General features: G+C 47.0%; 5 protein-coding genes across 8 annotated transcripts; 2 read left to right on the top strand and 3 right to left on the bottom strand.

The window, feature by feature from the left end:
* Positions 1 to 16,390: 16,390 nt before the first annotated feature.
* On the bottom strand, positions 16,391 to 28,451 carry pnpla8 (patatin-like phospholipase domain containing 8). The gene is made up of 10 exons (XM_084448170.1): positions 28,314 to 28,451; positions 26,012 to 27,115; positions 25,639 to 25,788; positions 25,221 to 25,372; positions 24,767 to 24,861; positions 24,401 to 24,572; positions 24,205 to 24,262; positions 23,759 to 23,953; positions 17,969 to 18,164; positions 16,391 to 17,488 (listed from the first exon to the last, which is right to left on the bottom strand). Exons 2-10 carry the CDS (start codon positions 26,924 to 26,926, stop codon positions 17,217 to 17,219), a joined length of 2,205 nt encoding a protein of 734 aa, XP_084304296.1. The 5' UTR covers positions 26,927 to 27,115; positions 28,314 to 28,451; the 3' UTR covers positions 16,391 to 17,216.
* A 14,356-nt stretch (positions 28,452 to 42,807) lies between these two features.
* Positions 42,808 to 44,177, bottom strand: LOC311317006 (THAP domain-containing protein 5-like). Its single transcript, XM_084448000.1, has 3 exons — positions 44,091 to 44,177; positions 43,772 to 43,958; positions 42,808 to 43,577 (listed from the first exon to the last, which is right to left on the bottom strand). Exons 1-3 carry the CDS (start codon positions 44,171 to 44,173, stop codon positions 42,900 to 42,902), a joined length of 948 nt encoding a protein of 315 aa, XP_084304126.1. The 5' UTR covers positions 44,174 to 44,177; the 3' UTR covers positions 42,808 to 42,899.
* Positions 44,178 to 44,622: 445 nt separating this feature from the next.
* On the top strand, positions 44,623 to 47,278 carry LOC311317079 (dnaJ homolog subfamily B member 9-like). Its single transcript, XM_084448085.1, has 3 exons — positions 44,623 to 44,678; positions 45,241 to 45,484; positions 46,296 to 47,278. The coding sequence occupies exons 2-3, from the start codon at positions 45,268 to 45,270 to the stop codon at positions 46,769 to 46,771; spliced, it is 693 nt and encodes a 230-aa protein (XP_084304211.1). The 5' UTR covers positions 44,623 to 44,678; positions 45,241 to 45,267; the 3' UTR covers positions 46,772 to 47,278.
* A 1,505-nt stretch (positions 47,279 to 48,783) lies between these two features.
* LOC311317078 (dynamin-1-like protein) lies at positions 48,784 to 57,442 on the top strand (the record flags this gene model as incomplete). 3 transcript variants are annotated; one of them, XM_084448082.1, is made up of 19 exons in its annotated part: positions 48,784 to 48,885; positions 49,453 to 49,594; positions 50,566 to 50,615; positions 50,851 to 50,922; positions 51,127 to 51,213; positions 51,476 to 51,638; positions 51,772 to 51,892; positions 52,107 to 52,238; positions 52,511 to 52,717; positions 52,945 to 53,065; positions 54,118 to 54,273; positions 54,715 to 54,804; positions 54,943 to 55,035; positions 55,398 to 55,451; positions 55,687 to 55,758; positions 56,530 to 56,661; positions 56,800 to 56,909; positions 57,097 to 57,256; positions 57,386 to 57,442. In XM_084448082.1, the coding sequence occupies 19 exons, from the start codon at positions 48,784 to 48,786 to the stop codon at positions 57,440 to 57,442; spliced, it is 2,121 nt and encodes a 706-aa protein (XP_084304208.1). The 3 variants fall into 3 exon arrangements, with proteins under 3 accessions (XP_084304208.1, XP_084304210.1, XP_084304209.1); XM_084448084.1 differs by lacking the exon at positions 55,687 to 55,758 and having other exon boundaries at positions 50,569 to 50,615; XM_084448083.1 differs by lacking the exon at positions 55,687 to 55,758 and having other exon boundaries at positions 56,485 to 56,661.
* A 2,306-nt stretch (positions 57,443 to 59,748) lies between these two features.
* On the bottom strand, positions 59,749 to 64,158 carry tnnt2e (troponin T2e, cardiac; the record flags this gene model as incomplete). 2 transcript variants are annotated; one of them, XM_084447596.1, is made up of 8 exons in its annotated part: positions 64,108 to 64,158; positions 63,879 to 63,995; positions 63,614 to 63,691; positions 63,327 to 63,440; positions 62,918 to 63,030; positions 62,541 to 62,631; positions 62,239 to 62,279; positions 59,749 to 59,788 (listed from the first exon to the last, which is right to left on the bottom strand). In XM_084447596.1, exons 2-8 carry the CDS (start codon positions 63,960 to 63,962, stop codon positions 59,749 to 59,751), a joined length of 561 nt encoding a protein of 186 aa, XP_084303722.1. In that variant the 5' UTR covers positions 63,963 to 63,995; positions 64,108 to 64,158. The 2 variants fall into 2 exon arrangements, with proteins under 2 accessions (XP_084303722.1, XP_084303723.1); XM_084447597.1 differs by lacking the exon at positions 62,239 to 62,279 and adding an exon at positions 61,165 to 61,202.
* Positions 64,159 to 67,472: the final 3,314 nt, after the last annotated feature.

Raw genomic sequence — 67,472 nt, 5'->3', positions numbered from 1 at the left:
TACAGAGCCAGGGGTAACCTAGTCCTGTTGTTAGTCTGTAGAACCACCTAATCTCTCACACACACGCACGCACGCACGCACAAACACACACACACACACACACACATGTACAAACACACACACACACACGGGAGAGAGAGAGAGAAAGATACTCAGAGCCTGAGAGAGAAGAGAGAGAGAGAGAGAGAGACAGACAGATACAAAAAGGAGAGATATACGACACAAAGGCACAAAGAGGGAGCATGAGAAAGAGAGAGAGAGAGCATCATCCCAAGGAGTCTAGCTAGCTAGCACGCACGAGCTTTAACCCGGTCGTACGGCAGCACATCAGAGAGCAGATCAGACAGAGGAGGAGAACACACACACACACACACACACACACACACACACCCTATCGGACAGCGCGGTTCCCTGCTTCCTTCCTGCTCCTCCTTGAGACGTAGCCGGTCCAGATCCTCCCAGACACCCGATCCCCGGGGTGACCTGCACCCCAGGCAGAGGAGGGGCCACCGTGGGAAAAAACACTGTGATACTCCTTCACTCCAGAATAAACCCTCTCTATAAACACAGTCACACTATACTTCTACTTACCAGTACAGTCACACTATACGTGGAAGTACTGTCACTTTATACGTCTAAATAGTGCTTTTGAAGAGGGTGGTTTTCCAGGTAATATAACCAACAGCAGGAACGGATGACCTGCTTGTTGTGTTGGAGGCAAGGAGAAGGAGAATGGCGTTCCGTAGAGCTGCTGCAGTGACTCACACACACACACACACACGCACACACACATACACACACAGATAATGCAGAGCTTCAGATCCAGGCCCGCTGCCGACCCTGGTGTGTGTCAGTCTGCTGTCCTCACTGTCATTAAGGGGGGAAACGCACAGAAGGAGACATTAACCAGGCAGGCCATTAGGAAAGGGCATCTGTGTGCTGGTGTTCAAATGTTCCTGCGGCTTCAAATGGGTAAGAGATAAAATTGAGGCAGAATAATGATGCAAAATGCTCGATATTCGACACATTTCAATTCGCTTTTTAAAAAAAGCAGCATTGACGTTTTGCTCTAATGAACAAACTCTCTTGTTATGAAGGCTTGGCCTGACTGCTGCTGGAGACATGGGGAGCTATGAAGCTGATCACCAGTGTGTCTACTGTATTTACAGTATAACTTGATATACAGTAGGAATCTGACGCTAAAGATTACAGTAGGTCATAGTCAGTGGTGTTAGAGGGTATACGGAGTAAACCCACTTCTTGATCCATAGACCCACAGCACACACTACTGTAACATGAAGAAAACCATTTTAAATGGCTCTGAAGATTTTCAAGATGGCCGCCAAAATAGTAGGCTATTGAGGGGATTGTGTCTAAATGCATTGTTGTGCGTGGCGACGCACCAAAGATAGCAAATGTCCGGTTGTCACTCCCGTCGGGTTGTTGACCTGCAGTTCTGTGTTGCTACCACAAAAGGCAGTGTGTTTTTGTGCATGGCTGTAAGCCAGCACACCTAGAATAGCGTTTGTCTGGTTATCCCTCCCTCCCTCCGGTCAATGTTGACCTGCATTTCTCTGTTGGCACCACAAGAGGCAGTAGTCCCAGCACACCAAAATAAAGAAGGACACCAAAATCAACCTGCCGATCTCCACTGCACAAGTAGAGTAGCGGTGAAAGCATAGGACTCCCACCCGGGAGACGGGGGTTCAAGGCCCTTGTGGGGATGACTTTATGGGACTATACCCCAAACCTCCACACGTTCATCTTTTCACTCCAATCTTTTTATCTCTTACCTTTGTCCAGAAACATAAGTTCAACCAATTGCAGCAAAATAGCTAACGTTACAGGAATCATCAGTGTAACTGCTTTAGCCACTGGCCGCTAGGGCTGTCGCGGTTACCACAATATTGCACGACCACGGTACTGTGAAACAAAACGCGCTACTCCTCAGACGACCGCATCAACCGCGGTAACTAACGTTTTTTCATTTTGTTCTTATGTTTCATGAGGCTTTTCCCATTAGAGCTGTCAAATAAATATCAGGTATGGACTTACTTTTTTCTCACTTAGCCTACCCTAAACAAACACACCATTCCGACAGGCCGTGTCTTCAGCATTACACGGAGTTGAGACAGATATTCGAAATTTGTTAATCAATTTCCAAAGCATTTATTTCCATTTGTAAATCAATTTTCAGCATGTATTTACAATCAGGCCTAACACTTGTCAGTAGGCTGTGTAGATAAGTGACAAAATAAATGGGATATGCATATTGTTTTTTTGCCCAATAGACGCAATTTCGCTTCCAATCGATGTTGAGGTATTTATGATTCCGTGCGTAATAATTCTGAACCGATTTAGGTTCATAACGTTTTTCAGAAGTCTGATTGTTAATTCCTTTTGTCAATTATGATTTTTATCACCAGTGAATCAAAAGTTAGCCTACACATGTACTGACCGCTACCATTAATGTTATGGAAGCTGCTGCTAGTTGTTGCGATTTCATGAGCTAATTGGCTATCCTGCTCTTATTGTGCTGGATTAGCATTGGAAGCATTGGAACTGATGTGTCCAGGCGACAAGACCTATCTTAATTTATCAGACATTATTTCATGTCATTTCAATTCACAGCTATTTCAGTGGCATGACTAGCTTCCGTTCCGTTCGACCAGTCCTGAACAGAAACAAGCCAGCCACGCACATAAGCCAGGCTGGACCTGGCCTGGTTTTAACAATGCAATGGACCTTATAACCGTAGCCATTAATCGTAGCCTACATTTTGGTAAACGGGAGCTTCTCTAAATGCTTCATGGACATCGCGGTGGGAATTCTTAAATGTAACATTTCTTCTAACAAATGCTTCATGATAGACAATGATCTCAAATTTGACATTCACTTGAAATAAATCATAATAATTTACTTAACTGATGTCGAGACTGCATGCCAGCCAGAATGTGTAATAAGCTATAACATGACTGGCAATTTGGTTATTTGCGATTCTAACTCGAAAGCTGCGCTCAGCAATGTTGGGGTTTATGTCACGTCCATAACGGTCACATCCGTAACGCGGAAAATACACATTTAGAAAGAGATTAGAACAACTATATGATGCATATATGACATCAGTGAAAGTTAGCTTTGCACAGAAAGTTTGGGCAATATTGCATGTAAAATGTATTTTTTATAACGACTTTTGCTGAAAAACGTTACGGACGTGACATTGGCTGTCCTGTAAAAGCGCGTCATCTTGACATGGCTCAACCGTTAAAGGGATGAACTCAAATGACCCAATATTATACATATTGCATTACAAGCCCCTTATCTCCACATGAGAGGCGGTGGAACCCGTGTGAGTGGAAAAAATAGGCCCTTATGCCCTTCCAACAACTCATACAATTAGGTTAACTGAAAATGTTATTTTTTAATTACTCTGATACCTGTTGTAATGGGTGGAAATATGCAATTTCTTAAATGATCTGATCAGATGAATTCAGTACACCAAAATATAGACCTTGATGATATATTTTAAAGTGATTTTGTCATGTATAGTATAACTTTATTTTTTCATGATGAGGTTGACATTTACATGGAATTGCCCTACAGTATACTCACTTCTTTTAGTCAACACTACACAACCGGTCCTATTTTGCGCATGTCTGTGTTTTCTCTGAGCTGAGAGGTGGTGACATGGGTTTATCTGCTTCCCACAGAACAGAGATTGGGAGAGTAGAGCTGGAGATGGTTAATTTGGTGGGAAATCGCTCAGGGCAGAGGCCTAAAATAGTCATTTTTGATCTTCCCCGACCACAAAGAATCTGAGGCCTCTATTCAAGTGATGCCAATTTACATCAGTCAATAGAACCATGGATCTGTTTTGCTAAACAGTCAGATGAGGCTTTACAGCAGGAACTGACTCTAGTGTGCATGCATAAGAGGCCAGTCAGGCCACACTTCATTTCTCTTAAAGAGGTGGCCCTCTGACTACTAGGTAGTCTGAGCACATAGACCTGCACTTCCACTATCATATAATCAGGTAGAGTGCTAACAGCCAAACCCAGCACCGTGGGAGGGAGGGAGGGAGGGAGGGAGGGAGGGAGGGAGGGAGGGAGGGAGGGAGGGAGGGAGGGAGAGAGAGAGAGAGGGGTGGGAGGGAGGGAGGGAGAGAGAGAGGGGTGGGAGAGAGGGGTGGGAGGGAGGGAGGGAGGGAGGGAGGGAGAGAGGGGTGGGAGGGAGGGAGGGAGAGAGAGAGGGAGGGAGAGAGGGAGGAGTGGGAGGGAGAGAGAGAGGGAGGGAGAGAGAGGGGGTGGGAGGGAGGGAGGGAGAGAGAGGGGGGTGGGAGGGAGGGAGGGAGGGAGGGAGGGAGGGAGGGAGGGAGGGAGGGAGGGAGGGAGGGAGGGGGGAGCATGAGGATAGAGAATGCTGCTGGGCTTAGAGTACAATGATGTGTATCCTCTCCTCTCCTGAAACACACATGTCAGCATGATGACCAGGAGAGAGAGAGAGAGAGAGAGAGAGAGAGAGAGAGAACCCTAAAGGTGTCAAATTGTGCATTGAATGCTATTACTGCTGAGTAATGTGTAACATAAAGAATATCAAATTATTAAAATACAAATTCAAAATACAGACAAAATAGTATTGGACATGTTTCCCAAAACCTCCTCCTCAAACCTCTGCCTCTCTGTGACCTGGACAGAGAACCAGGAACCACACAGGTCAGTGTGCCACAACGCCACTACCTCTGTATCTCTCTATCTCCCTTCATACATCTCTCCCTGCCTCTCTCTCCCCCCTCTCCCCCTCTTCTTAGACAAGCCATAAATATGACTGGGACGTCTCTCTGTAATTGGTTTATCAGGCCGGCTACAGGCGCTGATTGATGATGTCGCCAAAACGAGACCGCCTGCTCCCCATCATCTTCCTTTGTGTCCAGGCCTCATTGCTGGACAGTGTCTCTCTACTTCAATGCAATTCTTTCTCTCTCTCTCTCTCTCTCTCTCTCTCTCTCCCTCTCTCTCAGACGACCAGGGCCTTTGAAAAGTCTCCAGTGAAGTTTGAGAAAGGTCCGTTGTGCTGCAGCCGACCAGGGGGAGAGGCTGGAGGAGACGGGAGGACCAGGGGGAGAGGCTGGAGGAGACGGGAGGACCAGGGGGAGAGGCTGGAGGAGACAGGAGGACCAGGGGGAGAGGCTGGAGGAGACAGGAGGACCAGGGGGAGAGGCTGGAGGAGACGGGAGGACCAGGGGGAGAGGCTGGAGGAGACAGGAGGACCAGGGGGAGAGGCTGGAGGAGACGGGAGGACCAGGGGGAGAGGCTGGAGGAGACAGGAGGACCAGGGGGAGAGGCTGGAGGAGACGGGAGACGCAGGCAGAGGCTCCCAGGGAGCTCCTTTCCTCACACCACTCAGATATATCGACTATTGCCAGTCAACAGAAAAGCGCCAGTGGTCAAACCATCTGGAAGAGTGGGGAATCAGATCTATGGGAGAGCTGGTAATGGTAAATGGACTCTGCACTTATGCAGCGCTTTCATCCAAAACACTTTACAATGGCCTCTCACTCACCCCTTCACACACACACACACAACCACACACCAATGGCGGCTGCCTTGCAAGGTGCTAGCCTGCTCATTGGGAGCATTTAAGGGTTCAGTGTGTCTTGCCCTTCGACAGGAGAAGCCGGGATTCAAACCGCTGACCCTACGATCATTGGACGACCCACTCTACCTCCTGTTGCACAGCTGGCCCTAAAGACTGATGGGCAAGCTAAGATGCGGACGGGTATACAGTAACATACAGTAACATGCTGGCTCCTAGAAAAGATGAGGCTTTTATGTAACGTCTGACTAAACACATAACACTCAACAAATCAAGTGTGAAAAAAAAAAGATTAATTTCTTTCAGGTTAATCCCCTCCCGGAAATGTGTTATTTGGGCTGTGGAAATGTGCTGTACAAATCTGTCAGGCTTGAGGGAATAAGGCTATTTCCGTTCTCCCCTCCCACACCATCCTGTTTGAGGGAGCGTTCTGCCACACATGCGTGGGGAAGCGCAGCATCGGTCACGGCTGACAACATCGATCACCTCATCCCAAATCATCCTCGGTGATCACCGACGAACTTCAGAACTTCTGATCAAAAGTGAGAGAGGGAGGAATCTCCTAATGGTTTCTTTGACCTAAATCTTCACTAATCATGTCGGAGCTGAGACAAAGATCATTCTGAACCTTACTGTACAGAGTGCTAAGCCCATCGGAGGGATTACCATGGTCGTTAGCATAGCAAGGGAAAGTACTGGCTTACCCATATGGCTGCTGCTGGACTGGCATATCATAGCTGTTTTTCCTCATATCTTTGCCAGAGACTTTGTTATAATCCTGATTATCTAGTATTTACATGTTCTGATAAACCATTTTTCCCTTTTTTGTTAAGTAGGCCAGACCAGATGGAGAGATGGAGAGTGACAGTGGAGAGTGACAGTTCATTTGTTTCCCCACACACACAAAACAGGAACTCATTACTCACAGCCAATAGGACGTGGCTATTTCCTACCTGGAGCTCTGGGTTACTGTGCTCTCTCTGGGTGTCTGGAACTGAACCAGACAACCTCTCATTATTGCTGAGCCGTTACAGTACAACATCACATAATATGTCTGGTCTGCCATGCTGCATGCCAACAAAGAGTGTGTGTGTGTGTGTGTGTGTGTGTGTGTGTGTGTGTGTGTGTGTGTGTGTGTGTGTGTGTGTGTGTGTGTGTGTGTGAGAGAGAGAGACAGAGAGAGAGAGAGAGAGAGAGAGTGTGTGTGTGTGTGCATGTGTGTGTGTGTGTGTGTGAGTGTGTGTGTGTGTGTGTGTGTGTGTGTGTGAGAGAGAGACAGAGAGAGTGTGTGTGTGTGTGTGTGTGTGTGTGTGTGTGTGTGTGTGTGTGTGTGTGTGTGTTTGTGTGTGTGTGTGGGTGTGCGTGCGTGCGTGCGCGAGTGTCGAGGGGGGGACAGGGTGCGTCGTGTCTCCTTGCATTACCCTCTAGGTTCATGCTCCGCTTCAGAAGATTCCTGGCACAGCTGGTGATCTCAGCACATCCCTCTCCTTCCTCTCTCCCCTCCCTCCCTCCATCCCTCTCTTTCTCACCTTACCTCACTCCCTTCCTGCCCCAGAGGTGAGCCAACACTCCGTTCTATAATCTAGACTGCAAACCTAACCTAGAGATGGAGACGGAGAGTCTTATCTGCTTCCCTCCACTGCCACAGTTTCTGGAAAGGCAGTAGTTCAGTATATGATATGGACAAACACTCCATCCATGGCCTACTTTCTCTACTGCCAACAGCAGTGGCATTATATCTGCAGAAACCCTGCAGTCGTCTGAGTCTCTCTGGAAAGACAATGACAACAACAGCAGCTGTCAGCTAGCCAGTCACCATGGCAGCCCAGAAAGCTACTGACAGGCAGCATATGCACTAGCTCCTAGCCTCCTAGTGTCCTAGCCTCCTAGTCTCCTAGCCTCATACCTCTAACTGCCCCCCCACCTCAGATTTTCCATGACATCAGTCCTCAGTCAGTCATGATAATTTAATGCCACCGATGAGAACTAATAACACAGAAACATAACAGCAGCTGGGATTCCCTTACAATCTCTCTCTCTCTCTCTCTCTCTCTCTCTCTCGCTCTCTCTCTCTCTCACACACACACACACACACACACACTCAGTCACCCCACATGTGAAGGAGCAAGTCCTAATTAGCCCCCAGGATGCTGGTGAATCCACGGCTCTAATTGCACTCAATTTACCATGGCTTCCCCTCTCTTACTGGCCCACAACACGCTGCACATCAACACACGCGCACGCACGCACGCCCACACACACACACACACACACACACACACACACACACACACACACACACACACACACACACACACACACACATACCAGCCTGAAGATCAACATAGAGTCTGGGCCTGCTGTTTAGACTGAGCTAGCTGTTAAGGCTGTCTGGCTACCTGGCCCCAGAGAGAGAGGCGAGATGGTTCGACCCCCCCCCCCCACCCCCCAAACCCATAGCACCTCAATCTAATGGATAACCAGCCTGACTGTGTCTAAGTGCTGCTGGGAAGCGTAGTTCTATGTGGCAGATGGCAGCCTACGAACAAGCACATAGAAGGAAGTGACCACATGAAACAGTGTGCCTGCCTGTGCAGAAGTTTAAAGATTGAAAATGTGTGTAGAAGTTTGAAGGTTGAAAATGTTTGCTGAAATCAAGTTATCATATATTTGTACTTAAGATTTATTTTGCCCATAGGTGAACTGTACCCACCCTTATCTGCCTTTTGACGACTCGTCTGTGCTGCTGTATGAATGTATCTGAAGGGAGAACAGACAGAGAGACTTGACTGTGTATTGTCTCTCTCCATGCTGCATTGCACCTGAAGCCAACAAGAGTGAAGACTTTTCTTCTACACCTGCAGGCCACCCTCACACACATACACACACACACACACACACACACACACACACACACACACATAACTCATCATGTTCACAAACACACACAACACACACACACACACGTTAACACACACCCCCGCACACACACCTCCCATGACGCACAGCTTTCCCACAGTAACTCTGAGATGGTAACAGGTCTTGTGCACCATGACAGGGCCGCCCTTCAGAGAATAAACCAAACTTCAAAACCAAACATCCGTGTGTGTGAGTGTTGTCATTTAGGACACATCTGTCAACACCATACTCAAAGATTATTGTCTTGCATGTTCTCTTGTCATCCGATTAAACGGTATTCATAGGGCAAACAAACAAAAGTAAACATATCAACAAAAGCGACCCCATTCTTCACTTTAACACGATATAAGCCTACAATTTTACATGGCCCTTACATCAGATCGCATACTGCAGGAGTCAGGGTTATGTAACGCAGCATTATAGCCTAGGCTACTGTTGAATAGCAGATGTATCTACACCTGTATAGGAACTCTTCCACTGATCTGCGTCAACTAAGCAGGCCACACAGGCTACAATTATACCAACCGACTATGACTAGCGCACTGAGCTACTGGGAATAATTATTTCATCTATCAGTCAAAGACATCAAAGCCCCAAAGCTAGCTTAGGCTACATAAATAACAGCCAACAGGTAATGCCTATTAGCTACCTTTCCATTCACGCTCTAATCATATGCTGCAGACTGGGCTACCTCCAAAATACGACTCAGACCACAGAAACTGTACCAGTGAAGAGGACACCAAGCCTATACCACGGGGAGTTCATGCATTCATAGGCCAGCTAACACTATCACTGGTAGACATCACAGCCTAATCCCCTTAATTCTGTCACACCGGCCGGCGGGTCTTAACACAAAGGAGCGTCCGGAAATCAAATAATTTGGGAAATAATCGTTTCACATCCTTTCATCTCATAAAGCTGCGGGTTGAGTCGGGCCTCCGCATTCACACCTGACTATCATCCATCTCCGCAACATCCAACGGTTGCTATGGGGAAAGCTGGTCGCCATCCTCAATGTTCTGCCATCCTGCACCAAATGCGCAATAGCCCGGTCCCTCCTCACACCCAGCGGAGATCAGCCTCAGAAGACAAGCCCCAGATCGATCACCCGCGGAAACATGACAACGCCGTGGGTGCGTGTATACAGCTTTACAACTCACCGTCTATTTAAAACTGCGAGATATTTTGTTGGTTTCCCCAAGCTGTCGGTATTGGAAGAGGATGAGTTTGTGTTTTTGTCTCCCGGTAAAGGGCAGCAGGCAGTGCGCTCGTTCCCCCGCCGCAGCAGCCAGTGGTCCACGGTGTTCTCCTCTCTCTCTCTCTCTCTCTCTCTCTCTCTCTCTCTCTCTCTCTCTCTCTCTCTCTCTCTCTCTCTCTCTCTCTCTCTCTCTCTCTCTCTTTCTCTCTCTCACTCACTCTCTCTTCCTCACTCTCCTCTCTCTCCGCACACCCTCTCTAGTCGCTGTCAAACGAGGAGCAGCGCCGCTGCCAGCCGCGCGCACGCGCATGCCGTAGCCTCCCCGGCGCGTGCCGAGCGCAGACGCGGCTGCAGCGACACCGGGCTGACAGGCGGCGGCGGGACCTGCAGATCTGAGGATGGGGGGGAACAATAACGGTGCTGCCCTTTTGTCTCTCTACCGCGTGAATTATTTAGGATGATGATGATGAAGAAGATGATGAAGAAGATGATGATGATGATGATGATGAACATTAGACTACTCTGTATGTTTAGATTGGTGTTTTTGCCATCCATTGAATGTATTCTAATGTCTGAGAGAAATCTATAGGCTACCTTGGCTAATATGTATTAGGCACCTCTGGAGAGGTAGACATCACTAGAGAATGACTGCAAATCGTTCTGTTCGTTTTCTCTCTACAAAATAGCCATGGACCAGGAAATCTCATAGGGGTGACATTGTCCATGTTGGCCAAACCAAGTTGCTCACCCTGTCTAAATTCCTGGTCAAGCAGAGGAGCACCTTCAGCCAGAGGCTGATTTTGATTTTTGAGCCATTGTCAGACTTTTCAACTCATCCCTAGCCTACAATCACTAACCAGGACCTTGAGACACAGAAAGGCAGCCTCCAACCTACCTGTGAATCCTCTGTAGGCTATACATTGGTGTATATCCTGCTATGCACTGTATGTATATTGAGTTGTGTACAGAAGCTGGTTGCCCTGAAACAGGCTTGTTCTGTTCTGATATCTGTGTTGCTTCAATGGCTCAGAGTGCTACTAACCATTTTCTGCCTCCCCTAGTGCCTCTCTCTCTCCCCCCTTCTAACCAGGTCCTGTGGATGCCCCACTGTCACCCGCAGAACACCCTGAGTCCGATAGATACCCCCGTGTCAGCTGTGGATGTCGTAGCATTTAGTTAACACACACACATGTACACACAGACATACACCAGTCCACTTCTGGTTTTAGGCCTGGACCTGGGCCCAGTCCTCCTTCCCCTCACCCTAACCCGGGTCCGTATCCTTTTCCCACCCCCACCCTACCCCTGACCCCTGCCTCTACCTGGACCCAGGCACACTCACACTCACGCTCACACACACACAGACATACACCAGTCCTGGGCTCGGATCCCCTCCCCCTCACTCTAACCCGGGTCCGTATCCTTTTCCTACCCCCACCCTACCCCAAACCCTGCCTCTATCTGGGCCCAGGCACACTCACGCACACACAGACACACACCAGTGTTTGCCATACCTCTCCCATTATGCTCTTAGCCTTTCTTGCTCTGAAAATGTAATTTAATGTAATTTATTGCTCTATAAATGTTCTTAGCCGTTAGACAAATATATTCCAGGAGCTTGCTCCAGGTTGCCTGTTTTAATATCTGTGTTGCTTTTATGGCTCTGTGTGCTATAACCCTGTTCTGCCTCCCCTCTCCCTAGTGCCTCTCTCTCTCCCTCCTATCTTCTAACCAGGTCCAGTGGATGCCCCACTGTCACCAGCAGACCACCCTGAGTCCGATAGATACCCCTGTGTCTGCTGTGGATGTTGTAGCATTTAGTTAACACACACACACGTACACACAGACATACACCAGTCCACTTCTGGCTTTAGGCCTGGACCTGGGCCCAGTCCCCCTTCCCCTCACCCTAACCCGGGTCCGTATCCTTTTCCTACCCCCTCCCTACCCCAACCCCTGCCTCTATCTGGGCCCAGGCACATTCACGCACACACAGACATACACCAATGTTTGCCATATCTCTCCTATGATGTTTTTAGCCTCTCTTACTCTCTGAAATGTAATTTAATGTAATGTATTGCTTTATAAATGTTCTTAGCCGGTAGAAAAACATACTCCAGGAGTTTGCTCGATCGCCTTGTTGAGAGGGGTCAGGGAAGAATTTTTACAGCTCACTCATCTGGCCCCCGGGTGATACTGTTTTTTTTGCTTCCCTCTGGAATATGTAGAGGTGGGACGTAGGCCCACCCCCCTTGTTCTCTGTAAAGCGCATTGTGTTGCCTCTGTGTATGAAATGCGCTATACAAATAAAGCTTTGATTGATTGATTGATCCCTCTGTCTGCTTGGACAAATGGACCTGAGCCAGCTTGGTGGATGCTGAGGCTCTTGGATTGGACACCACCAACAGTCTGAGACTCCCAACTGGAGTGAACCTTAACACTGGAATCTTGATTATTGCACATCTTTGTTTGCACAATCTAAGCATTCCTAGGAATCTATCCCCTTGTTACTAGGTATTCTGAAGTATGATTGTACAGTTCATCTGCATATTTGCATGTCTTGTATTCCTTGCCACGATACAGTTCATCTTTATTAGGCCTACATTTCTATTTATTGTATTATAGTATGTTTCTTAATAATCTTGATGTCCCTTGAATGTGGCTGGCTGGTGTAACAGTGTAATTTCCCCTCTGTGATCACTAAAGCACTTACCTACCTAGGTACAATGGAAAAACACATAAACAGGACAGGTGCTTTTCTCAACTGGCTAGAGACTACACTGTGTGTACCCCCCCCCCCCCCCCCCATGGGTTTGCCGGTGGTGTCAAACGCTCCAGTGCTCTTCACATCACCATCAGTGAGACTCAGAGAGGACGAGTCCAGATGGATCATCCCTCCCACAGACATCTGTATCATTATGTAAATGTCTCAGTCTGGAGCTGTCCAAGCATGTCTCACCATCAGACAACACACACATACACATAAACGTGCACACACACACACAAATACACACACACATACACACACATACACATCTCTGTCTACACACCACCAGTCATCACCATGGTGGCTTCTCTTCCTCTCAGCATGCCATGGTGACCATAGGGAAGCAGAGTGGTAAAATAGGCCAATGTGTTCATGTAAGTGTTTTTGCCATCATGCCTTTTCCCCCTCAAAGTCAGCAGGGTGCTATATAGCCTAACCACTGTACCAAGTCAGGCGCCGGCAAATGTCTGTACCCTCTCCTCCAGGGTAGTTGTTGCCCAGTGTACAACTAATGAAAGCATCAATTCTGCCTCAGTGTGTGTGTAACACTATAGTTATACAGTTATACATCCATACAGATAGTAGGCATATAATAGCAATATGATTTTTCTATGTTTTTTAAAGCCTGTAGGGGAGAGGTGGCATTGACTTTGTGTGTGTGTGTGTGTGTTTTCCTGGAGGGCTGGGATTCCAGTGTGTAAATCGTGCAACTGTGAAGCCTGTGTGTGTGACTCGTTTCTGACTGTGTGTGTCAGGCAGGCAGGATTGCGTGTTACGAGGTTTGTCTTCACGAGTGTGTGTGTACGTACAGTATATGTTACAGGATTTTTTTATTGGACAGTGTGTGTCTGTGTGTCAGGGAGTGAGTGTGTGGCCGTTAGCCGTCGATGTGTGGAGAGCCACACCAGCGTGCGAGAACGTCCGTCTTCGCGTTGAGGTGGCGTGACGACGACAGACAGATGTTGTTTTACAGCGGGTCCCTCAGAGTACACTCTAGAAATACCACGGTCTACCCTTCACATTCCTCCTTTACAGCGTGTCAGTCTGACCTTTACCGCGTGGTGAATGCTGAACGCACTCATTGTAAGTAACCGTGTATTAGGGCAGACGAAAAATGTAAGTTATGGTTTCCAAACCACCTCGTCGCAGCGGTATCCCTCTCTGTCTGTCCGGGTGCCTCACGCCCGGAAGTCTCTAACACGACGGAGAGACGCTGTCACGGTGAGCAGACCCAGAGGTCTGCTACCACTGTTGATGCTTACATTTGCTATTTGTCCTGCTTTTTGTTTAAATGTCTATAATGACTTGCTTTTTGTTTTAATGCTTTTAATTTGTCCTGCCTTTTGTTTTAAATGTCTATAATGTCTTGCTTTTTGTTTTAATGCTTTTAATGTCTCATGTAAAGCACCTTGAATTGCCCTGTGGCTGAAATGTGCTATATAAATAAACTTGCCTTGCCTTGCCTTGCCTTACAGCTCAGACTTCCTAACTTGGTCAGAGCTAGCGGGAGGGGGGAGGGAGGCAGGAGACACTGGTGTGACTGATGCTGCTCTTCTCCTGTCAACGCCGGGATCCACAGCAACAGAGCTACAACAGCTAGCCGGCACCGACAGACCCCTGAGCACTCCGCTGCACCAACGACAGGGAGACGGATTAGGAGGGAAACACCACATTTCCCAAGTGCCCCATTCTGTTTAATGTCTGTCGTATGAACGCCTTCGGACAATGTTATTATATCCTCCGACGCATGGGACTGTGGGTATCCACGGCCTTTGTTCTCTGCAGCCTGGCAGCGGAGTGTGAAGAGTCATCTCTCTGTTGTATACACCCTCAGGGACCCATCAGCTGATTCAACTGCATCAAGTGTCGGAACCAAGTGTTCGCTCGAGGAACACGTGATTACTGAGCACACACACACACACACACACACACACACACACACACACACACAAACATACACGCGCGGGTGCGCAAACACCTTGTGGCTGATAGGTTAATGAGATCGTTCCATGTTTGGTGACAGGTGAGAGCGTGTTGAGTGCGTACTGTCCAGTGAGCACGCGACAGAGACAGCCGCTTGATACTGCTGAGCCATGGCCTCATCTCCTCAGGACACTCATCGCAGATAAAGACACAAATAACTACTGTACGTTCCAATGAAGTGGATCTGAGGGTCTGCCGTGCCCCCAGCAGCAGCTGGAGGAGGTGAGCTACTCCTTGTGATAATCCCCGCCGCCCGGCTCAGGTCGAAGGTCAAGCGGAGAGCCCCAGGCGACCAGCGGGTTCCCAAACTGCAAGAGAAACCTATGAGCCGTTTGCGTTGAAGCCCAAGCGGAAGCATTCATCACATTCAAAATTCACAGCTGCTGTCTGATTGGAAGACGATGCTAAAAAAACACAACCTCACCGGCACAGAGTGAACAGGCTGAATGCGAAACGTGTCTGCCGGCCATTTTGGGGGAGCTGAGAGGAACGGGAGCCACCATACATTACACCCAGAACGCCAAGGAGGGACACCAGGAGACAACGGTTGCTAGGGAACACCAAGGCGAGGAGAAAGTGAGGAGAGTGGGAGAGAGAGAGAGACAGAGACAGAGAGAGAGAGAGACAGAGAGAGAAAGAGAGAGCGAGCTGGGTGGGTGGGTAGGTAGAGAGGCAGGCACCGTCTGGTTCAGAACCATTAGTCCTGCTGTAAACACAGTCTGACAGACAGGGACTTAACCTCCGCCCTCTCGCACGGGGGGGTCAACAGGAAGTGGTTGTCAGAGCGACGGTCCGAGCGTGGTTCCAAAACATGAATCTGTCCAACACCTCATAGGTTCGTCTGGGGGTGTTTACCTGTAACCGCGGGATAGCGCAGAGGTGCGGAGGCTGTCGGGAGGTGTTAGGTCTTTAATCAGTTTGGAGAACCTAGGTCAGGAGTCTTAGCTGTCAGTGCAGTCTCTGGTTGTGCCAGGTCTGTCCAGGCGTCCACAGAGAGGACGATATAATCAGAGGTTGTAACTGTAACAGCGCTCCAGGTGCAACAGAAGGGGGAGTGTCCTGTCACAGGGAGGCCCCGCCCCTCCCTCCCTCCAGTGACTGAGGCTCATAGTAACAGGGCAGGTCTGTTCCCAGGCACCTGTGCCTGCTGGGATACCTGTCAGATGCATGTCTAGCCCTCTGCTGCTTTCAAGTCGCTCCTCACACACACCTGTGAGATTCCCCACGCCGGCGCCTCCCTGATGGAGAGGGGGAACATTCCAGAATGTGGCCAGGCAACCGACGGCACTATAACTCAGTCCCCCCCCCCCCCTCCCCCTCCCAAGTCCGACATTTACGTAGGAATGATCTCTCTGACATGACCTCATGCACAATACACACACCCACACACACGCACCCACGCTCGCGGTAAGAGATCAAGTCTGCGCTGTCCTGGGATCAAACCCGTGGTCCGGCGTCGGTTCTGAGGCCCCCCCCCCCCCCTCCAGAATAGAGTCCATCTATTCTGCTCTCTCTCCACAGGGGTCTGGGTCCCTGACAGCTTTCCTTGTTGCAGCATGAGGCCCTGTGTTGGTCCGGCCCGGCCTGAGAGCCCAGTCCTGGTATTCAGGCTGAGCTTCTCCACTGCATGAGGGGAACGGGAGCCATGGAATGTCATATAACTCACAATGGAGCTAAAACAATAAGGGGCAGCAAATCACTTCTGCAATTGGAAAAAACAATTAATCACTGGGAGGACACCCCTGCATTCCTGTTTGACAACTCTATTATGGTGTGTGTGTGTGTGTGTCGAGGGGTGGGGGGGGTAGGGGAGAGGGAGGGTGTGAGAGGGAGAAGCCACGCACTACAGATAAATAAACAGGTGAGAGATACATTTTCTAGTTTCAAAAACCCACTTTTATTTTGCACGACAAATGTTTCATTTCCATGACAAGACTTCCTACGGCCCACTGACAGGGGCGTCGCAGGAGAGGGCAATTAAGATAAGGTTCAGTTCATTGTCAATAACTCTCATTCAAGACCATGTTCAGTCATTTCAGATTTTCATAATATAATTTAGTACTACACTGAAGTACACAGACAGTGATTGGACCCCGGGATTGATGGTGTCATGGGTCAGGGGTCAGGAATGGAGCATGCTCTGGGTCACTGCCGAGGGTCACACTGCTGCACATCAGAACAATAAACTGACCACAACAAATAAATAACCCTCAACGGTTAAATCAAATTATTCTTGCAGAATTGACACCTATGACCGTAGCATATCATTGTTTTGTTTCGTCTTATCAGAATAAGACAAGTTCTCAGGTCCACATAACAATGAATAAGAGAATAATTCTGCATCCCGCTTAATCAGTCATGACTACCCTTCTGGTCGATCCTCATATTCAAAAGCTATCGCTAAATATCAATCAATATCGATAATGAAAATCAAACTATGTACACGTGATCCCCGAGACACAGAGTTAGTTTACAAAGTGCATGGTTTCATTAAGAAGTGGACAAGCAATCATATTAATGTAAACAACTATTCTACATGCCTGGAGTACAGTATTTCAACTGTAATTCAAGTGACCAGATATGAAATGCAGGTCAAAGATCAGTTCCAGTATGAACAGTGGTGTTGGCTGCTGTTGAAACTGACATGTACAGGTACATGCTGAGGTCAGACAGTAGGTACAGTTCCTATATGAACCCTCGACAAGCCGTAGTCGTCATACTGGTACTCAGGTGTGCATACACACATAAACACACACTCTAGAGCTTGGAGAAGGGCAGACCGTCGTACATGTCGGCCTTCAGTTTGGCCCACTCCGCCAGTTTCTGGATGGCGCCCTTCTCCTGGGCCAGCACGCCGGCGGCCCGGCGAAGCTTCTCCTCGTTGCGGCCCAGGTAGCGCTCGCCCTCGCTCTGCAGGAAGTTCAGCTTCTCAGGGCGGCTCTCGTCCAACGGGATGTCCTCGGTCATGTAGGGGTTGAAGCGGAAGTAGGTGTCCGGGGGGAGGAGAGCGTCCAGCATGGTGTGTACCTCTGAGGATGGGGGGTGGGGGGTGGGGTCAAAGTTCAAATGACTGAACTTTAGAGAATGTTAGACACTCTTTGATGTAGATGTTGTGATCTAACGGCGGTTGAACGTGCTACACAGAAGGTGAAAATGTGTGGTTTATTCGAGCATAATCAACAATCAGAATTCTTAGCCCTGACCAGCCACATAATCATTGGCAACTGATGTCCAGTCATAACTGTGTGAAAAATGATTCGGAGGCGAGATAGAGGTTAGAATTATAGCTTATATAAATTCTGTGTAGCAACTTTAATAAGGCCCACAAATTCACAGGACGAGAGGGACAGGATTTAATCTGGGGGTTATAAAATAAACACATGGGATTAAATCCCAGTTACAGGACAGATGTGGAAAATCCACCCGCACGACTTTCACCCACATTCACAAGCAGGCAGGCACACAAGGGCACACACACACACACAGGCGCACGCACGCACACAGCCTACCCTCAGTGTCGGTGGCCGAGCTGATGACGTTGGTGATCTTGGCCTTCAGGCTGGTGGAGGTCTGGTTGTTCTTGCCGGCCGTCTCGTAGCGCCCCGTGCCCAGCGACACAACGCACTGCAGGGCCGCGTTGGGCCACAGCAGCTTGCACTCGTGGATGGCCAGCGCTGTGGGGTTGTTGATCAGGAGGCCTCCGTCCTGGGACACACACAGCAGCGGAAGAGCCGGTTTATCACTAGGATGATCTGTCAGACCTGCGCCCTGGCAGAGAGAGCGGACTGGGGCTTAGGCATGCAGCCCAGGGAGGGCATCTGTGGGGGTGGACAGCATATCGTAGCCCAGTCAGTGTTAGTATTGAGCAAGACAAAACTCTAATCAAATCAAACTTTATTTGTATAGTGCATTTCATACACAGAGGTTGGAATGCGCTGGAAAAATGTAAGATACCTACAGTACATATAAAATATCTACACAAAATCATGAATAATAAAAAAGTAGATAAATATGAATGTACAGTATGGATACTGTACACCAAATGTATATCCCAGAGCAGTGCCCTACTGTACCTACAATACAGTATGCCTCAACAATAAAAGGTATACATTATTCAACAGCACACGACGTTGAGATGAACATAGCCGACTGAACCTAATAATATGTGGTTGTATGGCTTCTCAAGGTTAACAAAGGTTTCTAATGACACACACGCAGCACCCGAGAGCATGCTGGGTATGAAAGGCAGCCAGCCTTCAGGGGGGGCGGGGCCAGGAGGAGTGGCAGCCTTCACTGTGGCTTTGATGTCTGCCAATTATCCTGCCGAACCCTGGGCTACGCTGGCGCAGATCCATAATCTGCCTACAGTTATGAGGACATAGTGTGTGTGTGTGTGTCTGTTTTAGTATCTCATTAGGGGGCTGGGCTGGTTTGCCAGGGGCATCAGCTATTGGGATAGAAGAACCCCAGGGGAAAAGTGTGTGTGTGTGTGTGTGTGTGTGTGTGTGCACATGCGTGTCCTTGTCAGCAGTCCTGCCAGTCGCGTCTGGTGACAGCTGGGGTCAAGGTGTAATGAAACAACCCTGGTAAGAGATCAATGCTGCGCACACACCCACTTAAAACCACACGCTACCCACGGGTGTGTTTGGGCAGTCTGGCGTAGAACAGCCCCAGTCCTAGCTCCAGGCCTGGCTAAGAGACCTCCGCAATCAGACCAGGATAATCAAACACAGCATTTGGATGTCCTGAGGGGAGGGGCTGGCTGAGGGGGTCCCTGGCGGTGAAACGCCTCGGTGATCAGCCCGACATGGCGGACGGCGCTTCTCTATCTGATGCTGGGATTGTAGCCTCGCGATACCAGACTGTTGAGATCACCGCTTTCGAAAGTCTGGAGACCAACTAGTTGGAGTGGAGAATCAAAACAAAAAACATTCAGCGCCCCTTTAAGCGCCCCTTTTAAGGACCGTTCTAAAGATGTTGGATTTTTTTCAATCTCTCTAATTGTTTCCACCTGCTTTAAGCAACGAAACCTGGACAAATGTTTTGCTTGTGAGTCTAGGGCTTCTCTATCTGATGCTGGGATTGTAACTACGAAGACCTCAAAGAAGACTACTTGTAACGGTGGTTTATTGGTCTACTGTTTTCAGCTCGCCTCCCATCCTTCGGTTGAACCCCTGCGGGATTGCTCACCGGAATGTGGTGAATATAAGAAGCCTCTCTCACCCGCATCCCAATAACAAACACCCTCCCTCAACGCTGAAGAGGGCTCCTTTAATGTTGACGCAGCTTGATAAATTATTCACACCTCTGATTTGCATTTCAGTTGTGTATGTCTGCCAGAGGGCAGGAACACAAGGCTAGGCAGACAGGCGTTAACACAGGACTGCTCTGAGACAGAGAAAGAGGGAGGGAGGGAGAGAGAGGGGGAGGGAGAGAGAGAGAGAGAAAGAGAGAGAGAGAGAGGGGGGGGAGAGAGAGAGAGAGAGAGAGAGAGAGAGAGAAAGAGAGAGAAAGAGGGAGAAAGAGAGAGAAAGAGAGAGAAAGAGAAAGAGAGAGAGAGAGAACCCCGGTCTGGAAGCTTTCTCTCAGCCCATCATCCTCAACACTTGTGCTCTGCCCTCCATAGAAGACAACTAGCCCGTCTTCCTATCGGTGGAACATTACCCTGACATGAACCACTGGTTTCACCCCCTGCAGACACGTGAGCTGCAGAGAAAAGGTTCCTGTGACAGGAACCACACGTGTCTGGAGGGGGGTAGTTCTCCTGACTCATCGACTCTGCCACGCTACAGTACGAGTTACCTCTGCCACGCTAACCCGACTGGACACTGTGCCACATGCCTGGGGATTACACAGCCACTAGCCACAAGCTAGCATGCAATTTGGACCAGTACAATAATGTGAGACGACTACCCTGCTTGGCTAAGAGTAGCCCTGGCAGCTATTTAGCTAATGTGGTACAGTATATATCACGGCTAGCGTGCTAACAGTAAACTAATAACAACCCTGTCAAAACACAGATGGTCGGGGAAACCAGCTGGACCTGAGCTCAGCTGGCTGTACCATCAGCTGGAACAGAGCCGTAGTTCAAAACCACCACGACTGCCGTGTTCAGGATAATACAGGCTGGGTCATAAAAGCAAATCTAAATAGGTTGGGAGCTGAGAGCTACACCCGCTGTAGAGAAGCCTAAACAGGGCTGGAGACCACGGCCGGGGGCCTGTCCAGGTGCTGAGATGATTGTGTCGATCCAGAGGTCTCCGCGCTACGTGACGTCATCCTCACACCAGCTGGCTCTCTTTCCCCTACCCTCTGACCCCAGGTCAGTTGAACTAATGAGGGTCAAACGGCATCCAATCACAGTCAACCAATTCAGGACAGGCCTAGAAGGAACATCGTGTTTCAGCAAGGATGGCGATTTTGCAAATTGGGTCATTCAGGCTGGCTCGATGGGTGGCCTTGTCTATGACATGGAGCCAGTGTGAGCTCCCAGGCTGATGATTGGCTACTAAGCGGGGACAACACAAAGAGAACCCAGAGTTTATCTAGCGCACAACACAGAACTGAGACTCTGCAACAACACACAGCACCTGCTCATTTGACTAATCTCCTGCACTGCCTCGGACCCGCATCACTCCATCCTCACTGTTCAGCTGTGGCTGGGTAGGGGGGATGGATGGAGGGAGGGAGGGAGGGATGGATGGATGGGAGGATGGAGGGATGGATGGAGGGAGAGAGGGATGGATGGATGGGAGGATGGATGGATGGATGGGAGGGATGGATGGGAGGATGGAGGGATGGATGGATGGATGGATGGGAGGATGGATGAATGGATGGATGGATGGGAGGATGGGAGGGATGGATGGGAGGATGGGAGGATGGAGGGAGGGAGGGAATGATTGGAGGATGGATGGAATGATGGGAGGATGGATGGATGGATGGATGGATGGATGGATGGATGGATGGATGGATGGATGGATGGATGGATGGAAGATGGATGGATGAATGGGAGGATGGATGGAGGGAGGGATGGATGGATGGATGGGAGGAGGCGCCAGGCAAACGAGATTCCATTTTCCATCCCGCTGCCTGTGATAACAAGCACGTTGGGTAGACAACACAATGCACTGGACCGCGGTCTCCCATCCGGAGACTCTTTATGTCTCAGTCCATTACCAGTGCTCCAGCCATTAGAATAATAACCACATTAAAGCCATGATACAAATGTCAGTGGGTTGCTGCACGTGGCGCCCAGGGCTGCGGCCAGGCTACGTCTTTACAACAGCAACAACATCAACAACAACAGCAACATCATCAAAAACAGCAGCAGCAACAACAGCAGCAGCAACACAGATTCAATCAATCAATCAAAGCTTTATTTGTATTGCTGGCCATTAGGCCTCACTGTGCGCGTCCTCTGTTATGGTAGAAATACCAGCAGTGGGGTGATGAGAAGTAGAGAGTCAGTGAGAGTCTAGCGGGAGCCTCGCGCCGCCAGGGCAACACAGCGCAGCTCCAAGGGGAATGTGGCGAGCAGCACAGAGCGCCATCAGTCTGGAGCGGCGCCCGGGGGAAGGCGCTGGTTATTGGGCAGAGAGCAGCAGCCGGACGCCCGAGGCGGTCTAGGTGTTAACAGGTCGACCGGCCACCAATGGCGTGGATTTATTCATTGACGTTAATATATCACAGAAGGGAGACGTTAACGTCAACGTGCTGGGGTCAGAGGTCAGAGGAGCTCGTCTGCCTTTCCTCGCTGTTGGGCATAAACCTTGTATCATCATTTTTTATTTTTATGTCAATTTTTTTTTTCATCAAATGAAAGCTACCCTTTACAGCTTCTGAGCACCTCTCAGCCCTGTAAATGTATTCTAAACAGCTCACCATATGTGATTTTAGGTTCAAAAAAAAATAATAATAAAAATAAAAAAGAGAGAAAGAAGATATAAATTGGAATGTTTTTCTTAACACTCAGAAACTCAGCCATTTTGGAGTAGAGATGTAACGGTACGAAAATTTCATATCACGGGTATAATGACCAAAATTATCACGGTTATCAGTGTGTTACTGACTGATCATGATCAGAGCCACAGTAAAACGGCCCTGGGTCTAGCCTACAGCATTGTGTGTGTGTGTGTGTGTGTGTGTGTGTGTGTGTGTGTGTGTGTGTGTGTGTGTGCAGTGTATAGATCGTATTAAAGAAGGGTATAGCCTAACCAAGTGTTTCAGCAAGCTTAACAAGAGACGACGGAGGGTCAGCCGATTCAATGATCGGGCATGAGAAATAAATAACAACACTAAACAGCAAAGACACAGGGAACTATGGGAATTAACATGGATGTCGGCGCAGCTCTGATTAGAACCACACGCCAAAACAGTTCTGGACTACAGGACCAACAAACCCCTTAGGAGGAGCATGACGTCTGTGGAGTCTCTTTGTGAAAAGTGACCGAAGCAAATTGCTCTATACTCTCCCCTAAAGGGACTGCCTTTTATACTGCTTTGACTAGGAGCAGGGACTGACAAAGAGGCAACGCGTGTGTGTGTGTGTGTGCGCGCGCACGTCTAACCCAGGCAAGTGGGGCAGCATCCGACTTCCTGCTTCCTGAGACTACGCACAGGAACTGACCAGTTCTTTGTGTGACGCAGGGGTCCGCAGGAGAATGGGCCCCCGAAGGCCCTGAAGTAACACGCTTTGATGTGTGGGAGCAGTGAGGGGAAAAGCATGCGGTCTGCTCTCTCTACTCAGACAGGGGCCAACAGACAGACTCTGGTGCCAATATGGAGATTGCTGTCAATGATAGGGATCTAAGCATTAAGAGACACACACACACACGCACACAAACACACACGCACACACTAATGGTCTGGAGGAATTGCACCAAGAGAGAGTATCGATCAGACTGAGGCGGTAGATAAGACAGTTGAACTTGGGGAGCTCTAATGGACGCAGAGAAGCCTGTACTTTTGAGGGACAGATAGACACAGAGATATAAAGATAGAGAGAGATCGATAGTAGAGAGAGAGTGAACGAGGGGAAAAGAGTAGGAGGGAAAGAGAGAAAGAGAGAGGGAGAGAGAGAAAGAGAGAGAGAGAGAGAGAGAGAGGGAGGGAGAGACAGCGAGCGAGCAAGAGTAAGTGAGGGAGAGAGAGGGAGAGAGAGGGATGGAGAGAGAGAGAGAGAGAGAGAGAGAGGGAGAGGGAGGGAGAGAGGGAGGGGAAGAGAGAGAGAGAGAGAGAGAGAGAGAGAGAGAGAGAGAAAGAGAGAGAGAGAGCGAGAGAGAGAGCAGCTGATTACGTACCTGGTGCAAGTCATTCCCCAGGACAAACTCCTGGAAGTACCCCGGCGCTGCGGAGGAGGCCCTGATGGCCTGCCACATCTTGTGTCTGCAGTCTCCCAGGTAGTGGGACCTGATCCCGGGCAGCAAGCTGTAGTTCCTGAACACGTAGGCCTTCAGCGGCAGGCCCCGGTTCACTATGGTGCTCACCGCTGACACCTGGTGGACACACACCGCAAAGACCAAGACGTGGTCCAGATTCAGGTTTATTTGTCACATGTAAAAGTACAGTGTACAATACACAGGGAATTGTGTACCGTGAGGTGCTCTAAAGATTACAGATAATTACAAATACACAATTTACAAATTACACACAAAATACAAATCCAACACATTTTCATTATCCCGAGGATGTGCAGTGTGGTGTATTGAGCCTTCATTGATTCCGCCGTGTAGCAATGGAAGCTCACCTTGGGGCAGTTTGGATCCCTGGCGGTCTCCACCATCAGTCTCTCTCCCATTCTCTCCCTGTGGCAAACACAAAGACAGCGCAGCCTGAGGACGCTTGTCAATGCCGTCTCTCCCTCGTCTGAGGAGGACAGAAGGAATCCAGTAGGAGACGGGGGACGAGGTCGTCAGAAACCATCGACGTGCGCCCGGCATTACTTGAGGATGTTCTCCCAGGTCTCGCTGTCGTAGAAGGCGTGGCTCCAGCCCATCTTGACGGTCCCGACGATGACGTTCTGCTTGAAGACGTCCGAGCCCAGCTTCCTGTACATCGACTCGCACTCGTTCAGGGGGAAGCGGTACACGCCCAGCATGAAGGCCAGGATGGCACCTGGGGGAGCCGAGCCGTCGTGGTTAGATTCATACTTTTTGTTAAGCCTCTGGCTACAGGTGAGAAAGAGTTGTCGTCACGTTGCATGCCGTATCTCAACACTGTACAGAAGGTTGCTAGGGGTTACCACAGGGAGGAGGAACTGGGCCTTGAAAAACAGTTATCTACCCAGCTGAGAGCCGGAGGGGTTCTACCTGTGCTCACTCCACAGATGTAGTCGAACAGCTGGTGGATGGGCTTGCCCGTCAGCTCCTGCAGCTTGTGGAGTGTCTGCAGCGCCACCAGCCCCCTGGAATCAAGAGAAGGTACGGTACATTACAGTCATTTAGCAGACGCTGTTATCCAAAGCGACTAACAATAATTGCATTTAACGTAGGAAAAGCCAATGTACTACTACTTGCCAGAACTCACAAGTGCATCTTCTTTCTAAAACAAGTGACTAAGAGCATAATCTAGTGCTGAAGGCAAAGTGCAAGAATAGCAATCTAAAGTACAGTGCAATACAATACAATAAGTGCGGTATCTACAACAAAGTTACATCATATGATGTAACACGACCTCCGTGCTTGAGTGAAGTTAATGATTCAAAGGTCGGGATGCACGCGGCGAAACTGATAAGTAAGGGGGGGGGTGTCGCTGTGGTGGTACCTGGTTCCCCCTCCGTCGATGGTCAGGACCCGTATGCCCCTGCCCCGGACCGGGTCGGTGTACCCCAGCAGGGCCAGGGTCTCTCGGACGGCACCCTGCAGGGAGGTGTCCCTCGCCTGGCGCAGACGCAGCAGGCACGGCAGCACGCGCTCCTGGGGTGGGGGGGTCCCAGTAACGAAAACACATAACGTACACTTGTTTATTGTTTATTTGGTAAAGACAGTGTCATTAACAAATGTACCAGAATTAGCCAAGAAGGCTAGTTTCCATCTGTAGTCCTAACTTGTACGCACACATTGTAATAATAGATTTTCTTTTTTTGGCAGCTTTCAAGATACTCAAGGACACACACACACACACACACACACACACACACACACACACACACACACACACACACACACACACACACACACACCTTGATGGCCACCCCTCGTGTCTCGGGGAACTCCATAAGGTGGTAGCTGAACTCCTCCACTCTATTGGTCAGCAGCTTGACCTCCGTCACCCGCTGGAGACCCTTCACCAGGGCTCTGGTCCTGTTGTCCACACTCACCCTGGCAATGATCTGGAGAACAGACATCACACTCGTTACCTCACTCCACACAACACTCAGACACTGAGATTGAAAAATTATGCCAAACAGAATAGATAAAAGGCCTTCTTTAATTCACAAATCACCCTTGATTCATCACCTGCGACTGAGCCATGTGTGTGTGACCCAGGCTAGTTAGTTACCGGAAGCAGACTAGCGGTGTTAGTTCAGAGGGTGGACAGGCCAGGTCCCCTACCTTCTCTCTCTGGCTCAGTAGTACTTCCCTCGCCTTGTCCTCGGTCGCCGTCTTCTCCCCTGCCTCTTTCTCCCCAGCCATGGTCACCTGCCCCTCCGTGGGAGTCGACCCCTTCTCCTTCTCCGCCGGGACGCTCTTAACCTCCGTCCTGAACTTCGGCACCAGCGGGGCTAAGTAGCTGCCCACGAAGGCCTGCACACTGGGCCCGGGGTAGGACAGGTACTGGCTGATGCCCTTCTTAGGGGAGGCGCTGGGGGTGGCAGTTGGGACAGCGCCGTCTGTAGCAGGGGGCCCTGCAGGGCTACCCTGCCCCGGGGTAGCGGGACCCGGGGGAGGAGGGGAGGCGGCCTCTACGGCCTCGGCCACGGGCATCAACACGGGGATGGGGTCGGCAGAGGTAGCCAGGGCCGCGTGCTGCCTGCGAGGAGGCCTCCCGGTGTGTTCTCTGGGTGCGTCGCTGCCAAAGTAGCTGTTGACGTGCTGCGCGAGGGAGCTGTAGGTCGTCTCCCCGTTGGCCGACAGGGCCGCGGGGTGGAACAGCTGCAGGGTCTGCTTGGCTGCCGCAGAGGAGCTAGCTGCCATTGCGCTAGTGTTGCTGGGCTGGGCCTGCTTAGAGGCCACAAAGGGTGTCTCTGTTGTATACTGCTGCTGCTGCTGATGTTGTTGTTGTTGCTGTGGACGATGGTTCTCCTCCCCCTCTTGCTGCTGTTCTGGAACCTTCTTCTGCTCTTCCTCAGGTGATTTCATGCCTCCGGCGGCGGAGGCCTCGAACGCCGGTGTGTCCGCCTTCACCGGGACCTTCTGAGCATGGGCGGCGCCGACAGAGCCGGGTTTGAGGCGAGAAATCTTGGAGATGAGGTCAGTGCCGCCCACCGCTTTGGTCACGGTATCCAGCGTGGTTCTGATCCGCGACATGCGTCGGCTCTCATGGGAGGGCGGAGAGGGGTCAGAACTCTGGGACTGCCAGGCGGGATCTACAGCCTACTGTGGCAGTGTTGGCTGACCTTGTTGTGCCATTCTGGTGTGAAACTAGCCATGGATGATTCTCTATAACAGTGGCTCGAGTTTGGCCTGGAGGAAAGTTGCTTCCTCTCTTAATGCTCTCTGCGGGAGGGGGGAAGGGGGGGGGGTGACATGCTACATGTTAGTTAATAAGATAGATAGATAGATAGATAGATAGATAGATAGATAGATAGATAGATTGAAAAAACAGGGTAGTGTGTAGCCTGACAGTAGTGCGACTCATATGCCCGTCACAAGCAGCACGGATAATTTTGAATGAGAATAATCTGTTCATTTATTCAAATGAACAGGTGTGGTATCAGTTTGCATGAGAAGGGCCCTGCTGGCCACTGTTGTAATACCCGGGTGTATGCCTACCCCATGGTAGCCATGGGAACCACTCTAAACAACAACAAGAAGCTACAGTAAAGAAGAACGTGTTGGTCTGCCGTTTTTTCTAGTTAGATTAGTTTGGGAAATTTGGGGACCAGTGAAGATGGAAACCACGATAGAAGACCGACCGTCATCTAACCTGAGTTTGAGAGCGAACGAAATCGTTAAAACCGTTTTGGAGAACGCACGGAACACGCAGTCCAAGAAAGAGGACGACTTTCCGGACTACGAAATGAAGAACATCGACTGGATCACTTGCAAGGACTTCACGATCGAAGTGGGGAAAAGGCAAATCTCGGAGTACATCCAGACCTGGGAGGTGCACCCTAGTTGGCTGTACAGTCTTGAGTTCCTCCAGGAGAGAGAGCTGGAGTTCCGCAGAGAGTACATCTACCGGGCCCAGTGGAGCATCCCGACCCGGCGCACCCCCGTCCCGAAGGGCACCGCCTGCGTCCACTTCGTGATCGAGATCTCCAAGATTAAACCTCACAGTCTGCCCGTGGAAGTCTACTTCACGGTAGAGTCAAACCGGCTGGCTCACACACCGGGGACAACGAGATTCAGAGAGAAATGGCTGAAGGATGTCATCGAGAGCAAGGCTTTGCTCCAGGACACAGTGAACTTTTAGTAGACACTTTTACACAGCACTACTTTCACGTTTAGACTGCCCAAAGTAACGTTACATAATTGTTAGCGTGTCGATTGTTACTCCACATAATATGAAATATAGAAATATGTCGACACCATGTGTAACTGTCATAACAGTTACGTTACGTTTCAAACAGCTGTCAGATTATTACGTTACCAAAGTGGTGGGCTATCTGATGTACGTAGCGAGCCGTGAGCTAACTAGCTAAACGTTCATGCGCCTCAAATTCATAAAGACCTCTCAAGAGAGTTCACTTACCTATCTACTGTATGCATTTATGATGGGATCCTTTACCAGATGCGAAAATAGTAGTGCTACCATTCAATAGGACATTTCTCATAGGATTGCTAACAAACTGCTAGCTACTAGGCTCCATAGATGTGCTAGGCTCCCCCGTTCTCAGAAAGGACAATCGGGAAGAATACAGGAAGTTCTTGCACCATGTGACAGTGCTGTTTTATCAGCGTCATTTTCCCCCCAACCAACTTCTGCCATAACCACGCCCCCGCGAGTTTTCATTGGACAACCCTAACCCTAACCCAATGAAAACTCGCGGGGGCGTGGTTATGGCAGAAGTTTGTTAGTAAAAAAAATCACGCGTTTTATCATGCAACATGACTTTGCAGCACTAGATGGCAGCAGCGTGAGTGGTTTTCAGCACCATGGACAGCGATAGTCTACTCAAAATAGTGAGGATGATAATGATAGACTGCTAGACTATGGATAGTAAATTGTCAGTTTGGGAACCTTTAAATGTCTAGCTGCGTACCTCTGGAATGAGGAACTGATTAGTGATGATAAGACACTGTAAGGACAAGTGATAACAAGAATTCCAACGTACCTGTACCAGTAGCCTACTTGTTACACATGGCAAAATACACTCTCTATTCTATTAGAGTCTATCTGATAATAGATGGGAGAACAGGGAGGGCAGCAATACAGCACAATAACATTTTATAAATGAGAAATTCTAGAAATTCAGGGCTGCGTTAAAATTCAGCACAGAGGTGAACGTTCGTCGCAAACATGTTTTCTCCAAACGGTCACATTTGAACAGCTTTTAATGAACGTTACAAATAGTTTTGCATAAACAAAACAATGTTCCAAAATACCGTTAGGCTACAAGCCTTGTGATCCTCGTTCCGTTTCTGGCGAACTACCTCTCCAGACTGTTAGCTTCTGTTAGCAAACGTTTGCAGCGAACACAAAGCTAACGGAAAATAGTTCGCTAACGTTCGCTGAATTTGAAAGTACCCCAGGCCTTTCCAGAGGATGTGTTCCCCTCAGAGAACTGAGAAGCGTCGTTTAGCCTCCTTCACTGCCTTACTAAACCCGTATTTGGCCTCTTTAAACCGTCCGTTTAAACCGCCACAGAGCCACCCACACATGGATGCCCATTCACCTCCATTCATTAATCATGGCGAAGATCAACTGCTTTGAATTAGCTAGTTATGCTCATAGCTACGTAGTTAGATTACTGCTGTTGGCCCTGTCATATCTATCTAGCTAGCTTGGTAGATAAGAGAGCAGAGCCGAAGAGCACTTGCTTGTTAGGGCCCGAGCACTGGCGGTGCGAGGCCCTATTGAAATTGTAAGGATTATTCTCCTTCTCCTACCTTCTTCTTCTTCTTCTCCCCAAACAAATGCCTTTTTGGCGGCCTAAACATCAATGAAAACGCATGGAACTTTGCAGATACGTCAGTCCCGGTGAAAATTTTTATATTTCACGGCTCAAGAGCGCCCCCTAGAAAATTTTAAATGGCGAGTCCCACCTTTCAGTTTGATGTAGGCGAACGAAATTCGGTGGGCATATGTAGTTCATCGAGACACACTAAAATGTCTCTTGGAGCTATACCCAACATCCAACAGGAAGTCAGCCATTATGCTCTTAATGTGCTATTTTTTCCTTGTTTTTAACATTTCCATGCCTCGTACTTTACCGAACTCCTCCTACAGATTTCATAAAAAAATTAGTTTTCACCAAACACCCTTGCCGTGGCGCCCTGCCAAATTCTGACATTTCGCCATAAAACAGGAAGTCCTCATACATTAACAATCCAATATTTCTCACACTTCATGAAGGTTCTGTCCTGAACACATCTATGTATCGTATTGCGTCATACTTATAGCGCCACCTATTGGTGAAACAGGAAGTACTCAAAACTCCTACATACATTATCTGATTTGCACCAAATTGCTGACGCTTCATGAAGGTCGCATTCTGAACACATCTATGCGTCGGTATTGAGTCACACTTACAGCGCCACCAACTGGTGAAACAGGAAGTCCTCATAACTCCTACATATGTTATCCAATTTACTCCAAATTGCTCATGCTTGATGAAGGTCGCGTCTTGAACACATCTGTAAGTCAGTATTGTGTCATACCTACAGCGCCACCTACTGGTGAAACAGGAAGTCCTCATAACTCCTACATACATTATCCGATTTACACCAAATTGCTCACGCTTGATGAAGGTTGCATCCTGAACACATCTGTGCATCAGAATTGAGACATACTTATAGCGCCACCTACTGCTTACAGGAAGTCCTCATAACTCCTACATACATTTTCCAATTTACCCCAAATTGCTCACGCTTGAAGAAGGTCGCGTCCTGAACACATCTGTAGGTCAGTATTGAGTCATACTTATAGCGCCGCCTACAAGTCAAGCAGGAAGTCATCATAACTCCTACATACATTGTCCGATTTACACAATATTTCTCACGCTTCATCAAGGTACCGTCCTGAACACATCTATGCATCGGTATTGAGTCACGCTTAGAGCACCACCTACTGGTGAGAGGAAGTTTCTCTCAGTACTGGACACCGAAATAGCACACCCTTTAACGGCGCTGCACCCCGACACGCATGGGGTGCGAGGGCCCGCTCACTGCTGCTCGCAGCCCTAGTTGTTGTTGCTGTAGGAGTCTCTCTTTCACTACCGGTCTGAATGGCACAGAACAATTAGCATTTACTGTAAGTGCCTCTTTCACCAGTACTGTACATTCACAGATCCCATTCAAGCTTCACCAGGCATCCCCCTTTCCCCATCACCTTGGTTTCAGTAGATTAGCATGTTTACAGGACACACCAAGGACATGGACAGGAAATGTTGTTTGATTATTAGTCATACAATTGGTGAGTAAAAAGACAACCCATTTGCACAATTTCTACCTGGATATCATAGCCTAAGGTATGGTTGCCGTAGCCCACATCATGTACCCCCCCGAATATTTAGATTGGGGTAGTGGCATTCAAATGACCATACAGCCGCATAGGAAGATGTCCCCCCCCAAAAAATACTCAACAAAATTGCAATGTAAATGCAATTAAATTCAGTGAAAAAAGGGAAAGCCTTGTGTCAAGTTTTACCTTTTGTAAGCCTTTGTGGATGTAGCTGTATCAGTCTATATTGAATGAGTAACTTGTACAGGTGCATCCCAAAAAAATAGAATATTGTGAGAAAGTTCATTTTCCGTAATTTAATTTAATAAGTGAAACTTTCATGTATTCTAGATCCATTGCATGAAGTGAAATAATTCAATCCTTTTTTTTGTTTTAATCTTTATGATTGTACAGTATTGTTCAGTATGTTAATTTATACCGATGATATGGAAAATATGTGGTGTCATGGTGTTTTTGTTCTGGTGTTCTGGGACCACTGCCTCTTGTGGTGGCACAATCAGTTTGACACAGTTAATTCATCTACAAAACAGACTACATTTCCTTGAAGATAAAAAAAAAAGTTTTGTTTCCATGGGATCTCTCCTGTCCGTCTGGAAAAACAAAACATTCACCTGGTAAATACATGCAAAGTATAACCTAATATATATAATGGGTTATTACTGAGACACCTATACTGTAGGTATAATTTCAAAACAGGAGTATTTCAAATGTTCAATTACTGCACATAAATTCAATAACTGACATAGCACCACCAGGTAAACACATTTTTACATAGCTTCTATAACATCCAGTGACAAAAAGTCTCCCGCACCAGGGTTTGAACCTCTGACCTTGGGAGTCAGGAACAGTTACCGGAGACCGAGACAAACCCACAGAGCGATCCTGCAAAAGAGACGCAGGACCCAGAACCCCTAACTCAATCAGTAAAGACTCAGATCAGAATAAACAACACGCTCTTTTATCCGACTGCTGTTAACTGCAACCTCATAGTGCTCTGCAATTTTCAGCAACTGATCCTTAATACAGAGATCCAACTCCTCACAAGGAGCCTGCACAAAGTCCTCAACACTTGCCATAATATCAACCAAAATTATAGCATATTTGCTGTTCCGTATATCCAAACTCAAAAATGCCCAAAGCTATTTACAAAAGGGCTAAACAGTAGGTAGATCACATCTTGCTGCCTCTGCACTCCTGTGTTCTCATGTAAGTGAATAAAAAGCATCAGTAAATAGTTAAAGTCACAGCAAAGTGGTCAATGGGAGTTTGTTTGATGAGAAACTGTCAGTTTGGGAGTTGAAGACATGGAAAAGATTATCAGGCATCTACATACAGTACCCAGACCAGACATCTATCTAGTCAGAAGTGATCGAAAGATACATTTAAATGTAGATGAACAACCCGGTTGGTTTTTGGCATTTTTTTCGTTGATTATGCTTCTTGTTTAGTTTTTTCTGTGTTGTGTTTCTTAAATGACTAAATAGATGTCTAGTCTAGGTACTGTAGATGCATCATACTATTTCCCATGTCTTCAACTCCCAAACTGACAGTTTCTCATTACATAAACTCTCATTTACCACTTTTTAGTGACTTAAACTATTTATTCATGCTTTTTATTCACTAACATGAGAACAGAGGAGAGCAGAGGCCTTAGGCAGCACCATATGATCTATCTAATGTTTAGCCATTTTGTGAATTGCTTTAGGCGTCTTTGATATTGGATATAGGGAACAGCAAATATGCACACACATGCACACACACATTTGCCAACGTTTGCAAACAATAGAATGTCACTATATTTTCTGTTCCAGCTACATGTTCAAGCGGCCTAGCAGAAGGGTCATGCTAAGGGTTCAACTTTGGGAATGCAGACTAGGAGAGAGGCCTATCCCACCGTCTAAGGTAATGTTATTTAGAAAGAAGGCCCTCCTGAAAGTCATTAATTCATTAATGGTTGATTTCTAGGGGGTTGTGTCATACATATTAGGCACCACAGCTGACACACCTACGTGTTATGGAACCTTCAAGTGTAGCAGAAGTACACTATGCTATAGCAAATAAGGGTCATCATGGCCCCCGTAGCGCCATTTAATCAGAGCCTCTGCTGATATCGATATGCAGGCAGCAAAACAATATTTAAGGAGCATTTTGGCCTTGGAACACTGATTTTGGCTGTGAACGTGGCAGGCAGGTAGTTCGTACACAGAGAGGGTAGACAGACTTACAGCCTGTGCAGACTACACAAATTCAGGCCGATTTTTTTTGTCGCAGACAAAGTGTTCAGCGTCAATCTCGATTTTGAACGTCGGGAACAACGAAAAGCAGTGTAGTGTGACATGATGGAAGATAAGCGATTTGGCGTCTGGGACGCCCTACGACACCCCGATGAAAAGTGTAGCATGTCTGGATTTTTTTTATTTCCCTGCCTAGTCTGACATCTCCTGTGACCATGCTGACGACATACAGTACATTGACGGTGACCAATAGGATGACAGTGTTCTTTACATGTTTACACATCCGTTACCCCAAGTTCTCCCTGAAGGATAGACAGCCCATACTGTTCTCTTTGTGACACCCAGGAACAGGTCCACAATCGTTTTTCCTTTATTTTATTTTTCTTCTTTGACTCTGAGCAATGCAGCTTGTGTCGAATTCCAACTCCCTGTCAGAATCCCACTCCCCTTAGTGTTTAGTTTGATCTGTGCTCTTCTTCTGACAAAACAAGTGTTCATAGTTTCTACCACTCGGCAAAGACAAGGACATCACAAGAGGAGCAACTTGTCACAAAAAGCGAGGCTATTTTAGTTTTTAAGATGACCACATCTTAAGCACTAGCTAATGCTATAACATCCACGATAATAAACTACGAGAGCACTTGGAATAAGCACCTAGTACAACAAGTAATAGGCCTACATTCATATGAAGTCACAGCCTATTATTTATCCCTCCTCACATTTATTGTGGTTAGCCTGCATCTTTAGGTCACTGCCGGCTACTGAGTTGGAAGATAAAAAGGGATGAATCCCAGGTGAAAACTTAATACTTCAACTGTATCAACTGTAGTTTTAACGAGGCATAGGTATATAGCCTGGTTGTGGAAGCCTACATATCATGGCTTTGACAGTCAAAAGATACAGTAACTCAAAGAAAGTGAAGCGGAGTCGGAATTATCTGGCTCAACACTCGGCACCATAATTTCGAGTATAAATAAAGCTTGACTGCAGTGCTTCTTCCATGACTGACAATTTCTTGACCAGACTACCTCATCTCACACAATGACGCATGGTCGTGAAAGACAGCATACAATGATTTGTCGCGGTCATTCGTGTAGTGTTACCAATGTCCCGGCCATGACACGGCAAGAATTTATGCAACTGTGATCGCCTAATCTGACATGGTGACCATCATGAAAGACCAAAAACATTGGGTAGTCTGCACAGGGCCTTAGGCCAAGTGTCTATTCCATAAGATTCTGTATACTGAAACCTGTACAATAAACCTGTTTTTGCTGCTCCAAATCCTGTGTTGGACATTCTTCTTGTGCAAGAAGACTAGACTAAATGTGGTTACTAGCTGAGTGATGCGCAACCTTATTGAACTTTAAATGTAGAGGAACAAACCTTTACCTACACATACTGTACCGCATTAACACATGGTCATTTCTGGGTCAGTATAATGATCAAGGTAGTGGTAAACACAACTAATAAAATAAAAGTTAGATGCATCAGATGACTTTACAGTTTGTCAGGAGGTAAAAACCACACACACACACCACCACAAGAGCCTCCGTCAGCTGCTCCAACAACCATGTGTCTGGATCTTCTCGTTGAACCCAGGCAACAGGGGCAAACTCTTACCTACATCCAAATAATTGTTACTTCATGTCATGTTACACCTACCTCAAAACAATCATTAAAGACAACAGAATTAACAACACTGTCTTTCATCCGACTGCTGTTAACTGCAACCTCATAGTGCTCTGCAATTTTCAGCTAACTGTCCCGACCAGCTAGTGTATAAAAACACGTCAAATTCCACAGAGAATCTACCACAAACAAAACCCAGGTGTGATTTGAAGACGTCCCAGAAGACGTCTTGGTGCAGACATCTTTACACTCTGTGGTGAGTTCTCCATTCTACTAGAGCTAAACGGATAGATATGATCACACGCTACAAGTACTCACTGATAGTTTTGAGTGAAGAACGACTTTGACATGTATGACCGCTCCTGTGATACAGTATTATGAACATGTACGGTATGTATGATGATGTCTGATCCGCTCATATGTTCCTACAGAAAATGAAGACCCAGATTGTGTTCTTGCTCTTCGTCCTCATGGGCATGCTCAACTCCCTACCACGCAAAATGCGGGAAGGTAATGAATGTGTGTGTGTGTGTGTGTCTGTATGTAACCTTTAAATTACTTAATTTCTCTCCCATTCTCTTTCTCGCTTCCTTTCTCCTTCACCCTCTTTTGCTCTCCATCTCTCTTAAAACCTTTCTCTTGCTGTCTTCATATCTTTCTTCAACCTGATCCAGCAAATTATCTTTACATGTCTACATGTAAACAACTGAGATGGAAAATCTTTCTTCCACAGAGGCTGATGATGATGCTGAGGATAATGCTGAGGATAATGCTGAGGCCGCTGCTGAGGCCGCTGCTGAGGCCGCTGCTGAGGATGAAGTTGAGGATGATGCTGGAGGTTATCTCAAGGATCCTAGTCGTCGTGGTTGACATCATGATCCTCATGCTGTGACAGATATCGAGGCACAACTAGAGGTGCAGATGTATGGATAGTGAAAGTGTTTGGGGATTTTTCAATAAAAACTTTTAAAATGAACAATTCATACTTATTTTAAGTATTTGTGTGTTTAACATGTACGATAACGTGTAATATATCAAATATAAACAATCATGTGATGAAAATAGCTCACTGTTTACATCGGTTTACATCCATGGTTCAGCTCCTCTCTTCTGGGGCTGTAGAAACGATGACCCAGTCATTGCAGCAAAGCAGCCACTTGCTGCTGACAAAATACATACATAGCAACAGAAATATTATTAAATTAGCCTATCGGCGTCCTTGAATCTGGTGCCAAATATTGGCAAATAATTAATTGCCCCAATGCAGAGTCAGTAGCTATGTGGTCAGGTACCAACGACAACGATGAATGAGGGAGAAAGGATTTCAGCTGTCCCCAAATTCAGATCTCTTCAGTCTCATGTTAGCTAGCTAGTTGGCTAACTAATTTATCTAGCCAATATTTTGCTAAATAAGTTAGGCTTTCTGTTTAGCAAGCTAGCAGTAGTGTTTTGCAGTCAGAGAGATGCTAATAGCTAGAGCTAATTGGAATTCTGGCTAGCTAGCTAGCTAACGGGTTTAGCTTGATATATACAGCAGGCATTGTTTTGCTGTAATAAATGAAGCATATGATCGTGTGCTAAGCATGTGTCATGGATGACAACAGCAGAATGAGAGAAGTGATTCTAGACCGGATCACAACCTGCCTGAGGTCCATGACACAGGATCACCTGAATGCTCTGGCTATGCTCTGGCTTAAGAGTGCCTAAGTAGAAGCAGAAGCAAATGACAGAGACAAATAATTATATGAAATGGTAAAGTTACTTGGCATGGTGGTCGCTATGGGCGAGCCCCCCCCCTTTCAAATGCTGAAGTACCCAACCCTTCACTGGTTTCACATAGCCTATGTAAAACACCAAACACAATGTTTACATAGAACATCACAAGAGCAAAGGTGATATATATACAAATTTTAGGTAGACAAATCTTTTATTTTATTTTAATAATACATCCACAAAGCTTGTAGAAAGTTGCGGAATAAATGTTGTGTGTGTGTGTGGGGGGGTTTTACCTCCTGACAAGCTGTAAAGTCATCTGATGCATCTAACTTTTATTTTGTAAGTTGTGTTTACCACTACCTTGATCATTATACTGACCCAGAAATGACCATGTGTTAATGCGGTACAGTATGTGTGTAGGTAAAGGTTTGTTCCTCTACATTTAAAGTTCAATAAGGTTGCGCTTCACTCAGCTAGTAACCACATTTAGTCTAGTCTTCTTGCACAAGAAGAATGTGGCGAAAGATCGGTGGTGGGGCCTCTTCTGCAGCAGGCTCAGCCTGGTCTGCCTGCACCATGCAAGCTGCAGCCATGTCCTCCGGTTCAGTAACGTTAGTGCTAGCAACGCCAACAGGTGCTCCAACGACGGCTGATTCAGTGGTAGTGCTACCTGCATCCTTCCTAGCGATGGTCGCTGCTGTTTTTATAGATATAAGGGTTGAAGGTAAGACCACAGCGTGCATCCCATGTAATAAAAAACAACAACAAAAAAACCTTTGTTGTTGACCGGCAGGGGTGGGGGCGTGGCCCCTCTGACTCAGAGGCCCCCCCGCACCGCGGAGGCTGCGGGGGTATACTTTACGGGCCTGATCAGATGACTTTACAGCTTGTCAGAAGGCATAAACCACACACATACAGACACACGCAACGTTTATTCCGCACCTTCCTACAAGGGGGGCAGCTGTAGCTCAGTTGGTAGAGTGGGTCATTCAATGATCGAAGGGTCAGTGGTTCGAATCCCAGCTCCGACTGACCACATGTCGAAGTGTCCTTGAGCAAGATACCTAACCCCAAAATTGCTCCCAATGAGCAGGTTAGCACCTTGCATGGCAGCTACCGCCATTGGTGTATGAATGTGTGTGTGAATGGGTGAATGAGAGGCCATTGTAAAGCGCTTTGAGTGCCGCTAAGGTGGAAAAGCGCTATATAAGTGCAGTCCATTTACAAGCTCTGTTGATGTATTATACAAATAAAATAAATGATTTGTCTACCTAAAAATGTTATCTATATCACCTTTAAAATGTTATCTATAACACCTTTAAAGAGTGGTCGGCTGCTTTGCACTTGTGATGTTCTACAGTATTTAAGCATTGTGTTTGGTGCTTTACATAGGCTATGTGGGTGCCAGTGGGGGGTTGGGTACTTTTTTTTTTTTTACCATTTCATATTCTGTAATGTGTTCTCTTGTGTAGTATATTTTTATACTGTATTATACTGTATTACTCTCATGTAGTAATCATTTTATTAGATATATGAATAGACTTCACTTTAGTTGGAACTGTGTTAAATTGAGGAGTTTAACATGCGAGTTAAAACAGATGTTCTTTGTCCTGTCCTGAGTCAGCATGTTTGTCTATAGCAAATGGCCGCCTCTGAAGTCAGTAGCCTATAGTCTTTGTAACATGATCCTAGAAGGACACAGGAAGCTCCTAGGATCCAGGGGGCAGAGCTCAGCTGATGCAAAGACCAGCTGACACCTTGACCAGTCAGAAGATCAGTTGACCATATTTGTGTTAATGAACATTCCTTGTATGCAAATTTGTTTGTCATGTGATCCTGGCCTGAAGCCAGGATATAAACTCGGCACCTCCATGTAAACGCCAGTATTGCCGAAGTTCTGGTCCCTGTGTTAGGCATGCTCAATAAATTGTTGATTTGACGTTTTTGGCCTCCTTGAAGTTCTGTTCCACACAAAGATTATGCTTTTGAAATACACTGCACTTGTATAGGCCTACTTCACACACATGATATCATCCTGTGTAGCCTAAAGCGTTCCCTTCTTCTCCTCTTGCTCATCCATGCATTCATTCAGAGGGGATTCAGGAAGCGGAACTACTTACGGTAGCTATTGTTATTGTTTATGTTGCTAGGCTACCTATTTTGCGGAGGTTTACACACGTATGTGCTGCGACTAAATAGTTCTATGCTAAATATTTAAAAAAGCCTTTCCAGATGAAATAGAATCTTACTTTATGGCGAATTATATGTCAGAACGCCAACTAACATCTCGGTGAGTTTCTTGTCTTTGAAATTGAGAGTTTAACATGTTTTTTGAATGATTTTTCAAGGTGCCCACCCACATCCATTGTATGACCAAAACGGTGGTAGAGCAATTATCAGACTTTCTCAAAAGTGCTAGTTTTGTCAACTTTTTGATCTGAACCATTGTATATGACCCTAAGTAACTTTAAAACAGGGCTAAACATTATTTCCCCCTTTACTACTCCCAGGGGCGTAGGTTTCATTTGAGCTTTGGTAGGGACACACTGGGTTGTTGTTGTTTCACGTAGTCTGAATTGAATCTGGGTGGTGGGCGAATCAGATTAATTTCCGTCACCACTGATTGGGCAATGTGACAACGAATGACGAGGTTTATCCACAAAACCTACATCTGTTGAGTCAGACTATAATCTCACCTGTAACCCTGATGCATCTCCCGCCTGCCTCTCCTGATCCTGCCTTTCTGCTGCTTTGACCCCAAAAAATGTCAAGTTTTGTCTTATTTTTTCTGGTGGCATTTTGCCCTCCATTCACCATCTATCATAAAAGAGAAATGATTGACAATATACTTGCAGACATGAAACACTCTTTTCCGTGTAGCCTACAGCCTATTCTGTGTAGCATATAAAATGAACATAATTAGTCTGGACCTTATTGAACTGAATTGCATAAACAAACCAGACGTCTAAGTCTGGTTTGTTTAGCCTACCTTGCAATTCAGTGGGCGAGTGAATCTAGCTCATTGCTCAAACCTAGGAGTTTGCAACGGTTATACCAAAACTGTTTTATTACTAGCTTAAAGACAACTGTTATGACAACATTACAGCACCTTATCTCTGCCTCAGCAAACGTTACGAGACCTAACGTTATAGCTAATAGCTACAGTAGCTAGCTCTGACTAGCTGCACCACTAGCCCTTCTCAGTCCTATTTAGGAGAGGCGCTCATATTTACAAGTGTCAGATAAACATGAAACTTCACTTACCAAAGCAAAAGGGTCTATTTAAACAAATGCTGGGTTTTGAAGCCTCGGCGCTACCATTAAATAACTTATTTAGACGCGTTCTGTCCGAGTGAAATTATTTTTCCCCCGAGGTAGTCTTCTTCTGTGGTGCTGTGAAGCTTCAAAGAGACCGCCACCACCACAGAAGAAGACTACCTCGGAAAAATAATTTGAAATGTGATTTTAAATCCTGTTTCCTTCAATTTGAGCTCTTTATTGGTTGGACCTGCCCAGCGCCAAGCAGAGTCTGTTCGACACAGTACCTTGTTCATCCGTGCATTATCTTCTCCATATGTTGTTCAACCCTGAACCCCCCGCACCCTTCCCTCTGCCCCCCCCCGCACCCTTCCCTTCCCTTCCCTCTGCCCCCCCCCCCCCGCACCCTTCCCTCTGCCCCTCCCCGCACCCTTCCCTCTGCCCCCCCCCCGCCTCCAGTCTACCTCAGAGAATCATTAACGAGGCGCAGAAGATCATCGCCCGCCCTCTCCCCTCCCTGATGGACCTTTACACCTCCCGCTGCCTCAGCAGAGCAAAGAACATTGCAAAAGACGGCTCTCACCCTGGCTTCCACCTGCTTGACCTGCTGCTCTCCGGCAGGCGCTACAGGTGCATCAGGGTCAAAACCAACAGACTGAAAGACAGTTTCTTCCCCAGAGCCGTGATCATCCTGAATGCCAACTTGCACTAATCCCCCCCCCCAAACACACATACACTGTGCAATAAGTAACTACTGTGCAATAAGTAACTACTGTGCAATATTTCATCCAGCACAATATTTTATATTTTTTATTCCAGTGCAATATTTTTTTTAAATTTATATTCTTATTGTGTGATGTTGTCTGTGTATTGTGATCCCCCAAAGGAAGTGACCTCCAACACAACAGCCCAAAGGAAGAGACCTCCAACCAGCCCACAGGAAGTGACCACGAACACTCCAACTCCAGGATCCTGAAGCGGGCCAGGAAGATTGCTGCCGACGCCTCCTACCCCGGCCATAATCTCTTCGTGCCACTCCCCTCAGACAAGACCAAGACCTCACGCCACAAAAACAGCTTTTTCCCCACGGCCACCAGCCTCATCGACAAGGCTTGGGCTTGACCTTAGCAAATGAGAATAAGAACAGAGACGCTTTTTGCATCAGCGCTGAGTCTATTGACTATTTTAGTTAGAGCAGTCACTGTACTGTGATTAGATTTAAAACCTGACTGGAACTAGAATACTGTTTTCGTTTAAAAAAAAAAAGTTTAGTTGATTCAAAATGACTTTTTCCAAATATCTTGCTCATGAAGAGTTAGTTAGATAAATGTAGGCCTGTAAATATTACATAACACACCACCAGAAGAGAACAACCCTCACTGGGAGGTGCATATACCTACTGTAGCTGTTCAACCATTCCTCTTCCTGCTCTGGGCTACCAGGGCTGTCTGCCGCTAACTCAGAGCCCATGACTGTCTGCAGTCTAGATAGCAGCCTCGGGATGAGGCCCCCTCACTGGCATGAGAGGCAGGATTTCAGCCTGGGAGACTCAGACCCAGCCCCAGATCCGAAGAAGCAGGAAACCAGCCACTCTGCTGCCAGGGTGCATGCCGTGAGCTCATCCTGTTCACTAGGAATGCTGGGAAAAATAAGAGAGGCAATGCACTCATGTACACAATACAGACAATAACAGAAAACAGAACACTTTGTCACTCTTTCCTTTGATGTAAAACATTCAATTGAAGATTGTGTAATCTCCCATCTGTTGTACTACTGAGGCATGCATATGTGTTAGAAAATATGACAATAGTAATTTGGTGACGTTGCTACAAATTAGGCAGTCCAGACCACTGAGCCATAAAAGCTAAACAGGTCTTCAATCAATAAGATTGATTAGAGGTGCATTTGGCAGTGAGGCTAGATACAATAAGTAAACCAACTCTAAATGGAGAGATGTTTCTCCTTTCAAATGTAATTAACAGGCATAATAGTGTGTGATGGATAAAAGATGAGGAGAGAGTTCTGAGCAGATAGAAATCAATTCAGTGTTTTAATGCACCAAATATGTGACACTTAAAACAGTGTCCCATTGTCTTCAGTCTCATCAAACTGGTGATTGGCCACTGAGGAAATCACTGCTGTGAGCTTTTCACACACAGTAGCACGCTAGATCAGCCCACTTTACAATCAGCCTGGGAGAAATATATCTCTTATAATTAACATGTCAACGAAGATCAAGGTACATATTAATGTATCTGAAAATGCATGGCCTTGAACTTGGAGGGAACTTTTGTTTGAACATACAAAACTGTAATGAAACACTGGCACCGTTTTAGAACTTTAGAGACTCTCACTCCTTCAATAATACAATAATAACCGCTGATCATTATAGATTGGGATGGAAATAATTTACCTTGCTGCAATACACCATTAAATCCCATTAAATCAACAATATCCCAACAATATACTATCGCTGACCACACACAAAAACTCCAACAAAGACCTCTGTGAATGTTGGCAACTACAGTGCACGCACACACACACACACACACACACACACACACACACACACACACACACACACACACACACACACACACACACACACACACACACACATACACACACACACACACAGACTCGAGTACAGTCTTTAAATGAATAGGTAAGAGCCCAGGTAGCTTTGTACATGAAGGCTCAAACTATCTATTATGACCATAAATATTAAGTGCATGTAAACACTGAGTAAGAATCAAAAGTAATCATTTCAGTAACGTAAAGTAAAGTAAATATGGCACGTAAATCGCATGAGACATTAAAGCAACACAGATGTAATGTAGTCCTCTAAAACTCTCTGTTTCTCATTGAACACCACACTGTCTCTCTTCAGATGAACAATCTCATTCTCCAGAGAGCGGATCTTTGCCATGGTGGACTCCTCTCGTCTGTCGAGCTCCACAATCTTAGAGTGCAGACTCATGATCCTGCTCCACAGCTGGTCTCTGTCCGTGTCAGGGCGTGAGTAAGAGTGCTCACACACAAACGCAGGCTCGCCCTCACTACCAGACTCCTCCACCCCCTCCCACTCCACAATCACCTCGGCGGGGGTGGAGGAGTCTGCCTGCTCGGCCTTCACGCCTCCAGACAGGCTTGGGAAGGAGCCAGGCAGGGCCCCGCAGCTGTCCCCAGGTAGCCGGCTGGCAGACCCACACACCTCAGCCTGGGTCTCTGAGGGTGTGGCCTCGCCTAAGGCCACCTCGCTGGGGTCTGAAGACGGCTTCCTCTCCAACCGTGCAAAGACAGCTGATTGGCTGACCACAGATATCGGTGGGCTTGTGTTGTCCTCTGATGACTGAGCCGTTCGGGTTCTCCTCCTCAGGATGAGCGGTCTCTTACGGGGCGGAGAGTCTGGACTAACTGGCTGGATGTCAAAGTCGCACGTCCTGGACGTCCTGGTCCTGGGCTTCTTACTGGGGGCTTTTCTCTCCACATCCTAAAAAGCAACACATTTATTATCAAACACAATAGATCAGTATGTGGTTGTTCATATTGCAAGTGACAAAGTCTATAGAAAAGGGGCTGCCACACGGGGCTCATTCAAAAGCATCAAAAGCCTACAACAAAGGCTGTGGTAGACTGTAGGCAGTGTGACTGAGGTCTACAGTGCACTGGTATATAATGACTTACGTCTGGACAGGAAGGAAAGATGGTGGGGATTGCAGTGCTCTTGAGGTAGCGGATCCCCCATCGGACATCGAAGCAGTCCTCTGTGAAGTGTTCGCTGCAGAGGTACTGGTGTCGGCTGGGGGTCCAATCCTCGCGCCTCATGTTGTCAACCCACCTATGCAGTCTGGCCTCATCTTGCAACGGGAACCTTGGGCGGAAAATGAACGATCAAAGCATCGCCCCTAAACTTACAAGCTATACAGAGAGAGGCTTATGTCGTGCAGCTAACTAGACTTGGAGCTCCACATCAGGTTGTGTGGAGCAGATGGCGATAACTTACGGGTAGAAGCTTATTCTCTTGTTGTCTTTAGAAGCTGCTCCCCCGCGGTTTTTGCAAATTTTCACAGCACAGTAACGCGGCATATTTACCCTGAAAAACCTTTAATTTACTGTAAACAAAGAACCATCTGTGGACAATATTTTGGAAAACACTAAACTTCCGGGTATGTAATCGGGGGCTGCCAGAGATTGTTACCCTATTGCGATGTTTAAAAATAATACATATGAAAATGAATAAATCGGAGCTAGTAAATGTCTCCTGTTCTATGCATTTAAATAAAAACAAATAATAGAGCCATTAAAGTAAATTATTTGCTCCTCTATTTTAATTGACTTCCTTTCATTAGACATGCTATAAGATAAACCTGGCAACCAAAAAACATTATACAGACGCAACAGTTCGACACGTGCTCCTAGTATGAGCCAATCACTGAGAATGGAGTCACTGGGTGAAGAAAAGGACCAATGGCGTTGCGAGTCGTGGTGTTCAGCTCTGGAATGCAGCTTGTAATGGTCTGGGAGCTTTTCTGCTCATCAGCTGGAGAGGTTTCATTTCACATTCCCGAGGGTGTTGTTGCTACTGCTCAAGGTAAAAGCACCGGAATTATTGTATTGAGTTATATTTTTGTAAAGAATAATGAATTTCAACAGTGTAAGATATGTGCAGCTCAAGTGGTCTTGTCACACAAGCTATCTATGATATCGATGGCTAGATATTTCCCCTAAAATAGCGAATCATCTCGAGTTGACTTTTTTTTGACCGAGTTAGTGCCATACTGTAGGTTTCGGCACTAACGTACAGTAGCTACAATCTTAATAGCGTTAAATAGCAACTAGCAATGTGCCCGGCAGTTTTTTTTTTTTACATAATAGTACGTGTCTTTTTGAACGTTCTGTTTAAAAACACGCATATGATCTTGCCATGGATATATTGCCCATGTCGCCATATTAAACATCCTTTTTGACAGTGAGGGCAAATGTTTGAAGTGGGTTATATTTTCTGGCATTGAAATGGCATCATGAAACTAACCACCAGTGACAGGTAGACCATTGTAGTCAGCCACTTCTTTCACGGTTCAGTCACACTGTCACAACTAACTAGCTGAGTCACAAGAAACTAGCTAACTGTCACACTCTTATCTTCTACGCAGGGGACAAGCTGCTAAACCACTAGTATCATGGCTACAGCCCAGTCGGTGCTTCTGATGGCCGTGTGTATCCTGATGATCACCGAGCTGATTCTGGCCAAGCGGGACTATTATGACATCCTTGGGGTGCCCAGAGACGCCTCCCAGCGCCAGATCAAGAAGGCCTTCCACAGGCTTGCCATGAAGCACCACCCCGACAGAAACAAGAGTCCAGGTGCAGAGGCCAAGTTCAGGGAAATTGCAGAGGGTGAGTCCAGCCTGCCAGATAAGAGTAAAGTCAGCTGTTTAACCCTTCCTGTCTGTTACCTCAGAGCCCTGTTCAGTAGATGTTTAGTCAGTGCTGCAGTGTATCACGTTATAGAAGGTACCCAAGGGCTCTAGCTCTCTAGCTCTCTTAAGCAATACATGAGTAATGAATGAAAGTATATAATGACCTGATGACCATGACGCTCCCAGACCCCCCCAGCCTCGTGAGACCATCTCGATCTCGCAAGCTCACATTCTGTTTCTCTCTACAGATCAGTCTGGCCTTCCTCATATGTACATCGATTTCAGTGGTCAGAAGTATTTGCTTTGACTGAAAACGGCTTTTCCACTGAGAAACTCTCTCAGTTTCTCTTTTTTTGTTGTGTTATTGAGTCTGTTTTTGCAATAACTGCACTTTTGGCTGTGTTTATTCTACAAACATTAACGATACCACTTGTTGCTTCGGGAGATGCCATTAGCCTACTGTATTGCCAGCCCATTACACTATGAGATCCAATCAGGGGCTGCTCTCACCATGGAACGCAGTCCCTGATTGGCCTGTCACGTTGTAATTTCTGGAAAGCAATGTGGATACGAGGAAGGACAGACTGATCTGTGGAGGTCAACCCCTCTCAATGCTACCAAAAAGTTTGAATTTCAATTGATATGGAATATGTGAGATAAACAGAGGAATGAATAGAGAAAGAAAAGGAATACATACTGAATGAAAGATGAATTGTGAGAAGAGACGGCTATAAATATCCCAAATCTGTTGAATATAAATTGACAAGCGTTTTTCCTCCCTCCTCCAGCGTATGAGATGTTATCGGACGACCAGAGAAGGAGGGAGTATGACCAGTTTGGCCACGGACCCTCTCCAGGGGAGGAGGCCTCAGAAGGAGCGGGACAAGGAGGAGGGGCCAGCCAACAGTTCCACCGCCAGCCCTTCAACTTCAACTTTGAGGACATGTTCACAGACTTTAACCTGTATGACCAGCACCGCCACCACCAGCAGCACCAGCACTCCCACCACAAGAGGCACTTTGAGAACCACTTCCATGCCCACCAGCAAGCCTCCCGGGGCGACAGTGTCAAGAGGCCCTTCCAGGGGGCATTCGGTGGAGAAGGAATGTTTGACAACATGTTTGAGGACTTGGAGAAGATGTTCTCCTTCAACAGACACTCTGCCAGGGCTGACAGCACGTTCCGGGGCTCAGTGAAGCAGCACTGCAGGACAGTGACACAGCGCAGAGGGAACATGGTGACCACATACACGGACTGCTCCTGAGGCTAACGCCCAGCCCAGGCTCTGCCCAGACGCACACAACCCTCTGACCCTCCCCCGAACCCATAGAGCTTACCGCCTACTGTGTTATGGCATGCAAGGGGTGGGACTGCTTAAACAGGATATGTTTCTGTTTAAAACAGATCAAATGAAAATGCATGAGAAAGGTTGTCTTGTCATGCAAGATGGGGAAGTACCACCCGGCCTATCAGAGGTTTGCTAAGCCTACACCTATCCTATCCCCGTTGAGATCCACACGTCATCGCTGGGGTGTTGGGGGCGGGGGTGTCTGGACAGGTGTCCTGAAACATTTCTAGTCCTTTACTCACTAGGTGCAGTGGGTTGAATCAATTGCTTGTTGTTTAGGAATTTGTTAATTTATCACTTTTAGTGTTTGGGTATTCAGTGTTTTGATGGTTTGCCGCTAGAAACAAACAACTGATCTGTGTGATGCACTACGGTCTGCTTCTAAGAATAATGATCACATATCATTCAGTTAAGCTGAGCTCACTCAACATATTACATATATATATATATATATATATATAGATAGTTGTTGCGTTTTATCATGCCCCCATAGGTTTCTAGTTGTCTTTGTTTACCTTTGTCAGTCAGATGGCGTTGAGCTGATGCTCGCACATGTATTCTCCATCCCCAGGACTGACCAGTGTTTAAACCAAAGTCATTTTATCATAATTTTATGATTTTCTGGGCTTTGTGATTTGTTTATACAAACCGGATTGTGAGGCTTTTTGCCTGACAGAGCACCAGATGCAAAAATCCTTTAAAAGGCATGATCTGCAACTGGTGCCTGGAAACATGACCACCTGCGGCCTGCGAGGGTAACTTCACTCCTGAATAAGGCCGTAACAGAACGCTTCTGTTGCTGATTAAATCTCAGCAGGTGAGCTGTCTTCCAATAAAAGGATTTAGCAATTGCTCTAGCAGAGGCAAATGGTGGTCTGTTTTAACCTCTCCATTTATCAGCAATATAGAGATATTTCAATGCATGAAATCCTACATATTGGACTTTTAAGTTGTTTATTCTGCATTATTTAGCTCTTAAGGGCATAAACACATGGGAAAGGTGAATTCCTAGCTCTCCATCTTGCGAACAGAATTTATCTTTGAAACTAAACATACCCTCATTGTATTCAGCTCAGTCCACCAACTGTTACCTCGTTTTTTGTTTTTTTTCTGATGTGCGTTCTCATGATGTGCAATATTTGCAGCTGGCACAATAGCTATAATCAATTTCCAATTACAGTTTACTAAACGTACAGTTACATACTGTATGAGCTACTATTGGGGTCCAGTGCCTTGCTGAAGGGCACAATTGATGGGAAATCACTTGTCAAGTGGCCTGGCCCATGCTCTAACGACTGGGCTACCTACATGACCACCCCCATATTCATGCTGCCTTCCTCTGTCACTGAATGTGATGTGTAATTGTCATTATCAAATATCTGCACTTTTAACAAGCTCTGTGTGTGCGTGTGTGCGTGCGGCATGTGTATCTGTATGAAGCTGATGAGTGGTAAAATGTGTTGACAAATAAAAATTACCGCATAATATTTATTTCGTAATTAATTCATTTTGATTCAGTTAGCCTGTAATTATTTGTTAGCTTTAGGCCCCATCTCTCAGAGTAGGTTATGTTACTGTATGCCTCACTCGGAGAGTATGCATTGGTCGTATGAGTTCTCATAATAAACTGATTGTTACACCTGCCATCATCCATGAAAAATGACTCCGAGGTGATGGTGGAACTGGATGTATTAAACTAGGGTGGAGCCTAGGAGATGTAGTTTTTTTTTCAATAGTTGTAATGGCAGTGTGCAACGCTGAGACTACAAGTCCCAGTGAAGTCCGAGCCAGTATCACTCGCAGACACGGGTGGGCTATTTCAATGGTGTCTATGGGACATTGGATGACTTTGTATGACAGCGCGCACCGCTAGAACAGCTGAATAGCTATTCCGCACATTCCGAAAAGGCTTTCTGGTCAGCTTGAACATGGAGGCTCTTATCCCCGTTATAAACAAGCTTCAGGATGTCTTTAACACAGTGGGAGCGGACATCATTCAGCTGCCGCAGATTGCAGTCGTAGGCACCCAGGTACAATAATCCCAGTACATTATCCCAGGATGTCATATGTGTTGTCAAATTCGTGCAAGGCTAGCTGCTGCTTTGCGCACCCACGGATTGAGACCGGTCTATTAGCTATTTCGTTAGCTTGCTACAGTAGCCAAGGTGCTGTCCATTCCGAATCTAAAAATGAAACATCAAAAGGCGTTACTAAAAATGTCTCCTAGCGCTCAAGCCAGTGGTGGTGTTTCATCTTTCACGAGCTCTGGCTCATCCAGTCGTGCTGTGATTATTCATTAGGAGCGTCACCTCGTCCAATAAGTGCTATTTTCAGACCAGCTTTCTTCAAATAAGGTCACTTGCAGTGCAGGTGTATAACAGCTGGTTTGAGATCATTACTTACAGCTCAGTGTAATTGTGTAACACCGGGGCAGAATCTGCTCCCAGATCACCACTGTTAACCCATTGTATTCTGTTCCAGCCTGTCTCTAGAGCAGTGAGAAATAGGCTATCCAGGACAGGTGCAGTTAATCGCTGGCTGTTATCAGGTCAGTTATGTAAGTTGTCTGTGAATGTGCACATGTTTGGTCTCTCCAGAGCAGCGGTAAAAGCTCGGTGTTGGAGAGCCTGGTTGGTCGGGACCTGCTTCCCCGCGGGACCGGCATTGTGACCCGGCGCCCGCTTATCCTGCAGCTGGTGCACGTCGACCCCGGGGATGTCAGGAAGAGAGAGGAGAACGGTAGGCAGCACAGACACAGGCGGACTACTGGAGCCCACAGCCTAACTGCTCTCTCATAGGCCCGTGCTCGTCACGCATACGTACAGGCGTACCGTTGAGATACCGAGATACATAGACCCATACGCAGTAGGGTAGAATACAGTACAATGCCTTTAATAATCGTAAAACATGACTCTATGGTAAAACCTAGTAGCACCGTAACTGTAAAAGATCACACCCCACTCATCTCATCTCGGTTGTTTTGTGCTCATGGCCTCTCCTCTCTGGCTTTGGGGAGGGTCCGACCAGCCGTTGTAACCCTCTCTGTCTCTGTCTCCTCGATGGCCGACATCCACTGAACAACTTTGTTTGTACAGGTGTTATTCGGTTCCGCTCTGCTTGTGGCCTTTAGTTTGTGTTTCTCTCCATCTCTCATCTCCTGTTATTTGTCCCACACCCGTGCTGTTGACCACTAGCTGAACTGGGATAGAGTTCCGTAGAGGCTGGGGAAAGGGTCCCGTAGAGGCTGGGGAAAGAGTCCCGTAGAGGCTGGTAAAAGAGTCCCGTAGAGGCTGGGGAAAGAGTCCCGTAGAGGCTGGTGAAAGAGTCCCGTAGAGGCTGGTGAAAGAGTCCCGTAGAGGCTGGTGAAAGAGTCCCGTAGAGGCTGGTGAAAGAGTCCCGTAGAGGCTGGTGAAAGAGTCCCGTAGAGGCTGGGGAAAGAGTCCCGTAGAGGCTGGTGAAAGAGTCCCGTAGAGGCTGGGGAAAGAGTCCCGTAGAGGCTGGTGTTGATGACATCCTTCTAGCCGAAGCTCCTCATTGCTTATTGTAGAACTAGTGCTCATATACTGTAAGATCTTGTAGATCTCTTTTTAATGTTAGTTAAGTTTGAAGAGTGAAAGTAGACATGAGAAAGCAGACCTGAGCATCTTGGCCACCAAGACTAGAATATATCCATAGATAAATAATGATGGAGACTCTTATCATTGTATCAGCAGGCACAGAAGGGGAAGAATGGGGGAAATTCTTACACACCAAAAACAAGGTATGACTTATCAAATTGTCAAGATATCTATCTATCTATCTATCTATCTATCTATCTATCTATCTATCTATCTATCTATCTATCTATCTATCTATCTATCTATCTATCTATCTATCTATCTATCTATCTAATCTATCTAATCTATCTATCTATCTAGTCCAGGCGTGTTGACTGAGGAATATTAAGGTCCTTGTTGTTGCATAACGTATCAGTAATGCATCTGTGTTTTCCTCAGATCTACACAGACTTTGATGAAATCAGGCAAGAGATCGAAAACGAAACGGAGAGAATCTCCGGGAATAACAAGGTGAGATGATCGGATTGAGATGTGTGTGTGTTACAATACCTGTTAGTCTGGGATTACAGAGCCAGATTAAACCTACTTCTGAACATAAAACCACCTGGATAATCCCTATTGACGGTTCAAGATTGGTTTTAATCCGGTCAGGTTAATTGATCTCCTAGGATCTTAACCAATGTACAGCTCCATGTCTGCCTCTGTTTTCTGTAGGGGATCAGTGATGAGCCCATCCACCTGAAGATCTTCTCCCCTAACGTGGTCAACCTCACACTGGTGGACCTGCCAGGCATCACCAAGGTAACAGCCAACACACATCCAGTCACAAAACTGTCATTATAGGCTACGAGGAGGAGGAGGAGGAGGAGGAGGAGGAGATCTTAGGTTTCTTCCTTAGGGAGTTTCCTCTCCTCCTTCTGTAAAGGGAAGGTTGGGGAAGACTGGAGGGCTGGAGGAGTGAGGGAGGACGGGGGATAGAGGCGTGGGGGGAGGTGTGAAGGGATGGAGGAGGACAGGGCTGGTCAAACTCACCCCTGGACGCTCTTGTGTCTCCTGACCCCAGGTGCCCGTGGGGGACCAGCCGAGCGACATCGAGATGCAGATCAAAGAGCTGATTCTGAAGCACATCTCCAACCCCAACTCCATCATCCTGGCCGTCACGGCCGCCAACACGGACATGGCCACCTCAGAGGCCCTCAAGTTGGCCCGCGAGGTCGACCCCGACGGTGAACACACTGCTGCAGTTCTCTGTGTCTCTGTGTGTGGCCCAGTTCCCTCTTGTTCCCTGAAGTGTAATCTCATCTGCTGTGTGTGTGTGTGTGTGTGTGTGTGTGTGTGTGTGTGTGTGTGTGTGCGCAGGCAGGAGAACCCTGGCTGTGGTGACCAAGCTGGATCTGATGGATGCTGGGACTGATGCCATGGACGTTCTGATGGGCCGGGTCATCCCTGTCAAACTGGGCCTCATCGGGGTGGTCAACAGGTCCGCACTGCAAAACCTCAACACACACACACAGAGCCGCATTCTTTCTATCTCACACACACACACACACGCACACACACACACACACACACACACACACACACACACACACACACACACACACACACACACACACACACACAGAACCACTCTCTCACACTGGCAGACCAGTAGATGTCTATAATACCAGCCTTCCCTATCTGTGTTCCTGCAGGAGCCAGCTGGACATCAACAATAAGAAGATGGTCGCTGACGCCATCCGAGACGAACACGCCTTCCTGCAGAAGAGGTACCCCTCACTGGCCAATAGGAACGGGACCAAGTACCTGGCCAGGACCCTCAACAGGTCAGTCACAGACAGCACTCTCAGCAGGTACTGTAGATACACCACACAGCAGTACCCTGGCAGGGAGGGAGAACTAGGTAACAAAAATGTAGACCCTTCAACAGGTCAGGTCAGACACACAGCACACAAACAGGCAGCACAATTTCATTCCAGTCGCTGTTTTGTTTATTGGTCAAACACATTATGCAGAGCATTTTGATTGATTGTTTACTTTTTTTTTTTTAATTAATTGGTTGATTGGTTGATTGATCAATGCTTGATTGTTGCTCCAGGTTGCTGATGCACCACATCCGTGACTGCCTCCCCGACCTGAAGACTCGCATCAACGTGCTGGCGGCTCAGTACCAGTCCTTGCTGAGCAGCTATGGAGAGCCTGTGGAGGACCAGAGCGCCACGCTGCTCCAGCTCATCACCAAGTTCGCCGCCGAGTACTGCAACACCATAGAGGGCACCGCCAAGTACATAGAGACCGCTGAGCTGTGAGTAGTAGCGGTACCTTCCCCGGGCCACCGGGGGGCGCTGTTGAACTGCAGGTTTGAGGCCAGCGCAAGCCCATTGAAGCGGTCTGGGAACGAGATATCAGTCTCATAGCTCCTTCACCTGAATGACCCATCAGTGGGAATATCTGGGATTTCTACTAGAGGCCGGGGCAGGATCTGTCGTGTTGCTATGAAGGCTCGTCAGGCCTGTACATCTTGTCTTCCAGGTGTGGCGGAGCCCGGATCTGCTACATTTTCCACGAGACGTTCGGGAGGACGCTGGAGTCCGTGGACCCTCTAGGGGGCCTGAACACCATCGACATCCTGACCGCCATCCGCAACGCCACGGTGAGTCCTGCCGAGGAAAGGTCGTCCCCGGACGGGGTGTCGGCGTTTAAAGCCGGTCCTCCGTGCATCTGTCTATAGCTCGCCAGTGATTTTTACGCCCCTGGGTCTTTCTTTAGTACGTCCATGTACGTTAGTGTGGGACGCCCTCGTGATCGATGGCCGTGCGTCGGCTCCCACAGCACCAGTTTGCTGGCGGGCAGCTCCTGGTGTCTCTGGCAGTGACCAGCCAGCCTCATTCTCCTGGCTCCTGGCTCATTTTGTCACTCAACCTTAGTGACAGATGCTAGTTGGTAACATGCTCGTTCTGGTTGATGTTAAGTACTGCAAGTTGCATTCTGGGACCTTCTGCCGGGTGGGCTTCAAGGTCCAGCGTTTACAGCCACATAGGAGAACGGACTGAGCTTGATTTGACGGAAGAACCCGAGCTTGATTTGTCAGGGGAGGTTGGATTTCCACACACTGGCCATGTCGTTCAGAGCCTTCCATGCAAGCACATGGCACATGGATATACAAGTATTAAGAGAACTGGACGAGGCATTCAAAGATGGCTGCCCAGTTATCCCAATGAGAGCTGCTCACTCAGCGCATATGCTGTAAAAGCCTCTACAGATTCCACTTCCAGCCTTCCTTCCTTGTTCCCAAAGACCAGAGCAGCGCTGCCATAGAGACACAGCACACAGAGACAGAAACAGCTCAATCAATCAATCAATCAATCAAAGCTTTATTTGTACAACGCATTTCATACCCAGAGGCAACACAATGCGCTTTACAGAGAACAAGGGAGGTGGGCATACGACCCACTCTCTACATATTCCAGAGGGAAGCAAAAAAACAGTATCACAACTATTAAACTCTGGCTTTTGGTGGCTTCTAAAGAAAAGTGGACCCAATGCTTTTTTTAAACTTGACAATTCAAAGAGTTGTTTTTGACTTTTAGCGATGCGCAGAACATTTTTGTTTCTTTCCCCCGCCGTTTAACGCCCCGCGTACGTCTATGGGAAAAAATGCTTTAGACCGAGGAAGTAACCCCCGTCCTGGCCTCCTCCCCCCAGGGTCCGCGTCCCTCTCTGTTCGTGCCGGAGGTGTCGTTCGAGCTGCTGGTGAAGAAGCAGGTGAAGCGTCTGGAGGAGCCCAGCCTGCGCTGTGTGGAGCTGGTCCACGAGGAGATGCAGAGGATCATCCAGCACTGCAGCAACTACAGCACACAGGCATGGCGGGCACACACACACACACACACACACATGCACACACGCACCCACACACACACACACACACGCACAAACATACACATGCACACACACGCACATGCACGCACACACACACACACACACACACACACACAGACACATGCATGCATACACACGCACACACACACGCACACACATGCACACACACACACACACGCACGCACACACATGCACACACACGCACATGCACGCACACACGCACGCACATACACACACATACATAAATATATAATGTACATACTGTATATACATACCTGTACTGTATATACAGGTACACACTCACGCACGCACACAGACACACATACTACACACACACACACACACACACACACACACACACACACACACACACACATACTCAGACACGCACCCCTGACATTCCTTCCTGTGTGTGTTCCCTAGGAGCTGCTGCGGTTCCCGAAGCTCCACGACGCCATCGTGGAGGTGGTGACCTCCCTGCTGAGGAAGAGGCTCCCGGTCACCAACGAGATGGTACGGCCCGGCCCGGCGCACAGAGAGAGCCGCACCGCACCGTCTCCCATCACACCGGCCCACAGCTAGACCGCCGCTGCTCCGAGTCCGTCCTGATCGTCCACCCGTCTGTCTGACTGTGTCTTGTATCGTCTGCAGGTGCACAACCTGGTTGCCATAGAGCTGGCCTACATCAACACTAAGCACCCGGACTTCGCCGACGCCTGTGGAGTCATGAACAACAACATCGAGGTGACTAGCTCCGCTCGCTCATCGACAGCCTACCGCAAAACAACTCGGGCTCTTTAGTGTCATTTTATTTATATTTATAGTATTTGTATTTTTAGTTTGCTTTTCTTCACATTGCCTTCAGTGCTAGATTATGCTCTTAGTCACTTATTTTTGAAAGGAGATGCACTTTTGAGTTCTGGCAAGTAGTAGTACATTGGCTTTTCCTACGTTAAATGCAATTATTGGAAGTGGCTTTGGATAAAAGCGTCAGCTGAATGACTGTAATGTAATATAATGTAATATAATGTACAGAGCAGCTGTGACACCCAACCACACTCTGACCTGCCATGTTCACGCGTGCTCCGGTCATTCGTTCCCCGCAGGAGGCCAGGAGGAACAGGACGAGAGAGATGCCCGCAGCCGTCTCCAGGGATAAGGTAAACACGCTCTCACACCCTTCATCAGCCAGCATCGTAGACCACCGAACACCGACTGTGGAATATGAACGCTTGATGCTCAGTCAGCTGTTATTTTACCCCCACCCCCCAACCCTCCTATCTCTGTCTGTCTCTCACCTCCCAATTATCAACCTTTCCCTGGTGTCTCCTTTCTCCTCACCTCTTCTCAGTTCTATCTCTTCTTTCTCCACCCCTCTTTCTCTCCTCCTCCCAGTCGGTTCAGGGTCCGCCTGGCCAGCTGGTCCCCGCCGACTCCCCGGGTCTTGTGGATGCGGAGGGTGCCAAGGTGGGCACAACAACCCCCCCTACCCACCCCCCCCCCCCGGGTGGCTGTGTCTGGGCATGGGTGTTGGCATGCTCCATGCTCCGCTCTTGTCTGCTCTGGGCCCAGATCAGGATCGCCGCCGTTCTGTGTCATCTACCATGGGGGCGGCAAATTTCTGAGAATATTCACATGCTTCCCAAAAGTCCCGACGGGAATTTATGGGAATTAACAGGAATTAACGAGAATAAACTGGAAACGTATGGGAATTAAAAGGAATTATTCCCGTTAATTCCTGTTAATTCCCCATGAGAAGTTTGTGAATATGCATGGAATTTTGCAGCCCTAGTATCCTCGTCTCCGTCCGTGCAGATAGAGGGGTATGGTGTACAGCAGGATTAGGGTCTGCCCTGCTGATGGACTGGTGCGTGTCAGCTGTACTGTATGTGTTACTATATCAGTCTGAGAAGAGCTTTGTCGGACCTGATCCACACATGCCGCTCTCTGCTGCACTCAAATCCCTGATTACATGTCTAACTCCTCCTGTTTATCTTTCTGCGTTAACACTGAGCTCACTTCCTGCTTTCAGAGGAAGCGGCGTGTCCGTCTCCGTATGTGTTTCAGCTTGGCAATAACGAGGCCGGTTGTGGCGTCGGCGCGAACTGCCCAAGCTAGCGGAATGTGAACCGCGCTATCAGGGCCGGCTAACCGCGTTAACGCTAGCGATCGTGATGGCGGATGACTGACCAGGCTGTGCCCCCCCTCCTCTACCCCCCCCCCCCCCTCCCCCCCCAGGCCCCAGGAGCCGCCCCCCCGGGGGAGCAGGAGGGGACGGGGAGCTGGAGGGGCATGCTGAAGAAGGGAGAGGAGGCCCCGGGTTCAGGACCGGGCAGCCCCCTAAGGGGGGCTGTCAACCTGCTGGACGTGGTGAGGGATCCGGGCCGTGGAGCGAGCCCTTCGTCTGACCACGCAGATGTGGTTTCACGGGGAGCCGCTTAGCTCTGTCCGAGGTTCTGTGTGGCGATGTCGTTCGGTCGTCAGCTGATGCCCTTTCTCCTTCCCCAGCCGGTCCCCGTCGCCAGGAAACTGTCGTCGCGGGAGCAGCGGGACTGCGAGGTCATCGGGCACCTCATCAAGTCCTACTTCCTCATCGTCCGCAAGAATATCCAGGACAGGTGACTACTTCCTGTCCGCCCGTCCTCCACTTCCTGCCGCGGTACTTGGTGATCTAGTTTAGCTTTCCAGACCCAGACCCTTCCTCTGAGATCTCTCTTTTCTGTTATCCTTCTCCACTCCCTTCATCCCTCCATCAAATCACCCGTCTTGCTCTCTCTGTGCCTTCATCTCCCTTCTTTCCCTCAGCGTGCCAAAGGCAGTGATGCACTTCCTGGTGAACCATGTGAAGGACAGCCTTCAGAGCGAGCTGGTTGGTCAGCTCTACAAGTCCGGCCTCCTCAACGAGCTGCTGACCGAATCGGAAGACATGGCCCAGAGACGCAAGGAGGCCGCAGACATGCAGCAGGTATGGGAAACGCCCCCCTGTCCACGCCTGGACCAATCAGGCTCTGGGGTACAGACTCTGGCTCCGTTTGAAGACTTGAAAGAGTACTGGCTCACCATTCTAACCAGTGTGACCACTGTGTTTCCTCAGGCACTCCAGAAGGCCAGTCAGGTGATCGCCGAGATCAGAGAGACACACCTGTGGTGAGGACCGCCATCGTTGCATCATGCCTCAAGGAGGGTCTGCATCTCCTCATCATTTCAGGAGGATTCAGACTTGCTCAAAGCTTTTCTCATTGTTCAAATGCACTGTCGTCATCGTTTACAGTCAGTTTAGGAACTGTATCGGCTCAAGGTGAAGGATGCTGATATTGTATGTGAAAGCCAAATGCTATGTGTGTGAGGGACAGATGTTTGCCAATGTGAAAGCGGACTGTTTTGGCTAGCTACTGTGAGAGTTTAGGACTTGTCCTGGTGCTTTTACAGTTACAGTACATGAGTAGGTTAAGCAATATTCATACTGGTTCAGGGCCACATCAAGGCTAAATCGACATATCATCAGTCACCAGAATAAAATCTCTCTTCGTGTAAATGTTACTGTACTTTGGAGTTCATATCAGGGAAACCTTTAGTGGCCAGTCTGAGTGTATATTATAACACTACAGGGATGGCTTGTTCTCTGCAGGCCACACTGAATAAGCATACATCATGTGTAAATACGATGGAACTCACTTGATGGTTTCCTACATTATTATCCCCACTTTGTGTATCGAGAACACTCTAAAATACTGTGTAACCACAGAAGCGTTTGTGTTATTTAAGTGTGATCATGTCCTAAACACTGGCCCAGCTTTTTCATTATGTTTACAGTTCATACTGTACATGTAGCTCATGTCTGATATATTGCACTGCGGTACACTGTGTATATTTCATAAATTAATATATTTTTCCCCATTCTTAATTTGTGGGTAACACTTGAGAATCACTACCCCAATAGTGAATAGATTATCCACAAACTGTTAATTTAATGATGTGTTAAACATTTGTCTGCTAATGATTTATAAGGCATTAACTATGCCTTATAAATAAATGAATAGATAGATAGATAGATAGATATTTTATTGTTATTATTATATTATATTATTATATTATGTTTCAATGAAATAACAACATGAATACAGTACTGTAAGAAGAACATGGAAAGGAGACCCCAAAGAAGCTAAATGAAAAGCTTTTGGTAGGGGCCAAGACATACAAACCCGAGACAACTCAGTTGTGCAATAGTAAATACTTATACTTAAACTCTTAGTTAATGAGTTATTAATGATTTGTTAAATGTTTTTTAATAATTGGTTAACAATTTAAAACTACGACTTATAATTAATAGATCTTGAACAAGCGACTAGTAAACTACTAACTAATGACTTGTTAAGTATTTGTTAATAGTTGATCCATCTACAGCTGGCCCCATCTGGCCTTCCATCAGAGAACCTACACAATGACAAATTAATAAATATTCAGAAGTGAGTAACAAATCATTATGTAAAGATTGGTAAATATATTTGATAATAGTTTACAGACCTTATTGGGACATTATTCTAAAGTTGCAGCTATTTCACATTTACTAATGTTTACAAATGTTATTTTAGATTGGTAATTTGGCAAATAATTATCATCAACTCATTTGTTAAAGGTCAGTTTTATTTGATAATACTACATTCATGAGTTATAGACCTTTTTATTTTATTTTATAGACCTTAACACTAGATGGATAGAAGAGAACAACCACAACGGGGCCACGGGCACTGTGCACTAGTGTTAGTCAATGAGGAATAGTTGCAACTTAAGAAAAATGTCCCAATAAAGTCTATAAACTATTGACATGGTCTTAACAAATATATTTACTAACCTTTTACATAATTATTTGTCACTCACTCCTAAACATTTGTTAATGTGTTTAGATAGGTTCCCTGATGGAAGGCCATATGGGGCCAACTGTAGGTTGATCAACTACAGTATTTAACAAATACTTAACAAGTCATTAGTAAGTAGTTTACTAATTGCTTGTTTATGATCTATTAACTATTTATAAGTTGTAGTTTTAAATCAATAATAATTTAAATAATAATTGTGAATGTGAATAAAGACGCCAGAGAAGACAAAAGGAATGAAGGAGAGGCTATATATATATATATATATATATATATATATATATATTAGATATATTTCTGGAGAGATGTATCTCATTTGCATATTTGATTTAAAACCTCCAGCTTTGTGTTCTATTTACACTGTGTGCACATAAATAAAGATAAAGATCAGTCAGTCCATCAAAAGCAATGATCTCTTTAATGATCTCTATATTGACTGTGGCCACATGTGCAGCAGACTGTTTTTTGTACATTTCCGTCACCTGTGAGTAGTAGGCTACTGTACATTGACAACAAGTACTGTACAACAACAAAACATGTGTCCCTCCTTCGGCCTCCTGGAGACGTCCTGCTTCCTGAGTCTCTACCTCCTGACGGCCTTGCCCTTGCCTCGGCCTTTGGCACTGTGCAACAACATAAAGCCATCACGTCAGAGAAGGTGTGTGTGTCAACAACATAAAGCCATCAAGTCAGAGAAGGTGTGTGTGTCAACAACATAAAGCCATCAAGTCAGAGAAGGTGTGTGTGTGCCAACAACATAAAGCCATCAAGTCAGAGAAGGTGTGTGTGTGCCAACAACATAAAGCCATCAAGTCAGAGAGTGTGTGCGTGTGTCCGTATGTATTGGGTCAGAGAGAGAGAGTGATCAATGAAATTGAATTGTTGAAAAATGAAAGAACAGCAGAGCGGAAAAAAGTAGGAATAAAAAAGGTTGGGGGGAAAAAAGCAAGGAATTATCAAAGCAATTATCAACGGTGTTGAGGAGTCGTGCACAGGGAAGACAGACCACACATACACAGGACACCGGGGTTAGGGCGGACAGGGATGAGTGACGAGGCGATCGTGTCCTACTCCCAGCTCTCCTTACCTTGTAGCTCTGCTCTGCTCCCATAATGCACCCTGCCATTACCTCTAAATACAATAGCTTTACTGCCTGATGCCTGGATCATGAAGAGAAAACTAGAAAGAGTTACCTGCCATGGACGTTCTTCAAAGAGAGAGAGAGCTCAACCAAACTGGTATTTACATTGTAATTCTTCCTACATTAACTTCATCAATAGTCGATTGTAAAGTTACTACTGACATATACAGGTATGGCCATAAAATAGGCCTGCTGGTTAGGATCACGATCACGATCTGACCAAACTACCGGGTTCGAGATGGAGGGATGGATGAAGGGATGAATAAAGGGATATCTAGACGGAAAGAAGGAGGAGGTACAGGTGAATGAATAAACGGAGGGTTCTAGAAGAATGAGGGAAAGGAAGGAGTCATTTGAGGATTAGCCAACACAATGATCGTAACACTTCTTCCTCAGTCACATGACGGGCAGGCTGAGTCACGTGATCAAGGTTTCTTGCCACCTGGGATCATGACCTTAAAAGGCCTTGGGGGGGAGGGGGGGGGGGGGGGTGAAGCTGGGCAGGTCAGGAGAGGTTCTGTAAAACCATCCCTCACTCCTCTAGCGCTACACACGGCTCATAGGTCTGGGGAGAGGGGATGAGTTGAGGCATGGCAGGCTAGTGCCCATACCATTCACACGCCTAGTCCCCTCAGGTCTCAGAGCAGTGGTAGGGAGAAGGGCCTAGTGGTTGAATTGGGACTGGGCAAAAATCCCAGTTTCAAATGTCCAGACTGTACTTGTGAGGCCCTTTGGTCCTCTAAGCCAATGAAGGATAATAATGAAGTCTGTTTTGACAGATGTGAGGATACCCCTGCCCCCCCCCAGGGAGTTTAAAGGAGAAAGTGACCAGTGTGACTCTGGGTGACCGGGTCTTACCTCTGGTGGTCCTGCACTCTGGCCAGAAGCTGTGGGATCTGTAAACGACACACAGTGAAGGCAGGCTAAGACTGAGGAACACACATACACACACACACGCACAAACACACACACACACACACACACACACACACACACATACTGGAGAAATACACACACACACACACAGGTGCACCCACCCACCCACACACACGCACGCACAAACACACACACACACACACACACACACACACCGGGGAAATACACACACACACATACTGGGCAAATACACGTACACACACACACACGCACAAACACACATACACACACACACACACACACACACAAGCACAAACACACACACACACACATACTGGGGAAATACACACACACACATACTGGGCAAATACACGTACACACACACACACGCACAAACACACATACACACACACACACACACACACACACACAAGCACAAACACACACACACACACATACTGGGGAAATACACACATACTGGGCAAATACACGTACACACACACACACACACACACTGTACTGGGCAAATATACAGCCACACCCACACACTGGGGAACACACACATGCGCACACACACACACACACACACACACACACACACACACACACACACACACACACACACTGGGAAGATGGAGACCAAAGGGCCCCAGGGTGGTGTCACTCTGAACCACCTGGCTGGAGAGAGTTTCACCTGTGGATCAAAAGTCCTCCACCTGAGGTCCACGGAGGGCTGCATTTACCTGCTGCCGCTGTACCACCTGTCACCAGATGTGTCCCACCTGCGGTGGAGAACCGTGGTCCATCTGTGGTCCTGGGTGGGTTGTGTTTCGGCTTGCCTGAACAGACAGGGCCTCCTACTATGGTAGCAATACCTGACCTAGCACACCTGACCCCCACCTGTGGTCAAAACCGTTCGCCTGCGGTCCACCTGACCAGGTCAGCTCGCCTGTGACCCCGACGCTAAACAAACAACAACGTCTCACTCTGACACGGGGCGCAGACGAGAGACGAGACAGCACGGTGAGGGCGACGCCCTAACGAGCGGCTACTCACAACTTCTGCTGCTCTTCAATGCGAGACTGCAGCAAGTTCACCTGGAAGCAAGTCACAGCGGTTTTTAGACAGGCAAGCCCCAGACAGCCACGTAGGCAGTGGTAGGAAGTACAGTAGGCACTAACACTACCCGAGAATCGATCCTGTGGATGTTGAGTGTGGTGTCGCTACAACATGTAGCCTAGGGCCTATCTCTTTGTTTGAGTGTGACCATAGTCAGACCTATAGCAAACTACCGGCTATTCGATTATGCGTCGAGACACAATATTGCTGTCGTATCGCCCCGAGCAAGGGACACTCACATCGTATTTCTGTCTCTTCAGTTTCTCGGTCAGGTCGAATTTCTGCGCCTCCAGCTCCAGCATCCACTGCCACATCTCATTGGCCTTCTCCCTGCAGAGCAGCAACCAACAGGAGGCTAGCATTGACGACATGTGATTCTCAAACCTAGCGTCCCACTTTAGGCCTCGTATGAATTTTGTTCATAGATTGGGATGGAAACGTACAACTCCCAAAACAACTGTAATGAGCAGGCTATGATATTGCTGTGTGGGGTTACGTAAAGACCACGTGAAGCACTTTGTAAATGTAAAGTGTTGGTGAGAACACATCATCTTTAGTTGGAGAAACAGAAAACTGGCTTCTGCCTTGAGGGGACAGTTCAGGGGGTGCTGCGTACTTGAGTTTGTCCTCGCTGAGGTGGTCTATGATGAGAGGTTTTCTCCTGTCAGCCAAGATCTTCTTCTTCTTCTCCCTCTCTGTCTGCTTCTTGGCACCCTTCTTCCCCTCTTGCTGCATCAGGAATAGCAAGAGAGAGAGAGAGAGAGAGAGAGAGGGAGGACCAGTCAGCAGTTCAGACAACCACTTGATGGCAGTAGAGAACTGTCCGGTTTTGAAGTCATCGTGATGACTATCGAAAAATGTTGGGTGAGTGCACACACAAATAAGCCTTATCCAAACTGTATGAAAGTCCAAAGATATGTGTGTGTGTGTGTGTGTGTGTATGTGTGTGTATGTGTGTGTGTATGTGTGTGTGTGTGTGTGTGTATGTGTGTCTGTGTGTGTGTGTGTGTGCACCAGGTGCTGACCCTCTGTTGGACTCCTCCAAATTGGTGAGTCTTGGTGGTGAGAGCCTTCTTCTTCTTGGCGTCCTCATCGTGCTTCTTGCGCTGATCCTCCATCTCCTTCCTCTCTTTCTCCTCCTGCAGGGGGCAGGAGGTCAGACAGGTCAGAGGTCAAACATTCCCTTAACTGCCAGACCTAATTATGACAGACCAGATCTCCAGGAACAATAATGCCAGCCCTGTCCTGCATGGCGGGACTCGCAGTGTGTGTTTCACACCAGCTGACCGCTAGTCAGGTCACAGTGACTCACAGCTTGTCGGACCTGCCTGTCCTTCTCCTGCTCAGTACGGATCCTCTGCTGTTCTGCCCTCTCAGTACGACGTTTCTCCTGCACACACGCGCACGCACACACACACACACACACACACACACACACACACACACACACACACACACACACACACACACACACACAGACAGACAGACGCACACACACAGATACAATTAAAGGATGCTGTGAAGGATGCCCAGGTTGTGTCTACAGGAGAGAGAGGAGAGACCGGAGGGGGACATACGATCCTGTTGACCAGGGCGATGAGCTCCTCCTCATCCTTCTTCCTCTGGATGAAGTGAGCCTCGATCAGAGACTGCAGCTCCATCAAGTCCTTATCCAGTCGCTTCCTGTGGATGTCCTGTAGTCACACGTGCACATACAAATACACGCACGCACGCACATACATCAGTTTAAAAAAAAAAAGTCCCTCTCGCAACTTTCACCTAAGTTTATGTGATCTGATCACTCACGTCAAAGTCAACTTTGTCTCCCTCAGGTATCTTGGGAGGAGCGATGTTTGGCACAAACCTAAAAAAAAGACCTCATTATTAGTGTAACAGGTCATAGGCAAAATCTGCTGGCCAACAGATGTCTTTCAATCAATCAATCCATCAATCAAAGCTTTATTTGTATAGCGCATTTCATACCCAGAGGCAACACAATGGGCTTTACAGAGAACAAGGGAGGTGGGCATACGACCCACTCTCTACATATTCCAGAGGGAAGAAAAAAAACAGTAATCACCCGGGGGCCAGATAAGTGTGCTGTAAAAATTCTTCCCTGACCCCTCTCAACAAGGCGATCGAGAAAGCTCCTGGAGTATGTTTGTCTACCTGCTAAGAACATTTATAAAGCAATACATTACATTAAATTACATTTCAGAGTAAGAGAGGCTAAAAAAGCATCATAGGAGAGACATGGCAAATACTGGTGTGTGTTTGCTATGGCCAAGGCCTAAAGCCGAAAGTCTTTGTCAGTCAGGGAGCAAGATACTTACTTTGTTTTGGGTTTGGAGTCATCTGTGATTGACAACAAAACAAAACAAAACTAGCACGTTTAGTTTGAAGTACAAATTACTGAACGGCCAAATGACATCTACTTTTGAAAAATCTAAAAGTTTTGAAACATTTTTTCCAAAACCTTTGGAAAAGCTGAGCAAGAGGCGTTTTCAAAACTTGGAAACTTTTCAAAGCTACGTGAAGTTACCTTCTGTGGTTTCTGTTGTTCATAAACACAGAAAGAGAATGAAGAATTTGTCTTAGACTGAGAGCACCGGAACAATATCAACATTGGTTTACTTTCTAATAGTTAGATGTTCACCAAACTCTCCTGGTGGTCAAGAACAGCAGAGCAGAAAAATATATAGAAAACATTAATGAAAATAAATGGATCAATCACATAGTATTTCAGTTTCACTTCAATATGATTGAAACCTGCTGTTTGATATTGGTTTAATTGAATTAATTTTATGACGGGAACCCAACTTTGATATGCAGCCACGGTGCAGCTAGGGGAGGAAGGCCTGGCGCAGTGTTATGAGACTCAATGTTCTGACAGCTAAGCCTAATTTATACTGTGTCAGACAAGCCCTGTGAGACAGATTCTTTGACAGTAGGTGATGCGGACTCCATGGAAACCGAGCAAAACACAATTGCCCGGAGCTATGAGGCATGAGTCATGAGCCATACATGTCTACACAGTATAAATTCAGCTTTGCAAGACTCAATCTCCTGACAGTTAGAGGAACGACGTGAAACATGAAAGTATTAGATGCCAATGATGCTGTATCTATTTACAGTACGTGACCTTAGAATTCTAGGGTGCTATCGTGGAAAAGTGTTCTGAGATATTGAGCACCAAAGCTTTTTAACACCAGATTAGCATATGTTTTTAGTAAACTCAGAATTCATTTGTGCCATCGGTTGAACATAGAGACCATGAAGCCAAACCAAGCGTTACCTTCTTCTGCAGGGGCAGGCTCTACTGCAAAGGACATGAAAGAGTTTACTGGATGTGAAAGCTGTTTTGGAATGAAAGGTCTGTTCATTTGACCACTGCAGAGGCACTCATATCGAAGAGAGATGTTAAAAGCTTTACCTTCTACAGCTGGTGGAGGCTCTGTTAGGAAAGCATAGCACTTGTAAATGAGCATCTAAAGCATCATGGATGAATATATCATGCCGTATCTGTCAGTGAAAGCCAAGAGAAGCTTTACCTTTGACAACAGGTGGCGGCTCTGTTGTGAAGACATGATCCACCCAGCAGGAAGCAGATAGGTTATGTTACTGCATCTTAATGACCTCTGAACAGCGCACAGCCTGCATTCATGAATTAATTATAAACTTTTGATGAAGTGAGGCAGCTACAGTAAAAGGTATTGGCAGTTTTACCTTCTACCGCAGCTTCTTCTGTAAGAATATGTGAATGAGCAGCGCATCATTGAGGTAGGAGGACAATCCACCAATGATGGACATTAGGCAGAGAAGGCAGCTCATCAATAAGATGGAAGCTACAGATGATTTACACTATAGTTATATTACATGTGTGTGAATGTTACTTTTTGAAGTGCACTAATAGCAGCCTACTGTATGTAAGTACTAGATTACATGTATATTGCCTAAGTAATAAAAAGGTATGTACTGTATACTGTGGCACTAAATGTACTTACATGTGCTTGGATTGTAAGTATTGTGTAAAGTGAAGTGTTAAGTACAGCATTAAGTGTAAGTACTGTGAAGCACAGTGTGAAGGACATTGTAAAGTAGAGAGTAATATAAAATCTGTGAAATCTAATGCAAAATATGTATTTACCTTCTACTTCTGGTGGAGGCTCTAAAGCAAAGATATAATATTCGTTGAGTGAAAGAAGCGAAGTACATTTTAGAGTTTGAGGTACAATGTAATGTTCAGTACTGTGTAAAGTACTGTTTAAAGAGTAGTGTAAATTCTAATGTATGAGGCAACATATATATTTACCTTCCACTGCTGGAGGAGCCTCTAAAGTGAAGATATAAGATTTGTTGAGTGAAAGAGATGAAGTAGAGTTTAAAGTACAATGCAAAGTTCTTTGTAAAGTACTTTAAAGTGGAGTGTAATCTGTGAAATCTAATAAGGCAAAATATGTATATACTGTAAAGTACTGTTTAAAGTGGAGCTTAATCTGCAAAATATAATGAGGCAAAATATGTATTCACTGTACCTTCCATTGCTGGAGGAGCCTCTACAGTGAAGATATAAGATTAGTTGAGTTAATGAAGCACATTTGGCATCATAAGAAAATAATGACAAATCACTGTTCAGAGAATGATGCTGCAAGCCTGTTATATGGATTAGATGTGGAATTGATTGTGTGACTGTTGGTGTACACCTCCATGTCTTGTTGACAGCAGGTGTAAAAGGCATGTAAAGTAATACTATAGCTAAACTCACACAGAGGTGCATTCTTCCTGTCATGTGACAAACATATTCAGTCATATTAAATGCAAAAGCATACCTTCCACCTCAGGTGTGGGCTCTACGGCAAAGAGCACCATAATGATTGATTAATAGGTCAAATCATTTTGAAATACAACATTTTAAAACATTAGTAACAGTTGAAGCAGGGAAGATTTACCTTTGACGGTGGTTCTGTAGTGAAGCCGTAGCATTGATTAGTGAATGAATATGAAATCATAAAAAGTAAAGATGTTTTGCTCATAAAGTTGAAGCAAGCAAAAGCTTTTACCTTCTACTTCTGCGGGTGGCTCTGTTAGAAAAGCAGGATTTCTTAGTCAAGTAAGCAGTGAAGTGATGTAATTATAATTATTGTATCTAGCATTTAAAAGCATTACCTTCT

This window comes from Borostomias antarcticus, assembly GCF_949987555.1.
Source record: "Borostomias antarcticus genome assembly, chromosome: 13".
NCBI classification, from domain to species: domain Eukaryota; kingdom Metazoa; phylum Chordata; class Actinopteri; order Stomiiformes; family Stomiidae; genus Borostomias; species Borostomias antarcticus.
The sequence above is the reverse complement of the archived record's forward strand: the minus strand, read 5'-3'. Positions and strand labels throughout refer to the sequence as shown.

Excerpts from the sequence above, each read along its gene's own strand:
- pnpla8 (XM_084448170.1), bottom strand. The coding sequence starts at position 26,926 with ATGTCGCGGATCAGAACCACGCTGGATACCGTGACCAAAGCGGTGGGC. Across the intron at positions 25,789-26,011 it reads TACTGAGCCAGAGAGAGAAG|ATCATTGCCAGGGTGAGTGT; the intron begins GTAGGGGACCTG and ends TCTGTTCTCCAG. Across the intron at positions 24,862-25,220 it reads ATCGACGGAGGGGGAACCAG|GGGGCTGGTGGCGCTGCAGA; the intron begins GTACCACCACAG and ends TCTTGATTCCAG.
- LOC311317006 (XM_084448000.1), bottom strand. The coding sequence starts at position 44,173 with ATGCCGCGTTACTGTGCTGTGAAAATTTGCAAAAACCGCGGGGGAGCA. Across the intron at positions 43,959-44,090 it reads AAGAGAATAAGCTTCTACCC|GTTCCCGTTGCAAGATGAGG; the intron begins GTAAGTTATCGC and ends TTTCCGCCCAAG. Across the intron at positions 43,578-43,771 it reads TCTTTCCTTCCTGTCCAGAC|GATGTGGAGAGAAAAGCCCC; the intron begins GTAAGTCATTAT and ends GTTGCTTTTTAG.
- LOC311317079 (XM_084448085.1), top strand. The coding sequence starts at position 45,268 with ATGGCTACAGCCCAGTCGGTGCTTCTGATGGCCGTGTGTATCCTGATG. Across the intron at positions 45,485-46,295 it reads GTTCAGGGAAATTGCAGAGG|CGTATGAGATGTTATCGGAC; the intron begins GTGAGTCCAGCC and ends TCCCTCCTCCAG.